Source organism: Lolium perenne, chromosome 6, assembly GCF_019359855.2.
Source record: "Lolium perenne isolate Kyuss_39 chromosome 6, Kyuss_2.0, whole genome shotgun sequence".
NCBI classification, from domain to species: Eukaryota; Viridiplantae; Streptophyta; class Magnoliopsida; order Poales; family Poaceae; genus Lolium; species Lolium perenne.
The window spans coordinates 31,575,918-31,646,676 of NC_067249.2; the positions used below are offsets into that span (position 1 = coordinate 31,575,918).

Genomic DNA, 70,759 nt, shown 5'->3' on the forward strand with positions numbered 1-70,759 from the left:
TCTAGACGACATCCAAGTCCTTTCAATAGGCAGAGGTGCAATCAACACCAAGCGCCAGTTCATGGTTGCCGCTACATTCCTGGGCAGGCCCAGATCGAACCCAAAAACTAGACTGCACCGGCAACCTCCCATCTTGCAACACCTTCCGCTCGCTTCGACCTTTGTCAGGTGGCCCAGATCGGGCCCTTCCGTAGCCGCAAGGCAGCAGCGCCGCAACACCAGAGGCCAATCACAAGAGCGACACGCGTAGCCAGCGTCACCAAACCACCAAATTCACGTGGGCGCACCACCGTGTGCCGCCGCAACACCACCTCGCATAGCCCGTAGAGCCCATCTCCGCGTGAAGATGAGGAGCCAAGGTATGTGATTGGCATTACCCTTCGGGTACCCGATATTTCTATACCCGGTACAAATTATGAAGATGGACCAGCACAAGAACTCGACAAGCTAGACCCGCATGTAATATCAACTTGGACTACAAGAAAGAAGACTCCAATTCGTAGTTGACTAGGACTCTTGTAAACCCTATCTTGGTTGCAAATATAAAGCCAGGCTGGGGCACCCCTTAGATTATATTCAGACAGACGAAAAAACATACATGCGATACGCCTAGACATCGTAACTCGCAGATTAGAACTAGACTAGATACAACTCCACCGACGGCGGCCCCTATACATATTTTATCATATAGTGGATTGCTAGAAGGACGTAGCGATCCTCCACCACGAGAACGTGAACCTGGGTACGTCGTCCCTACTCTCGCTCCTGGAATCTCCATCGTCGCCTTTCGTCAACCCTAAACCCCTCATGGTGGACATTGCCGAGAAACCGCCTCGTCAATTGGCGCCGTCTATGGGGACGTGGCAATCGGATTTTGTCATCCGAATAGAACCCTTCATTAACGTCTACAACAAGATCTTCATCGGCTCCTTCACCCACATGGACGTATTCAGCGTCATCATCGCAAATCAAATTTTCATCTAATCTACGTCAGCGGCCAGATTGTATCGGGCTAGTTTGTCGGCTTGAAACGCGTGCAATCTTCATCAACCATTCAATACGGACTATACGGTTCCTTGCTCTACAGAGGTTGGAGAATTACGTGGGGAACAAAGCATAAGAGCAATTCCAATAGTATAGCCAACTGTTGGCTATAATAAGATGTCATATCATTTGTAGTCATTATATAGCTGACATGTACAATAGTTGGCTATAAGAATGTAGTACTTTACTAATATATGGCCCACCTTTCACTCTCACAAGGTGCCTAGGAGCACGTGCAAGAGCTGGCTATTGCATAGTAGCCCACCTCCCTTCTCTCTCCTCTTCTCTCTCCTCCAACTCATCTAAAATATATTATTTAATATCTTATAGTCAGCTGACTGGACTCTATTGTACTTGCTCTAAAGGCAGATGTATGTCGGGCAAGCTTTTCAGCGCCCGCGTACGCGCGATCAAGATCTTGGAGGGAAAAGCAAACACGCTCCATGCCTATTGATTATTTAATCTCGTCTCATTTTTTTTCTACTAATTTTCAGATCAATTATTTTACCTCAAGACTAATAATTGGCATCATTTTTTTTGAACAATAATAATTGGCATCATTGTTTCTGCTTATGCATACGCTGGAGAATATGTTAGAAGAGTTGGGATATGATGCCGCACCAACGCCATCATGCGATCCATGTCGACGACCCCATGTTTTGATCTCTGCCACCTTGGGTTAGCTAATTTGCCATCATCATCACGTACCCGTCGTCACAAATTTTCATCCGATACAAGGACCAGGTGCTATATTTCTGATTACGCAAAATTTATTTGGCTAAATATTTTTAGCTCGTGCTATTATTTGTGCGCGAATTTGTGCACTACAATATAACTACAGATTGAAATAAAGCTTCGACTACTCTGTTCGGTCGAGCGCGCCCGCCATCACGCACTTGGGGGCCCGCCTGTCGTCGACCTGACATCGCGGTGTTTACCCGTCACGGATTCGCCACATTGACTATGTCCTCTTCATCGGCCACGCCGGCCAGACGCCGCGTGGCTACATCGACTATTTCTGGCCGTGCAACTATTTCGATTGCGCCCGCCACATCGCCTATCTTCGGGCCACACAACTACTTTAACTGTGTCCGCTACCTCGACAACTAGGTGCTACGTATCCAATCTACATCGTTATCTGCTCAAACTTATCATGTTTATCGTACTGATTATAGAAAAAAGTATCTACGGCTCTATTATTTGTCGCGCACAAGTATATCTATTTCAGACTCTTTCAGGCGCATGAAAAAGCTCGGACAATGGATCCAACGGTTTTAACCTTAGCTTCACCCAATGAGATTGGTCAACACGCTGCTTCCGTCGGGTGTCCCACCAGAGAAAAAGAATCATCGCTACCAACGCCTTCAAATCAAGCCTGAGAAAGTTTCATAAAAAAGGAGATCAAAGCCAGAGTACTAACCACTTGCATAGAAACTAAGAGCATCCCCACTCGTCTCCCCGAACAGGCCCCCGGCGTGCCATTTTTTTATCCGGACGGCAAAAAATGGTCCAGCCGCGCCCCCGGTTTCTCGTTTTTCGCCGGATTTGGGCTTCCATCCATCCGGCGAGCCCACGCCAACCCCGGCCTACCGGGGAGCGCTCGGGGAGTCCGGACGAAGCGAAAGCGCCCGAAACGCCGAGAAATCTCTCCCGCGCTTTCGCTTCGTCTTCGCCGCGGAGGTGGACCCGACCGGTCAGCGACACACGCATCGTCTTCCGCACACGCATCGTCTTTCGCGCGCAGTAAAGGCTGCCCCCGGTCAGCTCACCGCGGACGCGTCGCATTCCACGCGGCATTTAATCGCCGGCACCAGCCGCACCTATATACCCCGCTCCGCTCGCCGCGATGCGTATCCCCGCTCCACTCTCCCTCCACTCTCCCGATCCATGGCGTTCAACGAGGAAGACGGCGCGGCCAACAACGGCTTCCCCCGCCGGTCGCTCCACGCGTGGGAGGGGCACCTCCTCCACCAGGCGGGGTACCCCTGCCAGCCGGACACGAGGCCTCCCGGCGGCGGGTGGCGGCTAAGTGCTGGCGGCGTACCAATCCCGCCGCCTCCCCAGGGCCACGCGTTCGACGTCGCCATCGAGGAGTCTCGGATAACGATGACAGACGAAGAGCGCGCCGACCCGCGCCACCACCCCGAGAACTACACGAGGTGGAACTCGTTCTTCCTGCGGCGGTGGCAGCGAGAGCTAGCGTCGTACGACGGCCCGCCGCCTCCGCGCAACAACGCCGCGGGTCGCCGACGTTGGTGGAGTGCGCCGAATCGGATGCTGGAGAACGTCCTCGAGCACATCGAGGGCGGCAACTTCCCGCTGCTGACGATGCCACCTCCATCGACGGCATCGGCCAGCCGCCATGGGGAAACAACTGGCAACCACGGCGCATGGCTGCCAGCTCGTCGTCTTTCGGTTCGGCGTCCAGGTCGGCGCTGATCTCCAGGTCGGCGCCATCGTGGGCGCCGGTGAAGCAGGAGGCGGTTTCCCCATCGAACAACCGTGCGAGCAGCGGAGGCGGGATCGTCATCCGCGAGCCATCGACGGCACGGGGACGCCTCCGGCCCAAGCGCGAGACCGACACCTCCGGCGAGCGGAAGCGCAAGCCGGCGAAGGTGAAGGTGGAGGAGGAGGCCGCCAACGACGCCGAGGATGCCGCCATCCTCAAGGCCGTCAAGGCGAGGTCCCTCCAGGACCTCGTCCCCGCCGACAACGCCATGCCCCTCGACCAGGCCTGCGCCTGGTCGAGGGAGCAGTGGGAGAAGGAGGAGGCAGAGCGGCAAGCTCGCCTCCTCGAGGACGTCGGTCGCTTCCGCCGGCCAGCGACTCCTCCATCCGGCGCCGTCGTGCCCGTCATCGACCTCGAGGGCTCCGACGACGAATGGTACAAGCCATCGCCGTCCCCGGCGCGCGACGGTGGCCGGTGGGGAGACCCCGGCCAGGGCACCAGCAGCCAGGCGCCACCGCAGTCCGGCGATGGCGACGACGACGGCGACGGCGACGGCGACGAGGACTACACGGTGTTCTACCGCCATTTTGGCATGTAGAGCGCCGTGTTTTATATTTTAATTTGTATCCGCCGGCCGAATTCGAAATATATTCGAATTCGGCCTCTATGTATGAACTTCGCCCTTTATATAGTAAATATCATTAAATTTAGTCTAAATTCAGTAGTTTTTTGCCGTATTTCGTCCAGTTTTCGTTTTCCAAATTTACATCGGCGACTTCGCCTGAGATCGCGGCTGGGAAACTGGTCCTCCTCACGCCAAATTTTCCTCCAATCCGGACGAAAATATCGCCGGATTTGGGCGTGGGGATTGGAGATGCTCTAATTCACGTGAAGATCAAAGCCAACTCGTTCTTACATACATACATAAGGCGATAGCAAGCCAGCATATTATACGCGAGTCAGCACTATATTGAATCACGAGCCATCGGGCTACATGGACAACTCAAAAGATACTTTTTCTTCACCACAGTCACCTTCGTCTTCGTCGCGGATACCAATAACTTCAAAAGCTCGACCACGGACTACTTTACATGTCATATAATACTAACCCGATGCACTTCCGGGTCAGTGAAATCATTTTCTATGGCTATCAATAAAATTATCTTATATGGTTATACAACACTACTCGATGCACTTTCGGGTCAATAGATTTATTTTACATGGTTATTAATGGTTTATATCTCATATAATATCAACCCGTGCACTTTCGGGTCACTGGTTTCATCATCTGTGGTTATCAATAGATTTATCTTCTATGGCTATATAAATATTAATCCGATGCACTTTTGGGTCAGTGGATTCATCGTCTGTGATCTTCAATATATATCATCTTATATAATACTGACTCGATGCACTTCCAGAAGCGCTGACCGCACACAAGCAGAAGACCCGAGTCGAACACCTCCTCGGACGAAGATAACCTTAAAAGCTTTAAACCCGAATATTGCATCTACTCCCATCTGGAGTGCTAGAATTACTCGGGGGCTCCTGGAAGATCTTCGATTATTGCGTCTACTCCCATCGAGAGCGTGGAATTCAATAAAACTCATGAAAAATCTGTTTATTATCAATGCAGTAAGCATGCCTAAAAATACACGGGACTGCAGACGATAGCTTTTATCCAATGATTTCATCAAAGCCTCATGGAACATTCGAGTGCTGCAATCGGTGACAATCAAAGGACCGTCATAACACATAAAAAATATGAGCGATTTCATCAAAGTCTCATGGAACATTCGAGTGCTGCAATTGATGAAAATCTATGATACATCGAAAAAAAAACATTTCCACAAAGCCTCATGGAACATGCAAGTGTTGCAATTGATGGAAAATATACAAACCAAAAGGCCCACGCCGGTACATCATGCTTACGGTACCTGAGCTACGAATCCTATCGCGCACATGGTTCCCACGTTGACCCAGGGGCTACTGCCGACATAATTCAAAAATAAATACGGCTCAGTAGATTCAATGAGTCCGCCGAGCTCGCAACATGAGCTGATCACTCAGAAGTTGACGCCGACGATATACATACATACACGGCTCCTTGAGTCCGTCGGGTCTGTAGTGCACCCTACGTTCGGGTGTTGCCGCGGACCAATCATCGACTCCTCCGTAACATCATCAAAATCATCGATTCTTCTGTGACATCATCAAAATCATCTACTCCTTCGTGACATCATAAAAATCATCTACTCTTCCGTACCATCATCGAAATCGTTGACATCGTCAAAAGCATCCAAATGTTCTCGAAACTCGAAGAAATCTACGATATTTGACTCAACATTTTTACACCCTATACATGACTACTTCATATTCATCTACAGGGGGCTACTCCCATTATGAGCGCTGGTCGCGCAACCGATAAAAATATGGAATCCTCGTCGATAAAAAAGAACGGACCGAAGGTTCTAACAATTCAGCTCTTCGGCTTCTCTCGAAGCTTGCACCTTTTTAAAGACCCGACGGATTTAAAAATAACGGATGATGGAATGATTCGAAGACGTCGACATCAACATCAAGCTTTTTGAGTAGTACAACTTGAGTCTACGCACGGTTGCAAGCACCCGCCCATAGACTCGGGGGCTACTTCCATCGGGAGCGCTGGTCGCGCACCCGATACAAAATAACTTCGACTCTACATCAATCAGAAGATTCAACATTCTTCGGATGATCAAGATATTCGGATGATGACGACTTTAGTCCCTGCCCGAAGATTCACTTCGGCCAGACACTCGGGGCTACTGATGTGGGCATTACCCTTTGGGTACCTGGCATTACTATACCCGGTACGGATTATGAAGATGGACCAGCACGAGGACTCGACAAGCTGGACCCGCATGTAATATCAACTTGTACTACAAGAAAGAAGACTTCAATTCGTAGTCGACTAGGACTCTTTTAAACCCTAGCATGGTTGCATATATAAAGCCAGGCCGGAGCACCCCTTAGATTATATTTAGACAAACGGAAAAACATACACGCGATACGCCTAGACATTGCAACCCGCAGATTAGAACTAGACTAGATACAACTCCGCCTATGGTGGCCCCCTGTACATATTTTATCATATAGTGGATTGCTAGCAGGTCATAGCGATCCTCCACCGCGGGGACATGAACATGGGTACGTCGTGCCTACTCTCGCTCCTGGAATCTCCATCGTCGCCTTCTGTCAACCCTAAGCCCCTCATGGTGGGCATTACCGAGGAACCGCCTCGTCAATGTGCCTACTCACACCCTCCGTCTTTGATGTCCAGGCAGCCGGGCTCCGCCGCTGCCACCGACCTGGCAGCGGATTCCGCCGAGGGGAGCACGCGGGGCGGTGGTTCCCTAGGGTTTCGGTCGCCTCCAGAGCCGCTCTCGCGAGCGATCCGGGAGGAGCCTTTCGTTTCGTGGTGGGGGGGGGGGGGGGGGGGAGGGCGTGACTGGTAGCCCGCAACATGTTGAAACAGGCTCTAGGAGCAAAAAAATATGAATTTGCTAATTCTCAATATAATAAGAAATAACTTAGATCTCAAGTTTGCATGTCCGTTGGATATTACATGACATTGAGATTCATGCACTTTCAATGCAAGTGATTTTTTTTCCAGTTGTGTGGGATTGCCACCAATTTTGTGTGTGTTTTAACTAAAACATTTTTTAAGGATTGCATCTATAAGTGGAGTTGTAACTTATATTTTTTTTCTAGTTGTCATTGTGTTCTAACCGAGATTTTCTCCAGTTACAAGTGTAGTCGTAACTGAGACTTTATCCAGTTGCAAATGTGATTGCAATTAAAAGATGTCCCGAAATTTTCTCCCTTTGCAAGTGAGACTTTCTCTAGTTGTAATTATGGTGACAACTTAGATTTATCCCAAGATATTCTCCAGTTGCAAGTGTGGTTGCAACTAATTTTTTTTTTTTCAATTTTTTCAGTTGCAAACGGTGCACAAATAAGGATAATGTTACCTAATTTTGTTCGTGTGATTTCATTTTACCGAATATGAGAGAGAAAATTTAATTTTTTTTGTTTTCTAGAAAATGTTTAGATTTTAAAAAACGAAAATAAACATAAAAACAACTATAAAAAGTGCTGCCTTTATTCTACCGAAAGCTAAGCTAATCCAAAAAAAAAAAATAGTTCAATTGGTTGATGAGTCCACGCTCACGCAGTGGCTAGCGCCCTTAAAAATGGCATGGAGACATAAAATCTTAGACTAGTAATAGTGGGGAGTGTGATAGTGGGTAATAACATATATATATTATCATGTAAGGTCATATTTATTAGGTTGCAGATTCATCTTATCTTGAAAAGTGTAATATTATGATAACATAGTTAGTTACCACCTTAGTTTCTTTATTTATTTATTATCATATCATGTCATCAAAATGTCTTGAAATATGCGATGTTACTATCTATGTTACTCCCACTATAAGTAGTCTTATGCACTAGCCCGAGAAAGGCTGAATCGATATTTTCCTGGAGACAAGCCCGAGAGAGCAAACTAACGGCATCGTTTTCTGCATCCGTTGCGAGTCGGGAGAGCAAAAATGGCATCAATGGCCTCGTTTTCTACATCTGCAATCGTTGCGCGCAGCAAAGCAAAAAATGGCATGAGTGGCATCGTTTTCTACATCAGTTGCACGTGGGAGAGAAAAAAATAACATTGTTTTCGCCATCCTGTTGCACGTGTGGGAAGCACGGAAGACAAGGCTTAACTCAGATGCTCCACTCATCTCACTCCAGAGTCTCTTTTCCTATCACATTTCATCAACCGCCTCTTGCACCATGGACGCCCCAACTCCTCCCCCAACGGTACCGGCCACCAATATCACGCCCTAGCGTGCCGCGACAACCGGTCATGCCATTTGGGACTACAAACTGCGCAACCTACGAAGTGCAGTGGCATCAATTGGACCACGGAGGTGTTGGCTTTGAACATCCCTCGTCGTTTGCAAGCATGCCGGGCGAGGGGGGGGGGGAGGTCAATTCGCAAATGTGCATATGGGAAGATTTGATCCCCCGACAGGCATCGATCCTCGCCTTTTGGCGAAAATCAATCAAGGGGGGCCACGCAGCAATCGTGAGAACTCACATTCGTCGGGATTTGACCCCGTGCCGAGATATGCAGACCGTCGCTTCGCTCCGTACCCGCTGCCGTTTGTCGCTACTCGGATGGTAGCCATGGCGAGTGGTGTCACCACCGCCCGTGCCTACACCTCCACTCCCATCCTCGTGGACACCTCCTACGTTAGAGATGTCCTTATGGTCAAAGTATCGAATGTAAGTTAGTCCACCAATAACAAATCATCCAAACTTCATGTACCCGATGTTTGGTGTTTGTAGATCACTTTGCGGTCTTTTAATTTGTTAGCTCTGAATCCCTTTATGCTGTATTCTTAAACGGAAAGCTCGAAATGAGCCCGACTTTGAATTAACGAAGCCATCAACCGGCTAGGAGTTACACCAAGAGTTATAACACACACCAAACGCAAACTGAGAAAAACAACAGAAGACAACACAAAGAACGCCGCCTAGCACCAGGTTGAGGGAGCCTTGTCTTCTGTTGCACCGGAGCGAGCACATCCTAGTCCACGCCGACAAAACCTCCTACACACCAACACCACAGCTCAAGGGGGACTCGACGACGGGTCAGCAGCCTAGCAGAACTTGAGGATCCAAAGAGGAGAGGGTCATGCGGCGACGCCTCCAAGAAGGTGCATGGTGCACGAGTGCGTCATCGTCGTCGGCAGAGACCGAGGTCCTGCAAAGGTATTCTTCCAAGTAATGGTATCATTCCCTAGTCCCTACCGGTCTCCTCAACATTCTTCCACCTAAACAATTATCAGTCGTCGGACTTAGCTAGACCGCCGGTTTGGGTTGACGGGTGGCATTTTTTCGCGACCTAGACCTAGATACTCTAGGTCGCACCATCCCAGTGGTTTTTGTTACTCTAGGCCGCACCCTTCTGGTGGCTGCCACTGGATCCTGCGTAATGTTGGCCCGGAGATACAAAGACGAGGTTAATTCTCCAGGTGGCGTAATACCAGCATCAGTGGAGATTTCTCCTTCTCTTGTACTCTCCCTTAAACTCAGATTCACGTGGTTCAGTTTCTTGGCGAACCTCGGATGTGTTCCCTTTCGCGTTTTCTTTGAATATTTGGTATAAATCTTGTCCCAGTGAGGTTCATCATTTGGTTGGCACTTGATTTCAATTGAGCTCAGGTTCTCGTGTTCGAAAAGTGTCGAAACACGTCGTTTGGAAGGTGTCCTTTTTGGGCTGCTCCTCGGACGACCTGAAAACTGTCATGGTACGGGGTTTTAGCTTTCATGTCCGTGTGAGGTATACAAGAAACTAAATACTAAGTAACAATACAATTAAGGTATACTACCTTGCAGAGGAGCATCGCAATGTTCTCCAAATTAGGGGTACCCTCAAGGATTCTGAGCAACACTTGGGAGTTGATCGCGCCAACGTCACAGCGGACGAGGCACAGTATGTTCAGGTTTCGGAATACCGGGAATTCCTGAGATTTCTGGTCCAGCAATGCCTGAAATACACCAACGTACAAGAGAAAGAAAATGCATTATATATATATATATACTGCGTGGATTTGGATTTGGCGCCAAAGTGATGGTAGTTAGAAACATTGTTATAAAACACCAAGACACAATCACACAAGCCATAGAATGCGTACCGTCGTGGTGAATCCCTCCAGCCGTAGGTTGGTGACATTGGATATTCGGGCCAGGAAGCCGCGCATGGATCTCAGGAACTCGAGCTTGGTCTTGTTAGCCCGTTTGTTCGGCCGGCAATCTCGATCAGATATGCTGATCAACGCCGTGACGAGCGACGGCAGCGCCTCGTGCCCTGGAGCAGTGATCACCGGGTTGCCGCCCTCGCCGCCGAACGGGACGCGGAGGAGGAGGAAGGTGAGGCGAGGAGCCGCGATGGCCAAGGTGACATGATCGGAGTAGCGAGTTGGAAAGGTGACTTCGAGGCTCTTGAGCGTGGGTGAGACGATGGCGCAGTAGGACTGGTGGTGGCAGCTGTCGATGCGCAGGACCTGGAGGACCGGGCACTGCGCGCCGAGCTGCTCCCCGAAGCCGTCTCGTAGAGTCACGCCAGCGAGCCGGAGGCACGTCAGGCGGCAGGCGACGGCGCCCATGTCTAGGTGGCGAGGCGGCCACTGGACGACGCCGCTGTGGTCGGCGTAGCTGGAGCGTATGCCGACGCTGGTCGGGCAGCGCTTGAGGCCGCGGCGGATCCACCTCTCGGAGGAGGCCGTGCTCCTGCCGTCGACTAAGTAGAGGCGGAATGCGGTAAGAGGCAGCGAGACGCCGGCGAAGGACGCGAGCATGCCGTCGGCGAAGTCCTCGAAGCGTGCGCGCTGCCGGGAGCCGGGCTTGTCGCTGCCCGGGAACTGCCGCTGGTCGATGTGGAGGCAGGGCGCGGAGCGCCACAGGTGCCTCCACCGCCGCGACAGCGCGCTCGTCTGCGCGGCCTGCCAGGACCCGAGGCGCCCGATGATTTCGTGCAGGAGGTGGTCCGGCAGGTCGCTCAGCCGGTCCTCCGGCGCCACCGCGTCCACGCGGGCGCGCTTGTAAGAGGGAAACGCCGTCTGGGGCGATCGCTCCAGCTGGCTGCCCATCGCCGGCGGCCGGCCCCGTTGCGAGAGGATCGAGGCGTGGCTGTTTCTACAGTGTTTGCTCGTACGGGCCGTATTGCGTCGTGGGGCTCGAGCTTGATCAACGAGCAGTTTAATTTCTGGCTGTCTATTTGTGCACCAACTGCCGAGTTCCGAGTTCCGACTCGAGAGATGATTCGGTCTCCGAATCCGATCGCTGTTGGGCATCTCCAGCGGCGCGACGCAAACGGTCGTTGAGCGACCGTTTTCGTCCGCCGTGACCGGAAATGCGTTTGGGGCCTATTCTAGCGGGGCGACGCAAAGTGATCGGGCCGTCCGCCGCGACGCAAACCTGGCCCAAATATGCGCCAGGTTTGCGTCGCGGCGGACGCTCGGCGGTCGCTCCGAGTGTCCGCCGAAAAAGACGTAGGACCCGCGCGTCAGTGGCTGGAGGGCGATATTATTCCCGCCACTGGCCATTCCCCCGCGCCAAATTGGAAACTAGACCGGCGCGAGCAGGCCAGAAGCGATGGACGTCCTCGCCGCCGCAGCTACCGCCATGGATGCGGAGCAAACCCTCGCACCCGCCGCCGCCCCACACTCCCCCGTAGCCACGGCCATAGCCACAATGGATACTGCAGCTCCGGCGGAAGCAAAGCGGGCCGCCGACGGTGGCGGCCGGGAGGCAAAGCCGAAGGCGGCAAAGAAGGTGCTCTCCGCGGAGGAGAAATTCCTGGAGGCCGCCAAGCGTCGCGGGCGGCGCAAGAACCAGAAGATCAAGACTGCCGCGGCCGCCAACCAGCAGGCCTGGCAGATGCAGATCAAAGACGGCGTCGCGCAAGTAGCCCTCCATCCGACCTTGGCGGAGGGCAACATGATCGTCAAGAGAGAGGGGATCGCCGGCGTCGCTCCTCCGACCTCTTCGGTCAGCTCGGTAAGTTCCCAGCTGCGCCCTGGAACTCCCGCTCCCTTGCAGGGCCACACGGCGTCGCGGTTCGCCTCCGGCCTGCCGCCGGTGAAGTTGACCGGGGCGGCGGTTCCCTACCTCAACCGGACGCCTAGAAGCGGTGACTCCTGCCCGGGCGCGACACAGAAGACGCGCCAGGTGCCGGAGGAGAGCATGCTGCAGCCCCGCATCTTGTTCGACGAAATGGCGCCGCCTGCCCCGACGATGGACGACCCTGTACGTGAGCTCTGTCAATGTGTGCGAGTGCCCTGTATCATGCGTCTGATGTCCGGTCGTTCGTAGGACTATTGAAAGGACCGCCATGATTCAGACATCCAGGAAATTATCTACGGCGGCGGCTTCGTTCGCGATGATCGGGCCTGGACAGGCGCGCATGATGCGGAGGACATCGAGACCGCAGGGCTGTTCGGCACGCAGCAGACGCAAGATGCGGAGGACATCGACACTGCACGGCTGTTCGGCACCCAGTAGACGCAGCCAACACCCGTGTGCGTGGACGACGACGACGACGCGCCAACACAGCCCGCCACCAAGAAGAAGGGGGAGAGCCGCAGGACACAAGGCTTCGTCGACGAGGAGGACAAGTGTTTGTGTGAAGCGTGGCTGGCAACGACCCAAGATTGTATCAATGGCGCCCAGCAAAAGGCAAGGTCTATTGGGCCAAGGTCTTGCAGCAGTACAACGAGACCAGGATGCACCCGCCTTACCATATCACAGGCCCTCGGACGGAGGAGTCCCTCCGGAAAAGATGGAACTACATCAAACAAGAGACTGCCAAGTTCTGCTCGGCGGTGGAACATGCTATTAACAACCCCGTAAGCGGCACTGCCGTCATGACAGTGGTAAACACGATACAACCATCATCATTCTACACAATTTGCGTCATTGCGTCAATTTGCGTCATTCTACATCATTGGCGGCTATGATTGCAGGTATCCCGCGCCTTGCAGAAGTTCAGGGCGACCGCACAAGAAGGGCTTCCATATGGTCCATTGTTGGGAGCTGCTCAAAAACAACAGCAAGTGGATGATAAGCTTTGCGGCCTACAACGAAGCTGTGAGGAATGGGACAGCGATCAACCTCGACGGCGAAGACGACGATCAAGGTCGTCCAGTCCTTCCACCTCGTCCACGAGGCCACAAGGCTACCAAGGCCGATCTCGTCCGGTAGGCGCAGGCCATTGCTTTCACGCAGAGCATGGAGAAGATAATGGCCGACAACCGTGCCGCCATGGCTGCTAGGGACGAGAAGAGGCGTCTGGAAAAAGAGGCCGCAGCTGCCATCTATCAGAACCTCGCCAAGGAGGTCCTCGATGTCCAAAGGCTGGACATCGAGGCCAAAAAGGCAGACGCCGAGGCCAAAAAGGCAGACGCCGAGGCCAAATTACGTGCAGAAGACACAAGGATCATGCTTGCTGACTTGAGCGGCGTCGACGACGACACCAGGGAATGGTTCATGAAGAGGCGCGCCGAAAGCCATGCGCCCAGCACCTTGGCCTCCTTTTGGACTTTTTTTTATTGCTGTTCAGGCCTTGTTGTGCCCCTTTTGCTCCACTTTGCGCCGTACGAGCTGCAAAGTGTGATGAACTTGTTTCAACCCTCAATTTGCGGTTGTAATTTCGTGCAAAGTCGACGCTATTTCATGTTTTTGAATTCTGGCCTGCGCCCAAAATGCGTCGCGCCGCTGGAGCCAACCCCAAACGCAAACGGACACACGACCATTTCCCCGTCCGGCAGGCGACGCAAACGGACACCCACGGACAATTTGAGCGTCCGAAATGCGTCGCCCCGCTGGAGATGCCCCCTTGTGCTGACTGCCGAGCAGCTATTTTTTTATAAAATAATACATATTTTTATTAAATTTCATAAAAAATACACAATTTTCTCGAGAAGTTCGAGAGACAAATAGTTATCACCAATTGCAAAATGATCCGTGGAGTATTTGTGGATACTTAAAGTTGCCGCCTAGTTTGTTTATTTGTTTGCCATTGTGATCCAAATTTATTAAATTATTTGTATGCTTTGTTGAACTTAAATTATTTGTTTATTATGTTAAAATTGTTAAGTTATTTTTATAAATTATTGTAGTTTATTTATTGTTTAAAATCTAAATTTTATCAAAAATAATGTTGGAATGGCTTATGGGGTGAATGGCTAGGCGCCGGCACCTTCGCATAATTGTATCCATGCCGTCGTTCCCAGAGAGGCAAAAAAAACTGCTTTGCCGGATGCTGTATTGGGCGCGAGTAGAGATGCTCTAAGGTACGAGGTGTTCGGTGCATATATTGTCGAGCAAAACCTTAAAAAAGGTTGTTTTTCAATTTTGCTCGCATTTGCGGGTATCTTGTCGGAAAACCTCAAATGTAGCCCAGTTTTGTTTTTATTTTTTAAAACTTCAAAACTTTTGATTTCAAAGTTTTAGAAAGTTTCGGAAAAAATATGTGGACGTAGAGAATGTTGAAATCTCTCGGTGTGTAAATTTTCAGATTAAAATACATCATATATTGCCCTCAGTAAAAATAACAAAGTCTCGTAAAATGACAAAATTTAGATTTTAGTGTGTTGTTCGTTACTACTACCTCCATCCCAAGGCTTAAGGCTTATATTTTTTTGGAAAAGTCAAAGCAAGTAAAGTTTGACCAAAATTTTAGAATAATATATGAATAAATATGATATTTTATAGATAGCACATGAAAATATAGTTCATTATCTATCTAATAATATTAATTTTATATTTGACATATCAATGATTTTTTTATAAAAAAATAGTCAAACTTAACATGGTTTGACTTTCTGAAAAAAATATAGGCCTTAAGCCTTGGGATGGGGGTAGTATTCATCAATGCTGAAATCAAGATTTGTTATTGTTGCTGAGCCCAAAATATAACATATTTTAATCTGAAAATTTACACACTTGTAGATTACAATATTATCTACATCACAGTATTTTTTCGATTTTTTAGCTTATTTAAAATAGAAAATTTATAGGTTCAAAAAGTAGCCTAGTACATGCTCGAGCTACAAAAGTCAATTTTCGTATCTTTTTTAAACAGTAGGTCGAGCCCTGCCTTAAATTAATAAAGCCGTTGCCGGCAAGATAATATAAGATGCTAGAAACCAGCTAACAGGAACCAGAGCTACAAGCAAAACAACAAAAAGAATGGAATACAGCTAGAGCTCTCGTATCTTGTCCCGGAAGCTTTCTCGTTACGCCTACATTCGGCCCCATTATAAGCAGAGTCCAGGAAAGCCTAGCGCGCCCTGTCGGGAAGAGATCAATCGGTTGCACACGGCAGCCTGGGACGGATCAGAAATAGGTTGGACTCGGCGGGCGGCGGCCATAACCCTCTTCACACCGGAGTTGGAATAATCCGGTGGATCGTCGATGATCCCCGGCCGGCGGTTTGTGCACCTGGTGCTGAGCAACATGACGAGCACCGGCCGTATCGAATACTCGCTGCGGCACATCGACGCGACGCGTTTCTTCTACCCTACTACGCCGCCGCCGAAGCCATCTGCTCTCGCCCACCGTCCACCGTCGGAGCCGTCTCGCCTGCCTCCGCCGGTCATGGGCTTCACCCCTCCCCACTCTTCCTCCCCGGCCGAGAGAGGCATGGAGTTCATGCTCCTCGGCACGGACAAGATCGTCGCCTCAGACCAGACCGGCCGCGCCGTGCTCTATGACCCCGCGCGCCACACCGTCCGCACCATGCCGTCACTCACGAGCCCCAAGTACAGCCCCGTGGCCCTCACCGTCAACGGCAACGACCTGTACGTCATGAACGCGATCCCCAACCTGCCGTCGACCATGCACTTCGACGGCCACGACCACGGCTTCGACCAGCTCGCCTTCCGGTCGGATTCGTCGTCTCCCACGAACCAAGAAGGTGACTGGTGCTGCTCGGACCTCTCACCAATTCCCTGCGAGCGCGATGAGCCCGATCCTCAACACGGGGTCATCCGGGCAGCCACCACGGTCGACGGAGGCTCCAGCATCTTGGTGTCCAAGCATGGCATGGGCACCTACGCCTTCGACACGGCACGCGACGAGTGGAGCAAGGTCGGCAGATGGATGCTGCCGTTCGCTGGACAAGGAGAGTTCGTCCCCAAGCATGGCCTCTGGTTCGGCCTGACGGCCCGCACCAGCGACGTCCGCGACTGCGACACGAACCTCCTCTGCGCCGTGGACCTCGGATCGACGACGCAGCAGCGGCAGCGGCCGCCCACGGTGCGCGGACTCTCGGGGCATGCCGTTGTTCCGCCCGTGGAGTGGGGATGGATGCCGGAGACGTCGCGCCTCGTGCACCTGGGAGACGCCAGGTTCTGCGTTGCCAGGTTCTTCAACTGCGAGGCGTCCGCTCGCCGGTACGCGCTGTTTGCCGGCGTGGAGGTGGAGAGGTACGGCGGGGATGGTGATGCCGGAGGGCTCCGCATGGTGATGCACAGGTCCGAGGTGTACGTGCTTCCCCGTCAACTCATGTATTGGGTGCTATGATCCTTCTCCTGGGATGTGTGGCGATTCGATTGCTCTCTGACTCTCTGAGAGTATTTGTAGACTACTAATCCGTTAGTATCATCTCCATGCAAAGGGAGTCGTGGAGTTGATCAATAGGGAAATCAAAGACCAGCCATGGGTTGATGCAATCACAAGACTCTTGGTTCATTATTGGACTGCTATCACAATTCTTAATTTACAGAATGCATTTTCATCTTGATGCAATCACAATTACCAAATTTCTAAAAATCTTTGTTTGCGTTTAGGATTACCAGCGCTGCTCAAACCAACTTCAGTAAAAGGTTATAATTATCCTTAAGAAAGCGCTCACGCTTCACGAGGTTTGAACCTCTAGATAAAAAGCATGTGCAATAAGGTTTAAACTCAGGTCCTATATGTTCATCCGAGATCATGCAACCTCGATCAACGGTGAGATTGGTCCTTACTTCAAAAACGCTAGAGGGTTGTGTCAGGGGGACTCCTTCTCGGCGTTGCTGCTCAACTTTGTGACCGACATGTTGCCCGCATTTTGTCGGCAACAAACCAAGGGGGCGACATCCAAGGGGTTGTCCCACAATGAATTATGGGCTGGTCAAATACCTAGAACATTCAGATAAACTCTAATCTTAATCGCGGCATCACCAATCTTATCATGGGAGAACAAGATAGTGTTCATGGCCGTGTTGCAAACTTTTTGAATTGTCGGCTCTATTCATTCATGTTCCGTTACCTTGTCTTGTCGATTAGTGACCGTGATCTTCCTGTGAAAATCAAGATCTTCTTATGGTAGTTTGCTTTGAGTCACTTGTGCTCTAGCAGAAAGGTAAAGGCAAGTGCCATCCATCACCCTTTGCGCCTTATGTGGCACGGTAGAGGATGGCGTCCTAACATTTTTTTTCTCTTGCTCGGTAGCTATATATGATCATGTGGAGTGTCTTAAGGGAGTTGCTGGAATGTAATCCCTTCTGTTTCTTTCTCAATTTACGGCGATCTTTGAGGGTTTTGTGGATCGTGTTTAACCATGCATCCATTGATTGAAGAACCGATTTTTTTTAGAATTTACTAAATATTTTACTCCCATTGTTTAACTTAGATTATCCAATCGTCTTCTATTAGTGAATAGAGGTTGTATAAAAAATCTAAAAATTCAATAAACTTGGGCTGAAGAAGCTAACTTCCTTTTTTGTGAGAATCAATAGCTATTCAATTTTTTTCAAAACAGGAAAGGCCCAGCCTCTACATAAATCTGTATACGGCCTTTTAAAATCAGTAGCTGTTCAATAATCATTACTAAGAAATAGCAGAGTTACATTCAAGCTGAAGCCACAACAAAAAAAGAGCTGAAGCTTTTTTTTTGCACAGAAATGGGCCTTAGCATTGGCCCATCCATTGGCCCATCCATGCAACAAAGAGAGGCAATAACCAGGACATAGATTTTTGGCTCCTAGGCAACATGCTGGTGGGTATTTCCACCAGGCATACAGATATTTCAAAGCAAAGAAAAACAGGAACAAACGCCTATAATTTTCACAAAGCGTAGAAAACAGAAACAAAAGCCTATATACATAATACTAAAGTGCATAAATCCAGTAGGACTATAACAATTATTTCAGTACAATACATAATACTAAAGTGCATAAATCCATACAAATCGAAGTACAACAACAAATTGCCCTTTTGGAAGAGATTGATGACATCCTCATCCTTCACTTGGTAATCATCACTCATTTTATTTCTTAGCTTATTCTTCACATAATTCATGGAGGAGAATACCCTTTCAACACTGGCAGTGGCTACTGGCAAAATCAGTACCAACTTGAGAAGCTTGTAAATAATAAAATATTGTGCATGAGTATTTGTCTCCACAAGCATAACTGAAAGCTCAACTATATTCTTCAAGTTTTTAAACATTTCATCTCTGCGCACATGAGTAATATACGTATCTAGTTGCCATGGAAGTCTTGCCAATTCATCACTTGCAAAATCAGTAGCATAAAACTGTGAAGCAAGCTTGAACAACGTATTTTGATCATAAGCAGCAAATGAGCGAACTGGAGAGAATGCTGCCATGCAAGTAAGTAATTCTGTGTTTACCTCAACAAATCCGTCATTTAGTTCTGAAAATTTCCTATCAATGACACTCACAAACATATCAACATGGAAGTGATGGTAATCATCTGCACCATTGAAGAGATCACCTCTTCTAGGTCGCCCAACAGGATAGTAACGCGCCTTCATATCAACAACTTTGATCTTGTGCTTTGTACAGAAAGATGTTACCTTAATAAGGAAACCGCCCCATCCAGGATCAGACCTCAAGCCCCCCAAGTGATACTTTGTATTATCAAGTAGCTCAATAGCATGAACAATATCTTGGTCTTTTGTTTGCAAAGCTCTGCTCAAGTTATTTGTGTATCCAAATATTTCTTGCAACAAGTGTGCCATCAAAACAAACTCAAATGAAAAAATTGATGTCTCAACTGATAGAGCCGCTTGAGCCTCCGCACCATGCTACTCTTTTCCAATCTTCTTTAGGACTCGCTTTATTGCAGCATATAGAGAGAGGACACGTTTCACTGTCCTGAAGTTAGAGCCCCAACGTGTATCACATGGCCTTCCCAAACCCATTTATGATTTTTCGCAGTCCCTATTTGTACTTCTTCCAAATTCAATGCATCAATCAGTTCCTCGCCTTGAGCAATCTGAAGCATCCTCATCTTTTTGCAAGACATGCCAAGAGCAGTTAACAAGTGTGCAAGCTGTAGAAAGAACCAAGTACAATCTCCACTCTCCTTAGCAACAACTACAAGAGTTAGCTGCAGTTGATGAGAATAGCAGTGCACATTATAAGCTGAAGGAGACTCATCCATAATTAGTTTTTTTCAGACCATTGACATTACCTTTCATGTTGCTAGCTCCTGTCATATCCTTGCCCACGGGCCATGGCAAATGTCAAGTTGTACTCCATAAGTATTTGTTGAATTGTAGCTTTAAGTGTCAAAGAGGTAGTGTCTTCAACATGAGCAAGACCAAGTAATCTTACAACTGTCCTTCCTTTCTTATCAACATAGCGCAAGCAAACAACCAACTGCTCATTCTGATACACATCACTAGACTCATCTGCAATTATGTCAAAATGATCACCATCAAGTTCTTCAATGAGTAGTTTAGTAGTCTCCTGTGCACAACATTTGACCAGCTCATGTTGTATATCATGGTGAGTCATACTGCAATTCCTTGGAGCATTATTGAGAGCCACCTTGTTAACCTCTTCAAAATTTCCTGCAAGCCAATTTAAGAACTCAAGGAAATTTTCTTTATTTAGTAAATCTTCACTTTCATCATGTCCTCTAAATGCCAAGCCTTGGTGCAATAGATACCTCAGACACTTGAGTGTCCATGTCAAACGATGCAAATACAAAGCTTTGTACCGTGAGTTGTTTGAAGCAAGAGATGCTTGGATTGATGCTTTTGGTGTACAGAACAAATGAAATTTCTCTTGAACTTCAGCATGAGCACTACTAACACCACCTTCATGTCTCAGCAATCTCGGTTTCATGATCCAGTTCTTAAAACCATCCTTAACAAATGAATCTCCACCAGAACATTTTGTTTTATCCTTTAACAAAAAGCAAACAAAGCAGAAGACAACATCCTTTTCCATACTATACTCAATCCATGTAAATTCTTTAAACCAAGCAAGACAAAAGCGGCGATCTTTTCCATCCTTTACTGTGACATCAAACTTGTGATTCTTTGGGTACCAGTGTTCCTGCTATTTAACAAAACAAAAATCACATTTATATATTTTAAAAAAATAGAAAAAAATATCATGGTATAGCAAATAAGTTATCTCATAAACGTGCAAAATTTTAGTTCAAATACAAATATTCTGGGCTACACAAAAATGACAAACGTGTGGATCTGGGTATACATATTTCAAATCTCCAAATTTCGACAGATTTTATCTTTTTGTGTAGACTACAATATAAAGAATTCCATATTAAAATTTTACACGTTTGTAGGTTACGTCATTTACTATATTTAATTTTTTATAGATTTTTTTAAAAAAAATTGTATGATTTTTGATTATTTTTTTTAACAACAGGAGCATTGGTGCCCGAGAGTCAGCGACACTTTTGGCAATAACCATGCTAAGCTCCCTGATTTATTACTTCAGAATGGTGGCAACCTCCGATATGTCTTCATCTCCCTTTGGCCTAGAGATTGACATTAACCAGGCCTAGGCATCAGTTTCCATGATCTGGTGGCTCCCCAGCTCAAGTGGCATGCAAACTCCATCTCTCAAAGCATTTGCTTCCATGGCTCCATCACAAGAGAGTTGGCTGCTGCCTGGTATCTAGCATGCAAGAGATTTCCGTTACAGTCCCTACCCGCATTCACACAGCTAGTCTTGTCCAGTTGTCCTGTAGAGAATTTTGCTGAAAAGCAGCATCAAGAATTCAACAACGAATTTTGCTGGAGACACAACTTGGATGTCCTAAGTTGCGCTCCTCCGGTGCTTGCCGCCGCCCAAGGTTGTTCTTCAAGGGCACTATGAACGTCATCATTGGCGAGTCCAAGAGCAAGCTTCCTGGGGTTCATCCGAGTTCCGCCGTCTATCTTCTTTAGATGGTACGTTGACAAGGAGGGTCCTTTTTGGAGAGTTTGTTCTTCGGACGCGGCTTTGTAGTCTAGCTTAGGCAAGTCTTTGTAGGTGGTGGTGTTGTTGTGTCGGTGGTGGCTGCCTTCGGACTAGCCGGTGTAGAGTTGTGCGACGCTCATTGCTTCCAGCGAGTGGTAGTTTCTTGTACTTAAACATCTGCCTTCTATAAAAATATGGTACAACTTTAGGGTACTCTTAACAAAAATTCAACAACGATTTTGAGTATTTTCCGAAGAAGCCAACTCGTGACAGTGAGTCACCACTCACCAACACTCCAGCAGTACAGCGGTTGCAGGAAGAAAGAAGCTGCCTTTTTCTTTCCTCAGATACGCCGCAGAACAGGTATCATCTGCATCTGCACCTGCCTCGGCTCGCCGCCGGCCGCGTCTCCTCTATAAGATTTCGATCTCAGTTGCTCACCTACTCCCATCTCAGACCGACAATGGCGACCGAGACCGCCCTGACCGCGAAGGTGGACGGCAGCGCCGTGGCGGGGCTCGCGCTGGCGGCGGCCGGCGCGCGGCACATGTTCGGGGTGGTGGGGATCCCGGTCACCTCGCTGGCCTCCCGCGCGGCCGCCGCCGGGGTGCGCTTCATCGCCTTCCGCAACGAGCAGTCCGCGGGGTACGCCGCGGCCGCCTACGGCTTCCTCACCGGCACCCCGGGCCTGCTCCTCACCGTGTCCGGGCCCGGCTGCGTGCACGGCCTCGCGGGGCTCTCCCACGCCACCGCCAACGCCTGGCCGCTCCTCATGGTCTCGGGCTCCTGCGCCCAGCCCGAAGTCGGCCGGGGCGACTTCCAGGAGCTCGACCAGATCGCCGCCACCAAGCCCTTCGCCAAGCTCGCCGTCAAGGCGAGCACCATCTCCGACATCCCCCGCCTCGTCTTCCAGGCCCTCGCGGCCACCGTCGCCGGCCGCCCCGGCGGCTGCTACCTCGACATCCCATCTGACGTCCTCCACCAAACCCTCACCCAATCCGAGGCGGACGCTCTCATCGCCGCAGCCGCTGCCGCCGCTTCCGGCTCCTCCCCGCCCAACCACAAATCCCTAGACGAGGCCATCGTGAAGGCGGCGGAGCTGCTCCACCGCGCAGAACGGCCTCTAGTAGTATTCGGCAAGGGCGCCGCCTACGCCCGCGCCGAGGAGGCGATCCAGAAGCTGGTGGACACCACCGGCATCCCCTTCCTCCCGACGCCGATGGGGAAGGGGGTCGTGCCAGACGCGCACCCGCTGTCCGCCACCGCGGCACGGTCGCTCGCCATCGGCCAGTGCGATGTTGCGCTAGTCATCGGTGCGAGGCTCAACTGGTTGCTTCACTTCGGCGAGCCGCCCAAGTGGTCCAAGGATGTCAAGTTCATACTCGTGGATGTTGACGAGGACGAGATCGAGCTCCGGAAGCCGCACCTCGGGCTCGTTGGGGATGCCAAGAGAGTCGTCGAGTTGATCAACAGGGAGATCAAAGACCAGCCGTTCTGCTTGGCGCGCTCACACCCGTGGGTTGCTGCAATCACCAAGAAGGCAAAGGACAATGTGGTTAAGATGGAGGCGCAGCTCGCGAAAGATGTCGTGCCGTTCAATTTCATGACGCCGCTCCGGATTATCCGGGATGCGATTCTTGCCGAGGGAAGCCCTGCTCCCGTCGTAGTTTCAGAAGGGGCAAACACCATGGATGTTGGCAGGGCCGTGCTTGTGCAGAATGAGCCGAGGACAAGACTGGATGCAGGGACATGGGGGACGATGGGGGTCGGTTTGGGGTATTGTATTGCAGCTGCAGTGGCTGAGCCGAAACGACTCGTGGTTGCTGTGGAGGGCGATTCTGGATTTGGATTCAGTGCAATGGAGGTTGAGGTATGAGTAGCAGCATTATATCGCGCGTTCACAAACCAGATAGCAACAATTGACATGTTATTTGATTTAATTTGCATAGAATTATTATTAGTACTCTTTCTTGTTTCCTACTGTTACTTACTTCTGCTATTATCGTGCTTTTGTGAGCTGAAACTATCACTATCTGGGTTAGTAAAGAAAGGGTAGTTGATTGGGTACTCCACGTTATTGCCAATAATCTCCATACATGCTAGGCAACATCATCATACATTATGAACTGTAGTAACTCTCCCAACTCTTAGTATGGTACTATCACATCATGCCAGCAAAATGGTCTAATTGATATATGCAAAGGACCATACATCATTCATAGATGTGTCAAAAATTCTTTCTATTAACTTTTACAGATCAGGATTGAACTGTTGCCTATCGATCCATTACAAAAGGTTGTCCCCAGTTTTGGGCTATCCTTATACTGATTGATCCTGATAAAGCTAGACCAGATAGTCTACATGCTACAATGTACAATTATACACTTTCACATTCTACATTTTGCAGCTCAATACAATTAAGCCATGTCCATTCATGTTTAATCTTGATTGTACCTCTAATGTCCTAGTGCCCTAGGCACATGAACATACAGCTTCATACATAACTGCAAAGTCACTATCCCATTAGTCCTAAGTTACCAATTTAAGTGAGCATAAATTTTTAGTATTTTACGTCAGGCTTATCTATCTATATTGCCAATCCATCACATAATTTTGCTTTTATGGCAACCAGGCTTATCTGTCAAACACCATTTTATTGCTTTGATTTATACAATTGAAACTCATGTGTATGGTTCATATTCAAGCCCCGAGGCTGTGAGACAGCTCATTATAATTTTGTTTTGTGTTCTCCTGGATGTGCAAGTCTTGTAGGAGTAGTTGCTAAACAATAAATGAAAAGAAGAGTTGAATGCCTCATGTTTGTAATTTCACCCATTTGAATTAATTATTGGTGAAACATTTCTGAAGTGTAGACGATCGGTTGTTATGATTAATATTTTCTAAAAGGGGCCTACCTAAGCGCGAAGATGCCACACACTTCAGTTGCAAAAGAAAAGAGTATTAAAAGCTATTTGATACATTTTGACAGATCGATGGATGCCAACATTGCACATGTGTGAGTCAAACACTTAAGCCTGCAAAGCAACATATTTTGTGGATTTGGTTCCATGTCCCTACTGATTATTCTGCCAGTCATAATGAACTAGTATGGACCCTGGGGGAGGGTTAGCATGATGATAACTATCATTTCACGGTGCATATGCAACCAGTTGTAGAACATAGCTTTTCTTGTGTAACATGCGATCCTTGCTGAGAGAAGCCTGCTCCATTAGTAGTCTTAGAAGGGGCTGCTATGGATGTCGGCAGGGGGTGTAGAATGAGCCAAGGATAAGACTGGATGCTGGGATAAGGCAAAAATCAGGCTGGTCTGATATTTTTTCTGTTCCTACACAATAATTAGTCCCTCTTTGGAGTATATTTTCTAGAATGGCCATAGAACATAAGTTTTTTTCCTTTTGACTCAGGTTGTACCAGCTAAATTATGATATCTTTATACTACTGTTCATTTTGCAGACATTAGTAAGGTACCAGCTGCCTGTTGTCGTAATCGTTTTCAACAACAACGGTGTCTACGGCGGCGACCGAAGAAGCCCCGAGGAGTTAATCGGGCCCCACAAAGACGACCCTGCCCCAACTTCTTTCGTTCCGGCAGCGGGTTACCACAAAATGATGGAAGCCTTCGGCGGAAAAGGTTACCTCGCCGAGACGCCCGACGAGCTGAAATCGGCCCTCTCGGAATCGTTTCGTGCCAGGAAGCCAGCGGTGATTAATGTGATCATCGATCCTTACGCAGGCGCAGAGAGCGGCAGAATGCAGCATAAAAACTGAACGTGTTACTGTACCATATACGGAGGTACTGAGTGAATAAAAGCTTCTTTACTATTCTGATGGTCCGTTCAAATTAAATTTGACACTGAACTTGTCCCTGTATATGCTGAAATGAGGGAGCCCTTCTTTTAGTTCTGTACCTTCCTCTAGAGCAAGCGATTCTTGTCTATTTTGTAATGTTCTACTATTGTTTTTGTGTACATGTGAGCATGACCATGATTGCCGTATAGTTAACATCTGTTTGAATTCATTCACTTGACATGGGTATAGTTAACATCTGTTTGAATTCATTCACCTGACATGGGTGTGCTAGTGAGTTATAAACTATATGAATAAAAGTCCACACATGGTAAATAAAAGGGCTCAATATTTTTACTGTGGACGGTGATGAATAAAAGTCCACACATGATCATGGTGGTGCGAGTTGGTGGATGGCGAGGTTGGTGGAGCGTGATGTAGCGTCCAGGTTGTGGTCCTTAGGGGGGTGGGGGAAATTTGTATCGGATGGCCGGCACCGACGTGGTGCCGCTCGCGAGCGCCGCCATTCCTTCTTGAAGGGTGTCGGGGTCCTCCCTACCCACGCCCCTCTCGCGTAACGGGGAAACCCTAGAATTTGTCCGGCAGAAGCGTCGTCATTGCCGCATCCCTTCTTGATGATGTTGCATTGGTATGCAGCGCTTCGGAGGGCTGGGATCATGGTGGGAATTCTTCGGAGGGCACAACAGTTGTGGATCATCAGCGTTTTCGCCGATCTGCCTTTGGCGACATTCATTTCTCTTCTTTTCCTTTTTTGTTTCTTTTGGGCTTGATTATGCGGAGGCCCCAGCAATTATACCCCGTGGTTGTTATATTAATATAGCGGGACGAAAGTCTATTTCGAGGATTTTTTTTTTTGCCATGGTACTCTAGTCAGGCGTGGATTTAACCTTGCTAGAACTCTATAAACAAAAAATTGTGAGACTTCATATGGTTATTTGAGTCTTGTTTTGAGGCATGAGAATTTTTAAGCATAGTTGCAGCTAAATGAGTGATAAGCTGAGAAGAATGCATTAAAACTAAAAATAATGATAGAATCTCGAATGCCCTATAAATTATGAAACTGAGCAAGTTTTGAATGAGATTTCAAGAAAATGTTGTTGTTTTTAGCCCGAGAAGCCAAAGCAATTTCACCAACCAACGGACGTTCGCTCGGCTCCAGTGGTTCAGGACGAATCGATCTCCGACCAGGCCTGCCGCATGACCTAGATCCAACGGCCCGCGCCTCTCCCCCTCTTTCTAACCAAACCCGGCCCCTTGGCACTGCCTCGCCTCCTCCATCCTCCCCCAAACCCAAAACCTCGCCTCTCCCAGAACGAACCACCACGCGCGGCGGCGGCGGCGGCGGCGGGCGATATGATCAAGAGGCGGTTCTTCCGGCAGGACCACGGCGACAACAGCGCCACCTCTTCCTCCTCCTCCTCGGGCTCCGATTCGGACCCGGACCTCGCGGAAGAAGAGGAGGTCGCCGATGAGGAGGTGGAGGAACAGCAAGAAGATGTAGAAGAAGCGGCCGAGGAGGAGTCAGGGGAAGAAGAAGAAGAAGAAGAAGAGGATGAAGAGGAACTGGAGCGGAAACAGATCGAAGAGGAAGAGGGTGAGTTCTTCTTGCTCTTGATGGTCTGACGGGCCGTGCGCTGCAATACCTGCCTGATTTGACGGCGCGCATTCGTACTCTCGTATGATTTGTCTACTATGTATATTTGGATGATATTGTTTCACGTAGACGGACAGGAAGGATGTTTCATGCCATTCCAACATTCCAGTGTGAAGGACGTTTCACATAGATAGACGCATATAATTAGTACTACTTTGCCATCAACTGTTAATCTGTGCTGTTTTGTCTGTCTTATAATACTATCATTACCCTTATATCTACTTCAGAATTCAGCTTTTTGTTAGGTCCACTGATAATCTATTTGACCGTGTTTTGTTGAATTTATGGTTTCGCTACGGGCTTCAATTGTTCAAAATTGAGACCCACCACTGTATGTAAAGATTATGAATAATGTTTCACTTATTCGGCTGCTCCCTCTCCATCAGCTTCGGGATACCAAAGCGAGGACAGCTCTGGGCACGATGTTGACGGACCTTCTGTAGGTAGGTACTATTTGCTCTTCCTCTTATGTGGACTTCTCATATTGTCGCAACCTGGCTCCTTCTTTAATTTTGATTATGAGATATATCGTTTCTCGATGTGGGAGGTTCAAAGAATGTAAGATACGGTTTAGGCTGAGATGCGCTTTTCTTATGGAAACGCAGGCATCGTTTCTTTAATTTGGTTTATGCATGCATGATGGCATGTCAGTCCAAAGCGTTGTCAACTAAGTAGGGAGTCCCTAACATCATCTATCTTTTCTTGTTGTGGGGAGATCTGTTTGGTAGTATGCACAAAGCTTATATCTCCGGCATATTTGGTTCTATTGAGGCATTTTGGATCATAGAATAACTCTAACCTCGTACTTCCACCTGACAGTATGTCCCTTTACCACTATATTTGCTTGTCTTCCTATGCTTCAGTCACCTTGTTGGTCCACTATGGCAATTAGGGAACTAAGTATTAACCAGATGTGGTAGCCTGCTTCCTCAGGGATTTCGTTTCGTAGTGAATGACCTTATGGTGTGTTCCTGTACGAATATATGGCTATGGAACTCTATTTTATGTTGAAATCTCTACAGGGTTTGTGAAGTTTATTTCTTGGCAATAACTAAGGCTAGCAACATGTTCTACTTTTTATTATTTGATAATTCTTGTTTGGTTGACCAATTTCGTTTATTTTGCTTGAAATATAAGTAATAGTAACAATTTGCATCCAAGTTCCTCTTTAGCAGCCCATTAACCACTATGGTGTGAAGCATCTTTATCTTGTCATCCTATGTAACGCTTCAATATGAGCATCGTTCTGCGTGTTGAATAGTTGTTAAATATTGTGGCAAGGTCCAAGTATCTACTACCAATTTTACTGAGGAAAGGCTCACTTTCAGATGATGATGATGATGACGAGAACAGCAGCCCGATGTATGAACAAGACCATGCGATAAATTTGCCTGTTAAGAAAGCTTTTTCACGTGTTAATGCTGATTCTTCCAAAGTTGCTGCCAATAAGGATGACCCTCTTGAGGCCGATTTCAATAACTATGTTCTGAAGTGCAAATCTGTGTATAAGTGCAAGCTGTGTCCTAGAATCATGTGCCTAAGTGAGGACATGGTTAGGGTACATCTGGAATCAAAGGTGAGTAATTCAGAAGAAAGTTAATCTTTCCGTTCTGTTTATAATGTTAAAGGCAGAAGGCTTCATATAGAGAAACAATCTTGGACAAAATGTAAGTTTTCTATTGTAAACGGTAGTCTTTATTTCAGTCTGTCTATTGTAGAGACATGCTCGATCGAAGAAACTACTGGGAAATGGGAGGCTTAAGATGATGCTCAACAGTGATGGTGAGCTGGAGGAAGAGGCAGAAACACATGCTGAACGACATGCTCGGACTATAGCTCTTGCTCAGGTTTGTGCCCTATTTTTAAGAAGTCTCCTGTTTTGGCTGACCAATTTTTTGTTTAAAAAATTAATTGGTTTCTGTATGGCTTTTAATTACGCTTATGCCTGTTAAATGATTCAGCAAGTACAAAAGCCAAAGAAGGATTCAGGCAGGCAGCGACAACTCCGGAGGAGGCAGAAGAAGGTATGGCATTACATCCTTTCAATTTGTATTAGCATACTGCTGCACATATCGATTTGTATGGTATCACATCCTTTCAATTTGTATTAGCATGCTGCTGCATATATCGATTATTATGGTATCTCATCCTTTCAATTTGTATTAGCATGCTTCTGCACATATCGAAGGCTTTTAGGCGGCATACTGAAAGACCTAATGAGCTCAAAGGTTGTGCAATATCATACTGTTAGCGTCTTTATACCAAATGCTCTCCAGCAGCATGCCTGCCACCATGGAGGTCACTCATTCTAGGACGATGAACATTCCTAAACAATAACCCAGCTTGTATTTGTGTTGTGTTGCGCCGCTGTCCCTAAATCTGCTTGATGCATGCACATATCGAAGGCTTTTAGGCGTCATGCTGAAATGCCTAGTGAGCTCAAAGGTTGTGCAATATCATAGTGTTATCGTCTCTATACCAAATGCTCTCCAGCAGCATGCCTGCCACCATGGAGGTCATTCATTCTAGGACGATGAACATTCGTAAACAATAACCCAGTTTGTATTTGTGTTGTGTTGCGTCACTGTCCCTAAATCTGGTTGATGCATGCACATATCGAAGGCTTTTAGGCATCATACTGAAATGCCTAGTGAGCTCAAAGGTTGTGCAATATCCAAGTGTTATCGTCTCTATACCAAATGCTCTCCAGCAGCATGCCTGCCACCACGGAGGTCATTCATTCTAGGACGATGAACATTTTTCGTAAATAATAACCCAGTTTTGTCATCTTGCATCACAGTCCCTAATAAAGCTGATTGATGCTTCGGCACACAGATTCTGATATTCTTTGCACACTGGTTGTTGGTTTCTTGCAGAGGTCTCGGAATCAGCTTGAGAAGAAGCAACAGCCTGAGAGCTCTGGTAAGGAAGGTGCTGCGAAGCCGGAAAAGTCTGATAAGAAAGATGTGAAACCGGAAAAATCTGACAAGAAAAGCACAAGACGGGAAAAGAATAAGTCTGATAAGAAGAGGCGCAAGACTGAAAAATGAAGTTGTTTGTTTTCCTGAACTATTGTATGTTTTGTACTCTCAAGTTATAGTAGTGACACCATCAATGTTTTCCAAGTTTTAACTTGCGGTTTTGGCATTTCATTTCGATATTAGGGGGTGGCAGTTTGTTGAATCTGTGAGATAGAATTAAAAGGAAAAGAAGCTGTCTCATTTTTTTTTTCTTGGTTCTTATTTATCATGAAAGTGCTGACCTACAAAGGACCTTGTATTGAATTTTAAAGAAGACTTTTAAGGTCGTGGTAAAGGGTGAAAAGCTTGTTGGCAGTGATGGCGTTGTTAATGGTAAACTTGCTCAGACTTGTCAATGATGTTCACTTGGCTAGTCAGAAGCCACAGGAGGGCGAGTGTTCTTTTTATCAATCTTTGGTATCCTACTCCTAAGCATCATCAGACTGAGGCATCTAATACGACAGGCAGTTAGTTTGACCAAAGCTTCCTTGTTGCCAAGTTTGTGGTAGCATAGGTCAATGAGCAGGGGTACCCTTACGCACAACAGTTCTGCTGTAGCTAACATTCTTGAGTTCAAAACCTAACCTACCTGTCGTTGCTGGGATGTTTCAGGTGTTGCATGTCAAGCAAATTGACCATATCAAGATGATCTGACAAATACCGGTAGATCAAAACAGCAAAACCTCTGATTTTCCCAACAAAACCTAGGAAGCGATTGCTTGGAAGATATCGAGATAAAACAAATGAACCGCAGAGAAAGAACAATCAACTGACATAGCCAAGACAGGAGCAAATACACCATTGCCTTATACAATAGATGCACAGTGAACAATCATCTAAAAAGATAATCAAATGCATGTCAACTTTGCATAAAATAGACAGCAGATAGAATCCGCCGATTATATAGAGCATTAAATCCTACAAAGTCACGTTGAGGTCAACTTCTCCAAATAAGACTGCTAAATTCTACAGTTCTAACTTCATAAAAGATGGAACCTGAATTCGTTTCCGCATCTCAGCCGCCAGAACACCACTCTAGATACCTGCGGGGCAATGAGCACCACCTGTCAAACAATTCTGCACTACTCATTGATGCAAAAGCTGCGAGTTACATTTCACATTGTTTATTTCTAGGAAAAGTATAAGCATCAAGTTCATTGCATAGCTTAAACTAAAATCTCAAGGTCAATCATATCAGCGCTACTAGACAAAACAAACACTAGAATGAGATAAAAGTGATATGAGTATAATTAGCCTATATTGGCACACCTTCATCTTCAGTTGTTGACATGTTATCAACTTTTTTGGTCATATCAGATCCCAGTAGAAGCTAAAAGATCAGAGATTTACATGCCTCCATGAGCGGCAAATACTGTCTATTGTTTGTGATCATGGGCACATGAAAAGCTCATGGACCAGATAGTAGAAACATATGGAGGAAACCTCAGGTATACTTCTCAGAAATCCAATCACTAACAAAGTTGAAAGAATCATAATCCAGCGATCATGGTATTTCCTTCTGTCCAAATTGACCCAGTTTCCCCCTTTCTTTTCAAATTAAGGGGCATATCCCTCGATTTCATTGCTGGCAATGAAACCAGATAAACATCATCGTTTGAGATTTACTGTTCCTCCAATCCACACACTTAAGAACATTCTACTAGACTTTCTGAAGACAGACCCAGCTCACGACTAGAACTTCTACCTCCAGGCAACATACAGAAAACTAGAACTTCTACCTCCAGGCCACATAAAGCCAACATAAAAACGTCCATTTTTTGCCAGCCACTTGGTATCAACTAAAAACAACACACTGTGTCCAGCATCATGCTCTTCCTCAAGGTCCTTCCCTACTGAGCACCATCGGCGCCTAGCCCTTCTTCTTACGGAAGATTTCAGCTGCCACACGCAGCAGCGTTCTTGCTCCTCTGTGTTGCAAGCCTCGTCGACCTTTGATCTGAAGAATAGCCCACGAATCCATCCAATGAGCCGTTTGAGCAATTACACTAGTCAGATCATAGAGAAATATATTATTAAAACAGGCAGCATTTCTAGTTTTCCATAAAGCCCACATTACCGCAGTAACACCGGTCACCACTAAACCTCTAATACTAGGAGGAAACAAAAAATCCCAACCAATAATGTCAGAAACTGATTTAAAATCTAGCCATCGAGCAGTGTACAAAAAGATGATCGATACTCTCATTCTCACTACAGAAAAGACATCTACCACTGCCCTCCCAACCTCTATGCTTCAAAACATCTCTAGTTAAAATACTTTTCTTAAAAATAACCATAAGAACACTTTAATCTTAAGAGGAACCTTAGTAAACCATAACTTTTTAAAAGGACACCTACCTTGATTCATTTTTCAAGCAGAATATAGAGATTTAACCGTAAACTGACCGGATTTCTCCAACAACCATTTACATTTATCTCTCTGTTCAGTTAACACAACCTCACCACACAAATTTTGTAACTCCATCCACATATTCGCAGTTTCCCCTTGCAAAGTTCTTCTGAATCTCACGCAATTCCAGCCTTCTTCAAAAACTTCAGCTACCCGAATACCAGTACTAAAAGTTAAATTATATAATCTAGCAAACTTTATATTAAAAGGGGCTTCTCCAACCAATAAATCCTCCCAGAAACGAGTATTTAACCAATTGCCTACCACTTTCCTACAATATTTATAGAAAACATCTCTAACATCTAAAATTTCCCCCCTCCATACAGTATTTAAAATATAAGTTGGCAACTACTTTACTTGCAATGGCAAACATAATAATGTGACAGCAGCACTGGATTTTTTTATGATGAATCTGGTCATGTGACTTTGATCATGTGGTCAACAAAACTTATGAGGCATCCATTGTGAACAACATCGAAGAAACTGGACCTTGCATAAACCATACCACACTACAAGTTACCAAAATCTAGCTTGGTGGCTTGAACTAGAAAAGATTACGTGGAGCTAACAACCAATTACAGAACTTACAGCATTACCTGCTAAAGCAATGCATCTGAATAGTACATCTAACTGGACATTCATCTTATATTGTGCAAGGGCTCAGCTCCAGCATGTTCAGCACCAACGCCCATTTCTACAATAATAATAAGGCACACAATCAATGATACAGAAATGAAAAGATATTACCTACAATGTAAAGGCAGGCTATTACCTGGAGTATAGACACTTGAAAATGGTTGAAAGACACTGGGTATCTTTTTGAACTCTACAGGAAGTTTCTTGCACTGCATTGACTCTGTGTGGACCGTGAATATTCCGATACCGTCAACTGTCCCCAGGATCAGCATATTGCTTTCATCCGCGAAGTCTATGTCCAATCTGTCCCCTGACCTCAGCGGAAGAAGTTTGTTCAGATGAACGGTTTTTGTCAGTCGCCATGTCGATACACCATCAGGATCAGTCTCCCTCTTCCAGAGTTGTGCTGTGTGACCCAAAACAGAGACCAAGCCAAGTCCACCACCCTGCGCCGACATAATCCATCCCTCCATATGTAATGGAATCACAGCTAGGTTCTGCCTGTCCAAATCGAACTCAAGGATGGCATTACTCGAATTCCCATGAAGCGACCAGTAGAGGGAACGCCCAACCCTGGAGCCCGACGTGGCCACGTCGTGTGTGCGTAGAACTTGAAGCGGCGTGGATGTCTGAATGAGATCACCCCATGCGCCGGTATCCGAGGAGTAAACGCAAGCAACCGCTCGCGCGTTACGTCCCTTGAAGCAGCGCACAAACACCACCTGGAACTGGAAACGGTCGCCGTCTCCGGCAGCAGCAGCAGCAGAGCGAAGCACCATCCCGCTGTAGAACTTGTCCATGTTGCGGAAAACCGGCGGAAGGAGCAGGCTGCGCCGGTCGCCGGTGACGGGGTCCCACACCAGAACCTGGCCCGGGTGCACGTTGACAAGCAGAGCGAGGCCGTCGCGGCAGCAGACGATCCGGCAGTTCTCCGTGCGGCCAGTGATCTGCAGGCGGAAGCGCTCTAGCGGGATGCGGTTGGGGGGATCCAGGGTAGGGTGGAAGTATATACCGATGTCTTCCTCGGTGAAGAAACCGAGGACGGGGGCAGCGCCGCGGGAGCGGTGGTGGGCGCGGAAGCGGCGGAGGAAGCCGGGGTCGCGGACGAGAAGGCGCCAGCGCCTGCAGGTGAGGGAGACGCGCGGGAGGGAGGATGGCTGCGGGGGGAGCCGGAGGAGTATCTCCGCGATGAGGTCGTCATCCTCGAGCGGCGCCGCCGGCGACGAGGTGGGATGGCGGCGGCGGCAGAATGTCATTTCGCTCTAGCTCTCCGTGGGGGGAACTGAACTGGGAAATGAGTTCTCTTTTTTTTTTCGATAAAGGGAATATATTAATATCAAAACGATACCAATTACACCCAGCCTCTGCAACAACGCACTACCCTAATGGCACTACGGATGCACACAGCCAAAAAGAAGAAAAGAAAACTAAGAAACAAAAGTTCCGCTACAGTATCTCGGGCCTAACAACAGCAATACATCCACCGCCAAGACAACACCTGACATCGTTGGGGGCCGAGGAGGTACGGGTGTTTCACGGGGAAGAAGACGACCCGCTCTTGGGCATGCGGGTGTTGCAAGTAGCTGGGAAGAAGACAACCGGCACTTGGGCTCGGCCCACGATTCGTCCAACGCAATCGTCTGTGGTGTCCATGACGCTAAAGGCGTTGAAGAGGAGGACCCCCTATTTCGTATTTAAACATACCCTCTTTCTCTCGTAAAAGATGTCTCAACTTTTTCTAAATTTCGATGTATCTCGACACACCGCTAAAATTTAGGTAAAGTTGACATCTTTTTATGGGGAGGAGGAAGGTACTCGCTGAATGTCTTCTTATCTTCTCTTTTTGCTGTTTTAGTACAAACAATGAACGCTATAAAAAATATACAAGTATATTAATCCAAGTATAAGATAGGTAGCACTCAAGCATTTTACTTTGGAATGGCAGAAAATACCATGTAGTAGGTAGGTATGGTGGACACAAATGGCATAGTTTTTGGCTCAAGAATTTGGATGCACGAGAAGTAATCTCTCTCAATACAAGGCTTAGGCTAGCAAGGTTGTTTGAAGCAAACACAAGTATGAACCGGTACAGCAAAACTCACATAAGAACATATTGCAAGCATTATAAAACTCTACACCGTCCTCCTTGTTGCTCAAACCCTTACCAGAAAATATCTAGACCTTAGAGAGACCAATCATGCAAACCAAATTTTAGCAAGCTCTAGGTATTTCTTCACTAATAGGTGCAAGGTATATGATGCAAAAGCTTAAACATGAGCACAACAATTGCTAAGTATCAAATTATTCAAGACATTATACCAATTTACCACATGTAGCATTTCCCGTTTCCAACAATATAACAATTAACGAAGCAGTTTCAACCTTCGCCATGAACATTATGAGTAAAGCCAAGAACATATGTGTTCATATGCAACAGCGGAGCGTGTCTCTCTCCCACACAATGAATGCTATGATCCAACTTTATTCAAACAAAACAAAAATAAAAACATACAGACGCTCCAAGTAAAGCACATAAGATGTGATGGAATAAAAATATAGTTTCACTAGAGGAACCTGATAATGTTGTCGATGAAGAAGGGGATGCCTTGGGCATCCCCAAGCTTAGATGCTTGAGTCTTCTTGAAATATTCAGGGATGAACCACCGGGGCATCCCCAAGCTTAGAGCTTTCACTCTCCTTGATCATATTGTATAATCCTCCTCTCTTGATCCTTGAAAACTTCCTCCACACCAAACTCAAAACAACTCATTAGAGGGTTAGTGCATAATCAAAATTCACATGTTCATAGGTGACATAATCATTCTTAACACTTCTGAACATTGCACAAAGCTACTGAAAGTTAATGGAATGAAGAAATCCATCAAACATAGCAAAACAGGCAATGCGAAATAAAAGGCAGAATCTGTCAAAACAGAACAGTTCGTAAAGACGAATTTTTTAGGTGCACTTAACTTGCTAAGATGAAAATGCTCAAATTTAATGAAAGTTGCGCACATATCTGGGGATCACTCACGTAAATTGGCAGATTTTTCTGAGTTACCTACAGAGAACACTGCCCAAATTCGTGACAACAAGAAATCTGTTTCTGCGCAGTAATCCACATCTAGTATGAACCTTACTATCAAAGACTTTACTTGGCACAACAATGAAACAAAATTAAGATAAGGAGAGGTTGCTACAGTAGTAAAAACTTCCAAGACTCAAATATAAAACAAAAGTGCAAAAGTAAAATCATGGGTTGTCTCCCATAAGCGCTTTTCTTTAACGCCTTTCAGGTAGGCGCAGAAAGTGTGTATCAAGTAACATCAAGATACGAAGCATCAACATAATAATTTGTTCTAATAATAGAATCAAAAGGTAACTTCATTCTCTTTCTAGGGAAGTGTTCCATACCTTTCTTGAGAGGAAATTGATATTTAATATTACCTTCCTTCATATCAATAATAGCACCAACAGTTCGAAGAAAAGGTCTTCCCAAAATAATGGGACAAGATGCATTGCATTAAATATCCAACACAACAAAATCAACGGGGACAAGGTTATTGTTAACCGTAATGCGAACATTATCAATCCTCCCCAAAGGTTTCTTTGTAGAATTATCAGCAAGATTAACATCCAAATAACAATTTTTCAATGGTGGCAAGTCAAGCATGTTATAGATTTTCCTAGGCATAACGGAAATACTTGCACCAAGATCACATAAAGCATTACATTCAAAATAATTGACCTTCATCTTAATGATGGGCTCCCAACCATCCTCTAACTTCCTAGGAATAGAAGTTTCACGATTTAGTTTCTCTTCTCTAGCTTTAATGAGGGCATTTGTAATATGTTTCGTAAAGGCCAAATTTATAGCACTAGCATTAGGACTTTCAGCAAGTTTTTGTAAGAACTTTATAACTTCAGAGATGTGACAATCATCAATCTAAACCATTATAATCTAAAGCAATGGGATCATTGTCCCCAACATTGGAAAAAAAATCAGCAGTTTTATCACAAGCAGTTTCAGCAGTTTTAGCAGGTTCAGACAGTTTTTCTCGCTTTGCATTAGGAATAGAAACATTGCCAACACCAATTATTTTACCATTGATAGTAGGAGGTGTAGCAACATGTGAAGCATTAGCGTTACTAGTGGTGGTAATAGTCCAAACTTTAGCTACATTATTCTCTTTAGCATTTTCTTCTTTTTCCCACCTAGCACGCAATTCGGCCATCAATCTTATATTCTCATTAATTCTAACTTGGATGGCGTTTGCTGTAGCAAATGACTTAATATCTTTATTTTCATTAGGCATAACTTTTGATTTCAAAAGATCAACATCAGCAGCAAGACTATCAACTTTAGAAGCAAGTATATCAATTTTCCCAAGCTTTTCTTCAACAGATTTGTTAAAAGCAGTTTATGTACTAATAAATTCTTTAAGCATGGCTTCAAGTCCAGGGGGTGTATTCCTATTATTGTTGTAAGAATTCCCATAAGAATTACCATAATCATTACCATTATTATAAGGATATGGCCTATAGTTGTTACTAGAATTATTCCGATAAGCATTGTTGTTGAAATTATTATTTTTAATGAAGTTCACATCAACATGTTTTTTTTGAGCAACCAATGAAGCTAACGGAACATTATTAGGATCAACATTAGATCTACCATTCACAAGCATAGACATAATAGCATCAATCTTATCACTCAAGGAAGAGGTTTCTTCAACAAAATTTACCTTCTTACCTTGTGGAGCTCTTTCTGTGTGCCATTCAGAGTAATTAATCATCATATTATCAAGAAGCTTTGTTGCGGCGCCTAGAGTGATGGACATAAAAGTACCTCCAGCAGCTGAATCCAATAGGTTCCGTAAAGAAAAATTCAGTCCTGCATAAAAGGTTTGGATGATCATCCAAGTAGTCAGTCCATGGGTTGGGCAATTTTTAACCAAAGATTTCATTCTTTCCCATGCTTGGGCAACATTCTCATTATCCAATTGCTTAAAATTCATTATGCTACTTCTCAAAGATATAATTTTAGCAGGAGGATAATATCTACCAATGAAAGCATCCTTACATTTAGTCCATGAATCAATACTATTCTTAGGCAAAGATAGCAACCAATCTTTAGCTCTTCCTCTTAAGGAGAAAGGAAACAATTTTAATTTTATAATATCACCATCTACATCCTTATACTTTTGCATTTCACATAATTCAACAAAATTATTAAGATGGGCAGCAGCATCATCAGAACTAACACCAGAAAATTGCTCTCTCATAACAAGATTTAGTAAAGCAGGTTTAATTTCAAAGAATTCTGTTGTAGTAGCAGGTGGAGCAATAGGTGTGCATAAGAAATCATTATTATTTGTGTTTGTGAAGTCACACAACTTAGTATTTTCAGGAGTACCCATTTTAGCAACAGTAAATAAAGCAAACTAGATAAAGTAAATGCAAGTAACTAATTTTTTCGTGTTTTTAATATGGAGAACGCAAACAAGATAGTAAATAAAGTAAAGCAAGTAACTATTTTTTTTTGTATTTTGATATAATGCAGCAAACAAAAAAGTAAATAAAATAAAGCAAGATAGAAACAAAGTAAAGAGATTGGAAGTGGAGACTCCCCTTGCAGCGTGTCTTGATCTCCCCGGCAACGGCGCCAGAAAAATGTGCTTGATACGCGTACAGCACGCGTCCGTTGGGAACCCCAAGAGGAAGGTGTGATGCGTACAGCAGCAAGTTTTCCCTCAGTAAGAAACCAAGGTTTATCGAACCAGTAGGAGCCAAGAAGCACGTTGAAGGTTGATGGCGGCGGAGTGTAGTGCGGCGCAACACCAGGGATTCCGGCGCCAACGTGGAACCTGCACAACACAACCAAATTACTTTGCCCCAACGTGACAGTGAGGTTGTTAATCTCACCGGCTTGCTGTAACAAAGGATTAGATGTATAGTGTGGATGATGATGTTTGCAGAGAATAGTAAGAACGAGAATTGCAGTAGATTGTATTCGATGTAAAGAATGGACCGGGGTCCACAGTTCACTAGTGGTGTCTCTCCATAAGATAAATAGCATGTTGGGTGAACAAATTACAGTTGGGCAATTGACAAATAAAGATGGCATGACAATGCACATACATGTTATGATGAGTAGTGTGAGATTTAATTGGGCATTACGACTGTTATCACCAGAATTTGACCGAGTCAGAGGTGGGCCACGATTGAGAAAGACTTGAAGATATACATGGAAGGGAAAAACAAGAATTGGCCTTATACACGAAATTGGGCTGAATTGCCCATTGTATCTGTAATATAGTAGATCGTATCTTTAGATTAAAAGTTAGAGTTTTACTCGTGCACGGTTAGGTGCACGTCCGAATTAGAAAGTCCGCTGGACTATAAATATGTATCTAGGGTTTATGGAATAAAACAACAACACAACGTTCACCCCAAAACAAATCAATCTCGGCGCACCGCCAACTCCTTCGTCTCGAGGGTTTCAATCAGGTAAGCGACATGCTGCCTAGATCGCATCTTGCGATCTAGGCAGCACAAGCTCCACGTTGTTCATGCGTTGCGCGTACTGAAGCGTCTTTGATGGCGCGCAACGTAGTTATCATAGATGTGTTGGGGTTAGCATAGCTCTTCGTATAAACATGCTTACGTAGTGCAACCCTTGCATGTCTAGCCGCCCTCACGCCTATCTCAGGCGTGGGGGCGGCACCCTGCTTGTTCATCATCTAGTAGATCTGATCCGTTACGATTGCTCCTTGTTATGCAAGGATTAGTTTAATATCTGCAATAGTTAGGCCTTACAAAGGGGGGGAGGATCCAGTGGCACGTAGGGTGGCGTTCGCAAGTCCTAAACAGGATGTTCCGCGGATCAACATCATTGTTGGTTCTTTGGCCTTGTTTAGGATCGGCTTATGAGCACCGTGCGTGGCCGCGAGGCCCAACCTGGAGTAGGATGATCCGATTATGCGGTGAAAACCCTAAATCGTCGTAGATCTCATTAGCTTCATCTTGATCAAGCAGGATCACCAGTATTCGTGCACCCCGTACGGATCATGGGTGGATCGGCTCTTTGAGCCGATTCACAGGATAACCTGAGAGCCGATCGAGGCTCGTATTTAATGTTTACGTGTATGCCATGCAGGAACATAAGCGAGGCATCCCCATCACCTTCCTGACCAGGTATAGGTCAGGTGGCACGCCCTTGCACTTCGCATCGCCGCGTGTGACCAGAAGAGCATTGCGGGCCGTCGCTCAGAGGGGTCTCAGCCAGCCGCAGCTCTAGGCTCTTCCCGGCTCTACCGTGTTGACAGCCGCTGCCCGCCGGTGGGTTTTGGCGATCAACACATTACGGCACGCCCGGTGGGACAATCGTCTACATCAACCACATCGCCATCTACATCCGAGATGGCGACGGACGGCACGCCGCTCACCTACGAGGAGCTGCCCGCGAGCTCAAGAAGAAACATGACGAGATCAAGGCCACCCTCGAAGCCGACCTCATCGGCTCTTTTCGTAGAACCCGTACCCATGGCATCAGATGGAAGGGGTTCTCACCACAAGGTGCACTCGATGGGATAGATCTCTCGCCCCGTCGGAGGAACGCACCAGGGCCCTGCGGCAGAGATCAACTACTTGGTGGCTCACTCGCTACACCGCCACTCGAAACTTGGTCAACGTGTTGGAGCGTCTCGCTCTGCGCGTGAGCCAGGAGATCATGAGCCACCAGTACACGCCGTCAGGACCAACTCTCGGGACGCACCAAGGAGAGTTGCCACTCCAGTCCCGTCCACCGCTGCCATATGCGTTGGCAGCACCACTGAAGTGCCGGCTACACCGGCATTCGTCGTCTACAAGATCGGTGGTGACCCTAGTGACTACCAGTTCTTGGCTGAGGCGCCTAAGGAGATCCCTCAAGGATACGCGTGCACGTATGTGCCAGATTGTGGCAACTGGGCACTCTCAAACCAGGCCACAACGTTAGGGACTCTGGCGCGCAGACAGAGGGACGTCGGCCGACAGAGCTTGAGAAGCGTACGTGGCTAACTAAGTACGCCACCCCGACGAAACTCAGAGCCCAGCTCCTGCAGCTGGCTCGTAGCTGGAAAAGCAAACATGGCTGGCTAAGTACGCCACCCCGGCGAATCTTCGTAGTGCATCTCCTACAGCCCAAAGACGGCGGATCAGATCAGCACCATACCGAGAGACCAGTTCGGCATTATGCCGAAAAGGAGGGCAATCGGCTATTCTAAGCCGTACCCCGATGAGTACGAGATGATCCCGCTGCCACCTAAATATCGGCTCCCTGACTTCTCCAAATTCAGTGGATCAGATGGCTCCAGCTCCATCGAGCACATCGGCCGATATTTGGCGCAACTAGGACCGGCTTCAGTGTCGGATCAGCTACGTGTGAGGCTCTTTTCACGGTCCCTCACAGATCGGCTTTTGGATGGTATACCTCTTTGCCAAAGAACTCCATCCAGTCTTGGAAGCAATTGGAAGAACAGTTCCATTTGCAATATCATTCGTAAGCTTCCGAATCTAGCATTGCCGATCTAGCACGATTACGTCGAAGCGCGGAGAAACGGTGACAGAGTACATCCAGCGCTTCAGAATCTTAGGAACCGATGTTATTCGGTTCGTATAACTGAAAAGGAAGCAATCGAGTTGGCGTAGCTGGCCTTGCAACACAGCTCAAGGACATGGCCTCCCAAGCAGATTATCCCTCGGGCGCACATGGTTCGTAAACTATCGGCATATGAACAGCGCCACCCGGACACTGTACCAAGACAAGTTCAAGCGTGCGATAGTCATGGTCGATACGAGAGGAAGGTGAAGTGCCTGCGGGAGACCAAGAGGTAGCAGTGGCTGAATGGACTCGGGGAGGAACCCCTGTGTCCTGCAAATGGGTAAAGCCACCAGGGCCGCCCAGGGGATTTGATTTTGACGTGACCAAGACTGAACAAATCTTCGACCTCCTGCTCAAGGAGAAACAGTTGACGATTCCTGAAGGTCTCAAGTTCCCCACGGCGCAAGAGCTAAACGGAAAGCCGTACTGCAAATTCCACAACTCGCTTTCACATGCCACCAACGACCGCAGTGGTGTGGCGTCGGCACATCCAAGCGGCGATAGAGAAGGGGCGTTTAATTTTCAACCAAGACGCCATGAAGGTAGACACCCAGCCCTTCCCCGCCGTTAACATGGTAGAAGTCATCTACCACGAGAGTTGCCAGCCAGTCCCACGTTCAGCATCAACATGGTAGGACTTGGGAACCACTCGGCAAAGATGGAGATGAGGGCAGCTGCTCTCATAGCAAGGATACGCAGGAGGCCGCTCCACGCGATCGGCTCCATCATGATGGCAAGCACTACGTTACGCGAGGGAGAAGTGAAGAACATAAGATATCAACGACCTCTCTCGATCACCTCCTCAACAAATATGTGAGACAGTATGACCAACGCCGACGGTCCAACTATGATGATGAAGGAGATCGTCTGGCTAGAGAAGCCAGAAGACATCGTCGGCAGGATCGCTATGAGGAGGAGCACAAGCGCCGTGCCACGGATACATCAAGGGAGCAAGGTGACAACGCCAGACACTGGGACTGCCCTTTCTTCAGACACTGCTGGGATTCAGGAATGAGCCGATTGCCCACAATCGGCAATTGCCCAGAATGCAACAAGAAGAAGAAGGAGGCAGCCAACGTGTCTGTGTTTGAGCGCTTAGGGCCTCTCCCACCACCAAGCAAACGTGCTGAGTCACTTCGTTGGGCAGATCTTGAGGATTCCGAAGACGAAGGACTAGAAGAAGAAGAAGACAAAGCCACCGTCCGAGGTGGTGCCCGACGGACTCAGCCGTTCACAAAAGCGCAGGGTTCAACGTTTGCGCGGCCTGGAGGAAGCCGAAAGGTTATACCTGCATACGCTAAGGAAGGCACGGCCTGATCTGGCTGCGAAGGTTCAGCGAGCCCTGGATGAAGAGGGTCGTCCACGGAAAATGGAGTGGCGCCCCAAACAAAGGAGAGCCGATGATGAAACATCGGCTGGAACGAACATGGTGTTCATCCTCCCTTCGTAGTTCAGTGCCCCAGGGTTAGATGAGACATCCGTGGCACAACTTGACTGCGGCCCACGGCCGGTTATCTTTGAGAAGCCACGAGATAAGAGCTACAGGCATCTGAAGGCCCTATACTTACGAGGGTATATCGATGGGAGGCCTGTGAATAAGATGCTGGTGGACACCGGAGCGGCAGTTAACATCATGCCGTACTCTATGCTACGTCGGCTAGGACGCTCTAGCTCGGATCTAATCAAGACCAACGTAACATTGAGCGATTTCAACGGCCAAGCGTCTGAGGCACAAGGAGTTCGAACGTGGATCCGACCGTAGGAAGGAAAACTATCCCTACAACGTTCTTCATCGTCGATAGCACGAGCAGTTATGCCGTGTCGGGAAGAGATTGGATCCACGCCAATCGCCGTATTCCCTCCACGATGCACCAATGCATAATACAAAGTGGGATGGAGATGAGGTAGAGGTCGTCCAAGCCGACGACTCACCGAAGTTTCAACGGCTGGCATGAACGCATGGGAAGCAAGAGAGGCCAAGAACCCCTCTCGTGCATCAATTTGGACGATTGCGAGCGTATTGATGTGACAAAGGGAAGGGTTAAGCTGGTTTTATCCACTGGCCTGACCATGTAGTCGAAGCAAAGCGACGTGCAACTTGGCGAGGCTGATCCTTGTGATCGGCCCCAAAGGTCTATGAAGGGACATTGCGGAACCTTCAATGGCTCCAATCATTATGGAGGCCGATCCCAGCAATTGGCCAAAATTATCCTCACCACATGTTCTGCTTGTGTTCACCTTTGACCCTATCAAGAGCCGACGTGCGAATTACAGAGCCGATATCTGCCATTCTTTAACAGATTCGGCTCGGGGGGCACCTAAATACGGGAACAGATGCAGGGGTACATGAACAAGATGCAGGGGTACATGTGTGCAATGAATACTGGGGGCTGATAGGAGAAAATCGGCCAGTAAAAAAAAAAATTTTTTTTACAGCCGATGCAAGGGCATCGACTTTAGAATTGAGAGGCAGCCGATGCGCAGCCATCGACTTTAGTGGATTTATGCAATTTTTATCAAGCCTCCACCAGATCCAGGCTAATGGTGGTACCTTCTGTTGCCTCGAGTGAGTAAAACAATGGAAACTTCTTCAGCTACTTCGAGCCGATCCGGGTTCCTGAACCTCTTTGTCAAGGATTTCCAATCTTTGGGGCTAGTTCAGTTGAAATGGAAGATTATCGGCTGTTGGAGGAAGAAAGAGGATCGGCTGTGGCGCATTCTCTCTGACATTCTCGCCCCGAGTAAGGCTCGGGGGGCAGCAGGCTCGAGTAAGACTCGGGGGGCAACAGGCCTAGTGGATACTCTGTTTAAAGAGCCGATGGGGATGCCATCGGCTGATTTTCCATTGCAGCCTCCTTCACAGATGATGAGTATTAAAAAGGACTATTGGTTTTGGTTGGAAGAATTCCAAGGTTTTCCTGAAGATTCTGCATTATCCGCCAGAATTAGGAAAAATCATCAGTTGAAGAAGGAAGGGACGAATTTCGAAGGACCGATGCGTTGTTATCGGTTTATTACGCATTGGCAAAGGGGGCGAATCGGCAAGGTCAGTAGAAGGAGGAATCGGCTAAATTAAACTCAAAGGAAATCGGCAAGATCGAATTGGGGAAAGTTCTTCATTGATTAGATTTCTTACATATAGAGCTGATTGCTCTCAAAAGGAAGTACTAGGGGATACATTGCCCCATCTACTACTACTGGCCCTATTCTAGAGGTCCTATCTATGGGCCATCACTGCTCTCGTCGTCGCCGTCGTCGCCGCTATCGGCGCTGCTCCCGGCGGGCTTGTCGTCGCTCCAATGGCCGCCGACCGGGCCCTCGTTGTCTTCATCTTCTTCGTCAGCGTCGTCCTCGTCGCTGTCGAAGTCGCTAAGATTGCCCGGCCAAGGGCAGAACCGCTTGGCCGGCGGCTCGTCGGAGGAGCTCTCGTCGTCGTCCTCTTCCTCCTCTTCCTGCTCCTCCTCCTCCTCGGAAGAGGTGAAGTCGCAGGAGAAGCTGTCGTCATCGCTCTCCTCCTCCGTTTCCCCAACGGCGAGGAAGCGGAGGTCGCTCTCCCCGTCGGTCAGGGACTTGTCGTCCTCGGACCAGATGGAGAAGTCGTGGCTAGACTCCTCCCCGGCCGCAATGGCGCGGCGGGTGTTGGCCGCGTGGTCCTCCGCCGGGTTGTACTCCGGCGTCGGCTCGCGGGACGTGGAGGACTGGCTGGCAAGATCCGATGGGGCAGAGGAGGAGGAAGACATGGTGGCGCAGGAGGGCTCTTGGAGTGCTAATGCGAAGGGGATGCAGAGGAGAACTGTTCGTGGCGGTTAAATAAAAGGGGGATATAGTGGAAATTCAATGCCACAGCAGTTTCCGAGGAAGTGGTGCCACGCGGAGAAGTTGAGAAGGCAAGGCATCATGATACTGCAACGGCTCTGCCACGACATGACCCGACGAAGGAAAACAGAGTGATTTTGGAATTACCAATTCCAAAACCAGGGGGGCATGTGTTATCACCAGAATTTGACCGAGTCAGAGGTGGGCCACGATTGAGAAAGACTTGAAGATATACATGGAAGGGAAAAATAAGAATTGGCCTTATACACGAAATTGGGCTGAATTGCCCATTGTATCTGTAATATAGTAGATCGTATCTTTAGATTAAAAGTTAGAGTTTTACTCGTGCACGGTTAGGTGCACGTCCGAATTAGAAAGTCCGCTGGACTATAAATATGTATCTAGGGTTTATGGAATAAAACAACAACACAACGTTCACCCCAAAACAAATCAATCTCGGCGCACCGCCAACTCCTTCGTCTCGAGGGTTTCAATCAGGTAAGCGACATGCTGCCTAGATCGCATCTTGCGATCTAGGCAGCACAAGCTCCACGTTGTTCATGCGTTGCGCGTACTGAAGCGTCTTTGATGGCGCGCAACGTAGTTATCATAGATGTGTTGGGGTTAGCATAGCTCTTCGTATAAACATGCTTACGTAGTGCAACCCTTGCATGTCTAGCCGCCCTCACGCCTATCTCGGGCGTGGGGCGGCACCCTGCTTGTTCATCATCTAGTAGATCTGATCCGTTACGATTGCTCCTTGTTATGCAAGGATTAGTTTAATATCTGCAATAGTTAGGCCTTACAAAGGGGGGGAGGATCCAGTGGCACGTAGGGTGGCGTTCGCAAGTCCTAAACAGGATGTTCCGCGGATCAACATCATTGTTGGTTCTTTGGCCTTGTTTAGGATCGGCTTATGAGCACCGTGCGTGGCCGCGAGGCCCAACCTGGAGTAGGATGATCCGATTATGCGGTGAAAACCCTAAATCGTCGTAGATCTCATTAGCTTCATCTTGATCAAGCAGGATCACCAAGTATTCGTGCACCCCGTACGGATCATGGGTGGATCGGCTCTTTGAGCCGATTCACAGGATAACCTGAGAGCCGATCGAGGCTCGTATTTAATGTTTACGTGTATGCCATGCAGGAACATAAGCGAGGCATCCCCATCACCTTCCTGACCAGGTATAGGTCAGGTGGCACGCCCTTGCACTTCGCATCGCCGCGTGTGACCAGAAGAGCATTGCGGGCCGTCGCTCGGAGGGGTCTCAGCCAGCCGCAGCTCTAGGCTCTTCCCGGCTCTACCGTGTTGACAGGCCGCTGCCCGCCGGTGGGTTTTGGCGATCAACAACGACAAAATACATAGACCGCTATCTAGCATGCATCTATGCCTAAAAAGTCCACCTTCAGGTTATCATCCGAACCCCTTGCAGTATTAAGTTGCAAACAACAGACAATTGCATTAAGTATGGTGCGTAATGTAATCAACACAAATATCCTTAGACATAGCATTGATGTTTTATCCCTAGTGGCAACAGCACATCCACAACCTTAGAACTTTCTGTCACTGTCCCAGATTTAATGGATGCATGAACCCACTATCGAGCATAAATACTCCCTCTTGGAGTTACAAGTAACGACTTGGCCAGAGCCTCTACTAATAACGGAGAGCATGCAAGATCATAAACAATACATAGATGATAGATTGATAATCAACATAACATAGCATTCAATATTCATCGGATCCCAACAAACGCAACATGTAGCATTACAAATAGATGATCTTGATCATGTTAGGCAGCTCACAAGATCCGACAATGATAGCACAATGAGGAGAAGACGACCATCTAGCTACTGCTATGGACCCATAGTCCAGGGGTGAACTACTCACACATCACTCCGAAGGCGACCATGGCGGTGAAGAGTCCTCCGGGAGATGATTCCCCTCTCCGGCAGGGTGCCGGAGGCGATCTCCTGAATCCCCGAGATGGGATTGGCGGCGGCGTCTCTAGAAGGTTTTCCGTATCGTGGCTCTCGGTACTGGGATATTCGCGACGAAGGCTTTAAGTAGGCGGAAGGGCGGAGTCGGAGGGCTGACGAGGGGGCCACACGCTAGGGCCGCGCGGGCCCCCCTTGGGCCGCGCCGCCCTAGTGTGGCGGCGCCTCGTCGCCCCACTTCGTTTCCCTTTCGGTCTTTTGGAAGCTTCGTGGAAAAATAAGCCCCTGGGCGTTGATTTCGTCCAATTCCGAGAATATTTCCTTACTAGGATTCCTGAAACCAAAAACAGCAGAAAACAGCAACTAGCTCTTTGGCATCTTGTTAATAGGTTAGTGCCGGAAAATGCATAAATATGACATAAAGTATGTATAAAACATGTAGGTATTGTCATAAAACAAGCATGGAACATAAGAAATTATCGATACGTTGGAGATGTATCTGAACTCTACGACAAGTACGGAGGGAAGAGAGGATGCCATGGAGACCCGAGGACGCAAGACCGATGTCACGGAAGCATGGAAGAGAAGGCGGAAGAAGCGCTGGACGCACCAGGCCGGAACTTTCGCCCGCCACAGCCGGAACTTCCGGCCAGATACCATCCAAGAATGAAGCTGCTCACGCTGATCGCTCCAGGCCGGAACTTCCGCCCGACGACGCCGGAACTTCCGCCCAGATGCTGTCAAGACCGACGATGCTCCCACAGAAGAGCTGCGGCCGGAACTTCCGCCCGGCCGGAACTTCCGCCCCCAGGGGCCGGAACTTCCGCCCCATCGAACCTCAGCCAGATCTCAGCCCCCTTTGGCTTGTAACTTACCCCTTCGTCCTCTTACCTATAAATAGGAACCTACCCCCACCTTCATGAGGGAGAGATGATGTTTAGATGAATTGGCTTATGCCTCTATTATCCCTTAGTGGATTTGGGAAACCCCCACCTTAGATTAACCATTTATTGTATCCCTCCGTGTTGAATCCTTGTGATCTCTTTGGTGACTTCTACCGATTGTTGGTCTTTTACTTGCACTTCTATCGTTTGGTCTTTTGCTTGCACTTCTATCAACCTTCCGGTCTTTTCACCCTTCTAGATCTCTCGGGTTCGATTCGTCGATCTCTTTGCGGGACTTCTACCGGAAGGTCTTTTCTCGCAACCTCTATCGAGTTGGTGGTTCGGGCCAACGAGGATAACCGATTTGTGTTGTGTGCGTGTGTTTGTATCGAGTTCGTCACGTTCATCCACTTCCCCGCGAATCCCTCTCCGCAATCACACTCACCCGGGTTAATTCGTGAGATCGGGCAACCCACACGGGCTCAGCCCGCATCACATTTATTTAAAGATTTTGTTCGGCAGAAGCATAGCGGTGAAACCACTCATAATTTAGACGAACAGTTCAAAAGACATTTTATTTTAAAAATTCAAATATCAAAATTAATGGATGAAGGAACCTGTATTTCCGCGTCAGAAATAAAAATTCCACCAAAAGTCTCTCTTTCTGCCGCACATGCAAGCACCCCACATTGATCGTTGATCTCCATGTAGTCCTATCAAAGGCTAAAACTTTAGGTACATTCCAATTCCTCATGTCTCTTTTTACCGCCTCCGCCCAACTCAATATTTGTCGTTCTCTACCTCTTCTAGTCTCCTCCATAATTTTTAGAATTCCACTGTTAAATAGAGCGTTTGGAGGCATCCCTTGGATATGCCCAAACCACCTTAATGGTATTGGACTAGCTTTAAATCGGTCGATGCCACCCCTAGCCTATTGCGAATTACCTCGTTCCTAATCCGGTCCTTTCTTGTATGGTTGCACATATATCATAGCATGTTCATCTCCGCAACACTCATTTGTTAGACGTGTTGTCTTTTAGTGGGTCAACATTCTGCCCTATATAGCATCGCTAGTCTGACTACCATCCTATAGAACTTACCTTTTATGATTGGCTCCACTTCATGCACCATGCCTCAATCATGTGGCTAATATCCTTTTCGATATAGCCATTACTTTGTAACATTGGTCCCAAGTAACAGAAGGTGTTCCTCTTAGGAACTATTTATCCTTCTAAACTGGCATCTCCATCTTCGCCGCCAACACTACTAAAGTCGCATTGCATATAAGTTTAAACCTCTTTGACTCCAACATCTTCCTTCATAGATCTAACTTCCTATTTAAGTCGGCTCTGGTTTCATCTACTAGCACCACATCATCAGCAAAGAGCATACATCAAGGGATATCTCCTTGTATATCCTTGTTCTCCTTGTATATCTTTATGTCATGCCAGTTGAATAACAAGTGGAAAATAGACAGCAGATATAAGTCTGCAGATTTGAGTGATCAAATCGTACAATGCTGCTTTAGAGTCAATCACTACAATGTTATCAGGAGGTCAACTTCTCCAAATTATACAGCTAAATCCTACGATTCCACTTCAAAAAGACAGAGCCTCAAGTCCTGAACGAATAACAGAAAGCCGTTCCTGCATCTCAGCACCCGGAACACCACTTTAGATACCTGCAGAACAATGAGCATTACCTGTCAAACAATTCTGCACTAATCATTGGTGAAAAATGTGCAAGTTATATTTCACAGTGCTCATATCAAATCGTTCGAATAGTATAAGTACATTGTGTAGCTTATACTAGAATCTCAAGGTTGAATCGTATCAGCACTACTAGACTAAACGAACACGAGAATGATTAGAATTGATCTATACTGACACATCTTCATCTTCCATTGCTGACATGTTCTCAACTTTTTTGGCCACGTCAGGTCTCAGTACAAGCTAAAAAGTTCAGAGGTTTACTGTTTACATGCCTCCATAGTTCCATGAGGGCAAATACTGAACTGGCAAATCACTCAAAATATTGTCCGTCATCATGGGCCTGGTATGGTCACAAAATTCGATGACTAGCAAAACTACTGACAAGCGAAAATTTAAAAAGAATCATATAGTAAAAGCCTCAAGAGAGCGCTCCAAGTCCCAGTTTTTTCCACTATGTACAGTATGGAAAACACAACTTGGCAACTACTTTACTTGTAATGGCAAACAAACTACAAAGAAATGTGAAACTGAGAAGAACATTTTTATGAAGAATCTAGCCATATCACTTTGATCATGTGGCCAATAAGATTAAAAACTATGAGGAATCCATTGTGATCAACATCGGAGAAGCTGGACCTCGCATAAACCATACCACATTACAGGTAAGCAAAATCTATCTTGGAGGCTTGAACTAGAAAGATTACAAGGAGCTAACTACCAATTACAGAACTTACAACATTACCTGCTAAAGCAATGCATCTGAATAGCACATCTAACCGGGCATTTCTCTTTTTTATTGTGCAAGAGCTCCAGCATGTTCAGCACCAACTCCCATTTCTACAATCATAGGGCAAACAATCAATGATACAACAATGAAAAGATATTACCTGAAATGAAAGGGCATGCTATTACCTGCAGTATAGACACTTGAAAATGGTATAAAGACATAGGGTAATTCTTTGATGTTTACAGGAAGTTTCTTGATCTGCATTGACTCTGTCTGGACTGTGAAGATACCCTCACTGAACCCTAGGACGAGCATACTGTTTTCCTCTGCGAAGTGTGCAAAGAATCTGTCACCTGGACTCAGTGGAAGAAGTTTGTCCAGATGAATGGTTTTAGTCAGCATCCATTTCGCTACACCATTGGAACCAATCTCCCTCTTCCATATTTGCGCTGTGTGAGCACAAAGAGAGACCGATGCAAGCCCACCACCCTCCGATGACATAATCCATCCTTTCAGATCGGATGGAATCACAGCTAGGTTCTGCCTATCCAAATCAAACTCAAGGATGGCGGTCGATTTCCCACAAAGCAACCAGCAAAGGGAACGCCCAACCAAAGCGCCTGACTTTGGCCGTTCCACATAAAGTGCGCGTAGAAGCGGCGTCGATATCTGAATGAGATCGCCCCATGCGCGGGTATCCGAGGAGTAAACGCAAGCAACCGCTCGCGCATGGCGTCCCTTGATGCAGCGTACAAGCACCACCTGGAACCGGAAATGGTCACCGTCTCCGATAGCAGCAGGACAGCGGAGCACCATCCCGCTGTAGAACTTGTCATAGTTGCGGAAAACCAGGGGAAGGAGCAGGCGGCGCTGGTCGCCGGTGACGGGGTCCCACACCAGAACCTGGCCCGGATGCACGTTGACAAGCAGAACGAGGCCGTCGCGGCAGCAGACGATCCGACAGTTGAACGGGCTGCCGGTGATGTGCAGGCGGAAGCGCTCGGGCGGGACGCGGTTGGGGGGATCCAGGGTAGGATGGAAGGATATACCACTGTCTTCCTTGGTGAAGAAACCGAGGACGGGGGCAGTGCCGCGGGAGCGGTGGTGGGCGCGGAAGCGGCGGAGGAAGCCGGGGTCGCGGATGAGACGGCGCCAGCGCTTGCAGGTGAGGGAGGCGCGCGGGAGGGAGGACGGTTGCGGGGGAAGGCGGAGGAGGATCTCCGCGAGGAGGTCGTCATCCTCCAGCGCCGGCGGCGGCGACGAGTTGGGGCGGCGGCGGCGGCATCGGCATGTCATTTCGCTCTAGCTCTCCGTGGGGAGAACTGGACTGGGAAATGAGCCTTTGATTGTTTGCTCTAAAAGCCCTATAGGCCCACTAGTCACCAGTGTGACCAACAGATAGTCCGTATTAAAACATAATCCTTCCTTGATTAAATTTAAATATATTTATACATAATTTAATGTATAGATACTTTGAAATTTAGATAAAATCAAGATATCTTTTGTGAGATGGATGGAGGTGTCTTCCTATCTTCTTTTTTTGTTATCTTAGTACAGACCGGCAGACACTGTAAGAAATATATAATAATCGAAGTATAAGATACAAGTGTACTACTACTACTAGTTGAATGCCCGTGCGTTGCCACGGCCATTTATTCTACTTACACCCATGTCAATATAATTCACGTGAAAACTTACATGCATACAAAAGATAGTACATCTACATAGTCTTAATTTTTTTGTCATGCTTGTCTTCCTCATTTTTTTCCTCCGTTGATCATGAGTGCTTAATGCAAACATGGCAGAAACATATTGCAAGAACATGAAATTTATAACTTACATATACAATTTTATACGAAATCAGCAAGATCAGTGGTGTATAGTAACAATTTTGTATTTTCCTGATTTGGGGAAAAATGTAATTTTCCCTATCTTACCTGAAAAACCAATTCAAATGTATTCATGAATTTCAGAAACCACATTAATGAACTCTTTAATACTAATATAAAAAATAAAATTACTCCATTATATATAAAAATGTAAGGTCTATGCCTTCGACATTCACATTGGCTTACCAAGACATTCATGACTCAGATTCATTAATTTGTTTTTATAGTGGTGTGCAAATTTCATGAAAATTTAAGGTCACTATAACGCTTGTCATGGATCTTACCATGGAGTATATTGGCTCCATAGGGTCCCAACGATGTGTTCACCTGTGGGCACCGAAAGCTGAGATGAAGATATAACACATCAGAGTTTTGGCCTCTCGGAATTGCACATGTCCTTTAGTGTCAATTTTATATGGAGATAAATATTTTAGAAATTTAATTTTTATTTTTATCTAGTTCAACAACATATTCTGCAAAAAAATGCATACTTTATACCTAGCTTAACTGAAGAGTGACACGTTTATAAGCTATACCTAGAGAATGATAAAAAAATATTTTTAAAATTAGGGACTGTAGGTGTTCTTAAGCGGTAGCATGGAGTAATTTCAGATTTTAATCATTTCCTATATCTAGATCAGTAGCATATCTTAACAGATTCAATCATTGTTAAGAAACAAATGATATGTTTGTTGATTCGATCGGAGATGTTTATAATGTCGTAATGCATTACACATGTCATTTCTGCATATAGAACTATCTTATTAGTATCCAGACAAAATTGTAAAAAGAAATGACTATATTAGATCAGTTACATAGAAAGAATGATTAGTTGCTTTATCGCTCATCCCTACCGCACACCATAGTCAGCAAGAGAGCCAAATGTTGAAAGGAAATTAAACACAATACCATGAGAAATTTGTGTGACATTTTTATTGAAGAACCAAAGGTAGCAATGTATGCAATTTGAAGCCTGCATTTTGAAAAATAAAACTTAATCTCAAATACGTCTGTGAGATCACAGAGGGTATGAAAAGTCACAACACGAGTTTGTGACGTACCTTGGAGAAATCACTGGTCACATGCACAGTGACTTCCTCCTCAATTGACCGCTTGAATAAATCATGGTACGCTGCGGCGAAGAGCTACATGGGCATGCGCGCCCATGCAATCTTGATGAGCGCGTGGCCGGCCGGTGCCATTGGCCGCCTCTGTTTAGGGTACAACCATCACATGAACCCGATCAGACAGAGATGGAAGACCGAAAACGCAGATCAGGATGTATATACATGACATTCGCTGGATCGACACATACCTTTTTTTTTTTATCGTGTTCCTCAAAATTACCGTCGATCTCATCGTTCAGAGCGTTGAGAAGCTACTTGACGTAGGCCTCGGCATAAGAGGTGCAGATGGCTCGCCGCTGCGCGCCACGTCTCGGTGGGCAAAGATGGAGATGAGCAGTCTTCTTCGCGCCCCTCTTGCAAACAATAATAATGAGAATTACCTAGCCGATCATGTCAACCGCGACGAAACAGAGCGGGACAAGAGGGAATATAATGCACCTTTGAAGGCATTGTGGAGGTCCTCGCTGTCCTCCACGACGGGTGGCACTCTGGCGGAACAATGAACGTCACCATTTGTTGATGCAGCAGAGGCGGCGTCTAGCTCACGACGCTCCCGTATCTGGCAGAGCGGTAACGGCGAGGACACGATAGGCCACCTCGCGTTCAGTCAGGGCGCAAGCATTCTCGCGCAGCCATGATGACGTGATAAGGGCGGGCGATCAAAAAATGTACTCCATCTGTTTGTGTGAACAAGGCTTATTTTTTTCCATCTTTTACAAAAAACGAGGACACAGGGTCCATTGTACATAACTTTCCTAGATTATCCCTATAAAACAATGGCTGGAGTAGTACGCATGGCCCTAGTAAATGGAAGAAATAACTGAGATTAATTGAGCGCAAGTATGGAAAGTAATCTTCTCTCTTCTCTCACGTAGCTCTCCTTAAATTCAGCGCTGGAATTTTCACTCCCTTTTTACGGGAATTAAGGAAATATGGGGAAGGGGATGATGTTTTTGTTTTCTGTTTAATTGTGGCAATCCCATGATTGTTGGTACACAATATATTTCCTTAAATATTGCACATTTAGCACCCTAAAATTTTGGTCGTTGATCTTTAATCGGACGGTCAAGATGTCTCCAATCTTTGACATCAAACATTTTTGATGACGTACCAACTCACATATAATAGTAAAGACATACTCCAAGTACAAGTATACTAAAACAAAGGTATAAAGTACAAAATACACTAAGTAAAATACACTAAAAACTGAAATACAAAAAAACATAGAAACCAAAATACAAAAGTACACTTAAATCTGAAGTACACTTGGCCAGCAGAGAGCGCACGAGAAAAAGGAGAATACGACGCTTGGCGTGTTAGGTTTCCTTTTCAAAGGTTGGCCGTTTTCAACAAGTTCGCTATTTTTTCTACTCCCTCCGTCCATTAATAGATGTCCAGTGTTTCATCACTAGTAGAGAAACCCCCTTTTGTACCGGTTCGAAAGGGCCTTTAGTACCGGTTTTGGAACCGGTACTAAAGATCCGGTACTAAAGGCCTCCCACCTTTAGTACCGGTTCCTTACGAACCGGTACTAAAGGTGCCCGCGGGGCTGGAGATCTTTTTTTTATTTTTTTTCACAAAAAGGCTATTTCGTTTAATTTTTTTTATCCATTTTTTTTCTAATTATTTTTCACTCCCTTTTTTTTCACAATTTCTAATATTTTCGTTAGTCTCTAACTACACTTAATCTCTAGTCAATTACTTACCCTTGGTCAAACTTCCCGGTCGGTCACCCATCCTCACACTACTCCAACACTAGCACATTTAACTTCCGGGTTCCTTTCCGTCCCACTTCCAAGTGCTTCGCGCGCATGTTGTTGATAGTAGTATCATATCAATCCTATTAACATGTTGGTCAATGTCACACTTCTTTATTATTTGTATTGCAAATAATTTTTTTAATAAACAAAAGTAATAATGTAATAATAATGTTGAATAAATAAATAAAATTAACTTTTTAATTTGTATTATTTTTATTCATTTTTTAAATTTTTAATATTTTTTTTGCCAAACCTTAAACCTGAAAATTTGAAAATCTTAGCATTAGTAATATTCTGGGATTCAAAAAATCTTATAATTATTAATTTTAATTTAAAAAAATAAAAAAAAATATAATTCTAAATTTTTGGAAAAAACCTAAAATCTTCCTGCTTTCATATTTTCATTTGGAATTTTGAGAATCTAAAAATTGGCTAACCGGGTAAACCCCGGTGAATTCGGATGTAACTTTTTCCCACGATGATTTTGATATATTATACGTTTTTTTTTCGACGTCGTATGCAAAAGTTAATGCGGTTTTACCATTTTTCAAACTTTTTTTACAAAAGAAGTCAAAATTCGAATTTCTTATTTTCACCGAATAGTAGATTGCATAACATACAAAAATCTGAAAAAATTTATTTTTTGAATTTTCTATCATTTTCATTTGTATTTTACAAAGCAAAAAAAGGCGATCCACTGGGGAGGGTGGAGGTGCGTGGGGAGCAGGAAAAACCTTTAGTACCGGTTCGTGACACGAACCGGTACTAAAGGTCCTTACGAACCGGTACTAAAGGTCTAGGCAGTGCAACCGGTACTAATGCACCCTTTAGTACCGGTTCGTAAGGAAACCGGTACTAAAGGGTTGGACGAAAGGCCCTTTTTCTACTAGTGCATATAAATTTGGATGTACCTATGTTTAAAAAATGTCTGGATACATTTGAATTTAGACAAATTTTTGACATGTAAAAATGGACAGAGGTAGTATAAAATATGAAAATCACTTATATTTGGGGCTTCCATACAAGGCTTTGGGCACAAAATTGAGGCTCGAGCGTAGCACAAATGTTGGCCTTTCAGGTTGGGCCTGTCGTGCTGAGTTGCCTATCCATAGGCATACTTTTCTTTGAACATAAGGATTTCCATTAAGCTCAACAACATTTTACAAAGGCAAGGGAGCACATCATATCGCTGAAGTTTGAGATAATAACTAAACGTGAAGGGTTTACAGTTTGCCCAGTAGCCTAGTAGCAAAGTCTAGCTTGGGAATCTGCTTTGCAGTTCATGCTTATGTGAATATGGTAGATTTCTGATGATTAAAAGATGCGTTGTCAAAAACGGCAGCTAGCTGAGGCCATATTTTCCAGTGACCTTGCGAAGTTGCCGATATGAAAAGCTGCGAGCAGTGCCTGCTATCCTCAAAGTGAACATATATTCCTAGCCCTGCTGGCATAGGAGTGTTGTTTTGGTCCTGGTCTTGCTTCCTTGAAACGTCAATAAAAAGTGTCTGAACTGCTAAAAGGGGCGGCAAATGGTTGTTCCTAGAGCAACTGTTCCGTGCTGGCCGATCTGCGAATCCTGCAAAGAGAAAAGTTCCTGGATTGTGCTTCTGATGTTGTTGATTGCAGATTTGGGCCAAGCTGCCATGTGACTGATCATCAAGCTTAGCTCCTTGCAATATGGTCTGAGTGGCTGCAAAGATCTGCGATGGTTTGTTAACTTTTCTGCCGAACCAGGTGTCGTTTCTGGCTTTCTAGAGGCACCACATGAAGCCTGTAAGAGCATCTCCACGAGCCTCGGTCCGATAGTAATTTGGGGTCGGGGGCGAAAATGGGCTCGCACCGGCTCGCCCCAAACGGCGCCGGCTAATTTTGGATCCCAATAGAATCGCCGGCAACCCCGTGCTGGCCCCTTCGCCAAGGACGCGAATCGGGCGCGCGGCGCCGCACGGAACGACGGTTTTCGCGGGTGGGGGCACCTTGTCAGCGAGGGGACGCGGCGGTTCGCATCGAAAACGACGCGGGGAGGTTGGTCATCGGCGTTAATGGTCTCCCGCACGGAAACCAAAACGGCGAGGGCAGCGACTGTCCACGCGGCGTCCACCTACCTTACCCACACGCCTTCAATGCGCGTCCGTCGCCTTCCTTAAAACCGCACCGGCGCGTACTCCTCTCTTATCCCCGCCGTCCATCCCTAGCCGCCACCGTCCTCAACCTCCGCCCGAACCACCACCCACCCGCGCGCGAACGCGATGGCACACAACGACCAGACCGGCGGCAACGGCGGCGGCGGCATCCTACGCTCAACGCAGCTGTCGTTCGACGAGGCCGACGTGCTGTACTGGCATCGGATCCCCGTGCCAGTGCAGTTTGATGTCTACGCACGCTTCTATTCCTGTAGACAGTGTTGGGCCTCTAAGAGCAGAGGTTTGTAGAACATCAGCAAGTTTCCCTTAAGTGAATCACCCAAGATTTATCAAACTCAGGGAGGTAGAGGTCAGAGATATCCCTCTCAAGCAACCCTGCAATTAACATACAAGAAGTCTCTTGTGTCCCCAACACACCTAATAAACTTGTCAGATGTATAGGTGCACTAGTTCGGCGAAGAGATAGTGAAACGCAGGTGGTATAGATGAATATGAGTGGTAATAACAATCTGAAATAAATATGACAGCAAGTAAACATGTAGCAGAACTTGTTGGAAACGGTGCCAGAAAATAGCTTGATGGGGGGGGGGGGCAATTCTCTGTGGTGTAACTTTTCTATTCGGAAACAAGGCCTAGGGATCCTACTTTCACTAGTGGACACTCTCAACAATGATCACATAAATAAATAACTTCTCTTCCTTTATGCTACATACACTCTCTTGTTTAATAACAAACACCATTCATTGTGTAGGGCTACAAGAGCTCCCTCAAGCCGGAGTTAACAAGCGCCACAACATTCGGAGTTCATGTTTAAGTAACCTCTAGAGCATAATAGACTGTTGCAATTTAGACCGAGTACTAACATAGCATACACACTGTCACCTTTAAGCTATGAAAGGGGGAATAGATCACATCAATACTATCATAGTAATAGTTAACTCCATAATCTACAAGAGATTACAATCATAACCTACGCCAAGAACTACATGATGCACACACCGTCACCTTTACATCATGAAGGAGGAATAGACTACTTTAATAACATCACTAGAGTAGCACATAGATTAATAGTGATACAAAGCTCATCATATGGATCTCAATCATGTAAGGCAGCTCATGAGATCATTGTATTGAGGTACACGAGAGAGAGATTAACCACATAGCTACCGGTAGAGCCCTTAGCCTCGAGGGAGAACTACTCCCTCCTCATCAGGGGAGATAGCAGCGGCGATGAAGATGGCGGTGATGTCGATGGAGATGCCTTCCGGGGGCACTTCCCCGTCCCGACGGCGTGCCGGAACAGAGACTCCTGTCCCCCGAACTTGGCTTCGCGATGGCGGCGGCTGCGTAACTTTTCTCGTCCCGTGGCTTATTCCTTTAGGGTTTTCGCGACGGAGGCTTTATATAGGCGGAAGGGCAGCCTCGGAGGAGTCCTGGTGGAGCCAGACCATAGGGGGGCGCGCCCCCCCCCCTTGGCCGCGCCGCCTTGTGGGGTGGGGCCCCCCTGGCTCCCCTCTGGCCCCTCTTCGGTGCTCTGGAAGCTTCCGGGAAAAATAAGATACTGGGCGTTGATTTCGTCCAATTCCGAGAATATTTCCTTTGTAGGATTTCTGAAACCAAAAACAGCACAAAACAGGAACTGGCACTTCGACATCTCGTTAATAGGTTAGTTCCGAAAAACGCATCAAAATATCATAAAGTGTGAACAAAACATGTAGGTATTGTCATAAAACTAGCATGGAACATAAGAAATTATAGATACGTTGGAGACGTATCAAGCATTCCCAAGCTTAGTTCCTACTCGCCCTCGAGTAGGTAAACGATAACAAGGATAATTTCTTAAGTGACATGCTACCAACATAATCTTGATCAATACTATTGTAAAGCATATGAAGTGAATGAAGTGATTCGAAGCAATGGTAAAGACAATGACTAAACAACTGAATCATATAGCAAAGACTTTTCATGAATAGTACTTTCAAGACAAGCATCAATAAGACTTGCATAAGAGTTAACTCATAAAGCAATAGATTCAAAGTAAAAGGCATTGAAGCAACACAAAGGATGATTAAGTTTCAGCAATTGCTTTCAACTTGTAACATGTATATCTCATGGATAGTTGTCAACATAAAGCAATATAACAAGTGCAATAAGTAAACATGTAAGAATCAATGCACAGTTGACACAAGTGTTTGCTTCTAAGATAGAAGGAAGTGGGTAAACTGACTCAACATAAAGTAAAAGAAAGGCCCTTCGCAGAGGGAAGCATGGATTACTATTTTTGTGCTAGAGCTTTTATTTTGAAAACTGTTATCACCAGAATTTGACCGAGTCAGAGGTGGGCCGCGATCAAGATGGATTTGAAGAATATACATGGAGGAAATACGTGAATCGGCCTGTTATGCAAAGTTTGGGCTAGTTGGCCCGTGTATCTGTAATATAGTAGGATACGTGTCGTTTAGGTAGAGTTTGTCTCGTGCACGGTGGGGATTATTCCCACGTTAGAAAGTCCCCTGGACTATAAATATGTATCTAGGGTTTATGAAATAAACAACAACCAACGTTCACCACAAATCAATCTCGGCGCATCGCCAACTCCTTCGTCTCGAGGGTTTCTACCGGTAAGCATCATGCTGCCTAGATCGCATCTTGCGATCTAGGCAGCACAAGCTTATTTCGTTGTTCATGCGTTGCTCGTACTGAAGCCTTTTTGATGGCGAGCAACGTAGTTATCTTAGATGTGTTAGGGTTAGCATTGTTCTTCGTATCATATGCTGTCGTAGTGCAACCCTTATACATCTGGCCGCCCTTACACCTATCTTAGGTGCAGGGGCGGCACCCCGCTTGATCATTATTTAGTAGATCCGATCCGTTACGGTTGCTCCTTGTTCTTCAAGGATTAGTTTAATATCTGCAATAGTTAGGCCTTACAAAGGATTGGAGGATCCAGCGACGCATAGGGTGTCGTTTGCTAGCCCTAGACAGGATGTTCCGAGGATCAACCTCGTGTTGGTTTTTAGGCCTTGTCTAGGACCGGCTTACGATCACCGTACGTGACCGCGAGGCCCAATCGTGAGTAGGATGATCCGATTATGCGGTGAAAACCCTAAATCGTCGTAGATCGCTTTAGCTTTATCTTGATCAAGCAGGACCACCATATATTCGTGCACCTCGTACGAATCATGGGTGGATCGGCTCCTTGAGCCGATTCACAGGATAACCTGAGAGCCGATCGAGGCTCGTATTTAATGTTTACGTGTATGCCATGCAGGAAACTAAGCGAGGCATCTCCATCACCTTCCTGACCAGGTATAGGTCAGGTGGCACGCCCTTGCACCAGCATCGGACGTGCGTACCAGAGGCTTTGCGGGCCGTCGCTCGGAGGGACCAGGGCCAGCCGCAGCCCTAAGTTGTTCCCGGCTCTACTGTGTTGCCCGTCGCTGCTCGCCGGTGGGTTTCTGACCGCAACACATTCTGGCACGCCCGGTGGGACAAGCTTCGACATCAACCACATCGCCATCTACATCTGAGATGACGGACGGCACTCCAGTCACGTACGAGGATCTGACCGACGAGCTCAAGAAGAAGTATGACGAGGTCAAAGCAATCCTCGAAGCCGACCTCATCGGCTCTTTTCACAGAACCCGTTCACATGGCATCAGGTGGAAGGGGTTCTCGCCTGATGGTGCGCTCGATGGGATAGACCTCTCGCCCCGTCGAAGAACGCACCAGGTCCCTACGTCAGAGATCAACTACATGGTGGCTCACTCGCTGCACCGCCACTCGAGAACTCCGGTGAACACTTTGGAGCGTGTCGCTCTCCGGTGATCCAGGAGATCATGAGGCACCGTACTCTCCGTCAGGACCAGCTCTCGGGACACACCAAGGAGAGATGCCACTCCAGTCCCGTCCACCGCTGCCATTTGCGTTGGCAGCACCAGAAGTACCGAATTCACCGGCATTCGTCGTCTACAAGATCGGTGGTGACCCTAGTGACTGCCGGTTCTTGCATGAGGCGCCTAAGGAGATCCCTCACGGGTACATGTGCACATACGTGCCAGATTGCGGTAACTGGGCGCTCACAAACCAGGCCGCGACAGCAGGGACTTCGGGAAAGCAGTGAGGAACGTCGGCCGACAGATCTTGAGAAGCGTACGTGGCTAGCTAAATATGCCACCCCGACGAACCTCCGAGCTCAGCTCCTGCAGCTTGGCTCGCAGCTGGAAAAGCAAGCATGGCTGGCTAAGTACGCCACCCCGGCGAATCTTCAGAGTTCGACTCCTACAGCCAGCACCGTGGATCAGATCAGCACGATCCTGAGGGACCAGTTCGGCATGGTGCCGAAAAGGAGGACAATCGGCTATTCCAAGCCGTACCTCGATGAATACGAGTTGGTCCCGCTACCACCCAAGTATCGGCTCCCTGACTTCTCCAAGTTCAGTGGATCAGATGGTTCCAGCTCCATCGAGCATGTGAGCCGATATTTGGCACAGCTAGGAACGGCCTCAGCGTCGGATCCACTACTCGTGAGGTTCTTCGCACAGTCCCTCACGGGATCGGCTTTCGGGTGGTACACTTCGTTGCCACCGGACTCGATCCGGACTTGGAAGCAGTTGGAAGAACAGTTCCACATGCAGTTTCACTCAGAAGCTTCCGAGGCCGGCATTGCCGATCTATCTCAAATACGTCAGAAGCGTGGAGAAACCGTGGCGGAATACATCCAGCGCTTCAGAAATCTGAGGAACCGATGTTATTCGGCTCGTGTAACTGAAAAAGAAGCAGTCGAGTTGGCAGTGGTGGGCCTTGCCTCGCAAATCAAGGATATGGCTTCCCAAGCAGACTACCCTTCACCGGCGCACATGGTTCGTAAACCGTCACAAGATATGAACAGCGCCATCCGGACTTGTACCAGGACAAATTCAAGCGTGCGGTAGTCCTGGTTGAGGCAGATGAAGACGAAGGCTCTGCGGGAGATCAAGAGGTAGCAGTGGCTGAATGGACTCGGGGGGCAAACCCCGTGTCCTGCAAATGGGTAAAGCCACCAGGTCCGCCCAGAGGGTTCGATTTTGATGTGACCAAGACTGAGCAAATCTTCGACCTCTTACTCAAGGAGAAGCAGTTGAAGATACCCGAAGGTCTCAAATTCCCCACGGTACAGGAGCTGAACGGAAAGCCATACTGCAAATGGCATAACTCGCTCTCCCATGCCACCAATGACTGCAGGGTGTGGCGTCAGCAGATCCAAATGGCGATAGAACAAGGACGACTGATTTTCAACCAGTACGCCATGAAGGTCGACACCCACCCCTTTCCCGCCGTTAACATGGTGGAGTGCACTTACCCTGAAGGTTGCCAGCCAGGATCCTCGTTCGGTATCAACATGGTAGGACCTGGGCACCACTCTGGCAAGGATGGAGACGAGGGCAGCTGCTCTCGTAGCAAGGACACAGAGGAGGCCGCTCCACGCGATCGGCTCCGTCACGATGGCAAGCGCTACGTCACAGAGGGAGAAGTGAAGAACATAAGATATCAGCGACCCCTCTCTGATCACCTCCTCAATAAGTATGTCAGTCAATATAGCCAACGCCGACGATCCAGCGACGATGATGATAGAGACCGTCTGGCTAGGGACGCCAGGAGACATCGTCAGCATGATCGCGATGAGGAGGAGTACGAGCGCCGTGCCAAAGAAAAATCAAGGGAGCAGGACGGCGAAGATAGGCACTGGGACTGTCCCTTCTTCAGACACTGCTGGGATTCAGGAATGAGCCGATTGCCTACGATCGGCAATTGCCCAGAATGTAACCAGAAGAAGAAGGAGGCAGCCAATGTGTTCCAACGCTTAGGGCCTCTCCCACCTCGAAGCAAACACGCTGAGTCCCCTCGGATGGAAGATCTCGAGGATTTGGAAGGCGAGGGAGAAGACGAAGAAGACAGGTACCACCGGCCAAGGTGGTGCCCTGATGGACTCAGCCGTTCCCAAAAGCGTAGGGTTCAGCGATTGCGCGGCTTGGAGGAAGCCGAAAGGTTATACCTGCACACGCTGAGAAAGGCGCGGCCTGATCTGGCCGCGAAAATTCAGCGAACCCTGGATGAAGAGGGTCGACCACGGAAAATGGAGTGGCGCCCCAAGCAAAGGAAAGCCGATGATGAAACATCGGCTGGCACAAACATGGTGTTCATCCTTCCTTCGGAGTTCATTGCTCCAGGATTAGACGAGGCACCTGTGGCACAACTTGACTACGGCCCACGGCCGGTTATCTTTGAGAAGCCACGAGAAAGAAGCTACAGACATCTGAAGGCCCTGTACTTGCGAGGTTATATCGATGGGAGGCCTGTCAATAAGATGCTGGTGGACACCGGAGCGGCAGTCAACATTATGCCATACTCTATGCTACGTCGGTTGGGACGCTCTAGCTCGGATCTAATCAAGACCAATGTCGTTGCCTAATCGACGGTACCTCGGAGGAGGGATCCTCACGAGGGGGAGAAGAAGTAGGGGCCATAGGGCGGAGTGCACACGGGACGGTGGTACGCGAGTTGCCCAGCTTCGGAACACCTGCACGATGACAGGGCCTACTGCTGCTTGTCTGGAATTATCTGGGCGCTTTCGCGTTGTTACAATGAGTTGTGGTTGTGCCTCTAGGGCTCCCGAGATCCGGCTTATATAGGCGCTCGGATCTAGGGTTTACACGGAGAGTCCTAGCCGGAATACAAGTTGCCTAACTACGGTACAAAGTCTTGCCGTGTACGTCAAGGATCCGCCTTCCTTCTAGGTCACGCTGGATCCGGATACTTCATGGGCCTTCACGGATCCGGCCTCCTTCGTAGGTCGGTTAGGATCCGGCTCCTCGTTCCTGGGCTGGACTTCATCCTTCATGATCTACATCAACTGGGCCGCCCGATGGGCCACATGCCTCACCACCAACTATGGGCCACCCGGGCTTGCCGGATCTAGGCCATGCCGTTGATATACCCATAAAGTATACCCACAACAGTAGCCCCCGAAGTTCTCCGAGATTCATCATTCCTCCGACTTCATTCAGCTCGGAAACAAAGAGAATCTTGAAGAGCTTCAAAACTTCTTACTTGATTCCGGGTTCACTTCTCCGGAAATCCTCCATCTTCAGATCATGCACAACAACGGAAAGTCCACTTTTCCCGCGCACAACTTCCTCATTTCCCGCGCTAAATTTTCGCAGATGCAAATCTTTAGCCGGAATTTTCGGGAGTGCGTGGTTAAGTTACCTTCACGTCATTTTACCGCACTTGACCTAAAACACGTGTCATCCATCCAACGGTGCGACCGTTCCGTTTCCACCGTCGGATCCGAATCCCGAATCTCCGCGTGCGGTCTATAAATACCTCGCGGCTCGGTAAAATCTCATTCTTTCACCCCTTCTCACCACCTCGTCTTCCTCCTCGCGCCGCGCCGCCCACCAGATCTCGACTCCGGCGAGCTTTGCCACGGTGAGCTCCGCGCGCCGCCAAACCAAGGCTCCCCTCGCGCCAAGATTCCCGCGGTTGAACAAGAATTTCGCTCCGCCGCCGATTCGTGGTCACGCGGGACGATTTCCTTCAAGTTCGGCGACCTCATCTTCGCCGGAGCTCCGTCGAGCCACCGCGCCATTAGCGGTAAGTGCGCCGGCCTCGTAGAAGATAACCTAGTGTAGAAGATAAACTTAGTGATCCGGGTACTCAAATACTTTGTATGGGCGCAGCCGGAAGCATGCCACTCGAATCGTCGCATTGTACTGGTAGCTCTCCGAGTAGCCCGGATCCCAACCAAATAGAACCCATATGCCCGGATCCCATATCATTCCTGCCACCATATGTTTCCGACACTAGACTAGCTCAACCTTTTTCCGCATCTTCCAGCACCGCTCCAGGCCGGATCCCTTCCCTCCAAGAGCTCCAAGAAGAACTCGAGGGACAAGCTCGGATGGCAGCAAAGGAGCAGGAAGCGGAAAACAAGAGGGCGTCCAAGGCCCGGATCCGCGAAGGAGAACGGGGTCAATGGTGGCCTTGCGCAACTACCGACGTGGAGCTTAGAGAGCTCCAGAACGAGGGCATGATCTCCACACATTGGAGTTTCACTCGTGATTCCGACGTCCCCAAGCCAGAAGCCGGAGAAATTGTCATGACCAAGGCTTGGGTGGAACGCGGACTTTCACTTCCCTGTTCGGAGTTTTTTCTCTCCGTCCTCAACACCTACGGGCTCCAGCCCCACAACATCTGCCCAAATTCATATCTTCTCCTGTCCAACTTCGTGACTCTCTGCGAAGGACATCTTGGGATCCGGCCAGATGTCAAGTTATGGCAATTCTTTTTCCGGGTGAAGAAAGAAACCAAGGACAAAGCAATGGTGAACTGCGGAAGCATGACGTTTATGCTCCGCCCTAGCCGCATGTACCCTCCCCACGACTCGCACGAATCCGTCCGGTACTGGAACGCCGGATGGTTCTATGAGAAGAATGCTTCAGTTCCGGATGTTCATGAAGGTCTGCCCCAGTTCATCAACGAACCTCCGGAAGAGCTTGCAAGCTGGAGCTTCGTCCCTTCGCTCGCCCAGACCCCGATCCTGGAGAAGGCTGCGCGGAGAATCTCCTGGCTAGTCCACGACGGACTGACCGGAGCCCAGCTCACACTTAGCTGGTTCTCCCGGAGAATCCAGCCTCTACGCTACAACGCGCGCCTGATGTGCGCTTATACCGGGGCGGACGATCTTCTCCGGGTTACCCGCCACGATCTTCCGGCCGACTCTCTGAAGAGAAGGTTTAAGACGCTGGTGAAGATTCCGAGGGGCCAACAGGTCCCGGAACTGATCAAGGACATTTACACGAACGACAAGTGTCCTCCGGTAAGCTTTGTTCTTTTCGTTGCTTCAAACTTCACAAGTTTTTGGATGTTAACTAACTTTTATTCATTTTCCTTCCAGCTCAACACTTTGGCGGAGGAAAGCTTCCGCACCATTCTTCGCGTCCCCGTCACCGGCGACACGGAGGAGGAGGCTCCGGAAGACGACGAGGAGGAAGAGGAACAGGCACCCCGCAAGGCGGCCCCTCGACCTACAAAGCGTCCCCGCGCCAAGGCTTCCGGCTCTGAAGCCGGAGCTAGCGGCGAGGCCTCCGCCAAGAAGCCCAAGACGACAAAACCACCTCCGCTAGACTCAAGGAAAGCGGAGCGTGCGCGTCTAAGGATGCTCTCAACGGCTGGCCAGCGCACGCGCCCCATCATCCCCGGCGCCCCGTAAGTTTCCGAACATGATGCAACTTTATCTTGGCGAAATTATCTCTTGTCTGAACCCTTTCACTTGTTTGCAGGAATCCAAATGTCACTGCCACGCGGACCACCAGCCAGGAGCCCATCACGAAATATATGAAAAAATCTCCGGCTGTTGGTCCTTCTACTCCAGTTCCACCAAGTGCCTCCCACCCAACTCCTCAACCGTCTCCCCCTCAGGCTGATCCATCTCCCCCTCCTGCCGCAAATACTCCACCGGAAGTAATTCCGGTTAGCAGCGAGCATGCGGGCGGAGAAGATCCTAAGGCCAAGGGCCCTTCCCAAGAAGACGCGGAAATACAAGGCCAAGGAGAGGCTGAAGTCACTTCTTCCGAGAAGGCTGGAGAAGGCGCCGGTGACATGGTCGTTTTTCCGAAGAACTTTGGAGATCCGGCTGACACCACTTCCACCCCCAAGGCGTATGCTACCAAGTTTTTCAACAAGCTGTCCGAGGCGGAGAAGTGGGAACTTGAACAGGACCTCCTCAACGCCATGCTGAACAACGCCTGGGGAAAACCTGATGCCGGAACATCGGAAGTTCAGGACTTCAAGAAGAACGTCGGCCAGTTCCTCGACAAACTCGTCTGCAAGCAAAAGGTACTCCCCAGTAGCCCCCAAGCATGTAGGCGGAAACTCAAAAAGTAGTTAGCGCTTAGATGCTTAGAGAAAGATTACTTCCGGGAAGGTTTTTAAATTGGATCAGTAGCCCCCAAGCTTTATGGCGGAAAAGTTCCGGCAATAATGCTTTGGAGAAAACCACTTTTTACAGGCGGAATTTTTACTCCTGCTCTGTCTATGTTTTACAGGAACAGCAGGCACTGCACTATGAGCTGCACAAAAACATTGCGCTTCAGCGCCGCGTTACTCTGAATCAGGCGGAAAATATCCGGACCCTGAAGGATGAGAATGCGGAACTGACCAAGCAACTGGCGGACGCCCAAGGTTGGTTTCCGTCTTCCTCGTCAGTTGTCAGATTCTGACTTGAAACTTGCTGTTAACTTATGTTATTATAGGTGCATCCTCTTCCCTTGCTACAGCCTCGTCTGAACTTGAGAACCTGCGCTCCTCGTACCAAGATTTGGAAACGAAGCTAAAGGAGGCGGAACTAAAGAGGGAGCAGGCCGAGAAGCAGCTAGCGGAGAAAAACTCCGAACATATCAGGGAAAAGGGCGAGCTGTTGCTGAAGAAAAATGCTGACAGCGAAACCATCAAGAGGCAGCAGAAAGAGCTCAATGGTCTCCGGAAATACATGGAGACCGCAGAGCATCACTGGGACTTGCTCAACGAGAACATCTTGGGTACGATACCGGAACCTTGTCAAGATGTTTGCTCCAACTTTTTACTTTGCGCTCAAATTGCATGCTTATATCCTGATTATCTTTATGCAGAGCCGCTTGGATATCCGGAGCAGCGCCGGAATTTGTTCCCACGGGATGACCTTCTTCAACTCGCAGGCGATGATTGCAAAGATCTCATCTCCGCCTCCCGCAAGATATGCTATAACTTATCCATCAAGAGGAGTCGCACATGCAACGTTCGCAAGCTTGTTGGGAAGATGGATGTTCTGCCGGAGCTGGTGACGGATCTGCAAGCATCATCAGCCCGAGGCGCAGCTGCAATGGCCTTGACCATGTGCCTAGCACATAATCCGGATCTTGATCTTGATCAAGTGACCACGGGCGTTCCTCCGGATGCGGATGTCAACGCGCTGCTGGATGCAGTGAGCGGCTACGACACCCGTATCGCGCACAGGATCCGGCATGAGGAATTCTACGACAAGGTCGTTCTTCCCGCAGACGAGCCCTTGGAAGAGGAACTTCAGAAGGAGCTCGCCGCGAAGGCGCGACCTGCGGAATCCGGAACCCAATACACCTGGACCAGCTCCAAGGACGCTCCCCAAGAAGAACCCAAGACCAGCACTGCAGCTTCTGATGAAGAAAAAGAGAGCGACGAAGACGTGTCATCTCCGGCCGAAGCCGCCAAGGAAAAGGATCCAGAGGGCAAGACTTCTCCGGCTAAGGGGGAGTGAAAACTTTTATTCCTGCGGGAAAAACAATGCATCATTTTGGCCCCAGCGAGGGTTTGTAATAAGACTTTAAATTCTTAAGTAGCTAGGAACGAAACGATTATGCATGGGGCGGAAACACTTATCCTGCTATCCGTTAATATTATGTGCATGTTTCGTTTTATGTCGGAAAGCAAGTGCTGACTTCATTGTTTTTCGGCTTACTCGCTTGACCTTCCGCGAGCCGGAAAACCTTAGCCGGAAATGCTCGCCAGCGGCGACGAAGCCCAATGGCAATCCGTCCATAACCGCGGAAACAAGCCCCCAGGCATAGGTGCCGGAAATCGCTACTAGGAATCCACGAGTTCGCAACAGATAACAACTTAATCAGAAAACTTAAGCTTACGTCCTAAAGGACGGTTTTGGAAATCACAACTTTCATACACGCCTAGGTGGAAATATCCAGCTCTGCGGTTTTTAGTCGGAAAAAAACATACACGATCTAAAATGAACAAGTAAAGGAGGTAAAAGACTCAAAGAGTGAACCATAAGCTTTATTTCATTGATCATGTATAACTATTACAGAGTTTATAACTCGGAAAATATATGCTAAGTGTAGAAAGGACGTAGCTGTGCGATGTTCCAAGGGCGATCTGTTTCATCGTAGATGTCATCCGGATCCTCACGCTTGCGTTTCCGGTGCCAGTTAGCAGGTCTATTCCTCAGCTCGCGGAAATCAACAAGGTAGTACGACCCGTTATGGAGCACTTTGCTAACGACGAAGGGTCCTTCCCATGGAAATTGCAGCTTATGGTCTTTCACCTGTCGAAGGCGGAGGACCAGGTCTCATGCCATGAAGGAGCGATTCCGAACTCGACGACTGTGATAGCGTCGGAGCTTCTGCTGGTAGATGGCGGAGCGCTGATCAGCTAGGTTCCGAGCTTCCTCGATCAGGTCCACAGATAGCTGTCTGGCCTCGTCAGCTGTTTCTTCATTGTAGGCGGAAACTCGCGGTGAATCGTGGATGATGTCGGAGGGAAGCACGGCTTCGGATCCGTATAACAGGAAAAATGGGGTGAACCCTGTTGATCTGTTAGGGGTAGTTCGTAAGCTCCACAAAACAGCTTCCAACTCGTCAGCCCAAGCTCCAGCTGCTCGTCGCAGTGGTTCTTCAAGGCGCGGCTTAATTCCTGATAATATTAGACCGTTAGCCCTTTCAACCTGACCGTTAGATTGTGGATGAGCCACAGATGCAAGGTCCAGTCGAATCCCCATTGTGTCACAATAATCCCTCAACTCTCCTTGAGCGAAGTTTGTGCCATTATCTGTGATTATGCTGTGTGGGATGCCGAATCTCATCACGAGGCTGCAGACGAATTTTAGTGCCGTAGCACCATCGGCTTTTCTCACTGGCTTTGCCTCGATCCACTTGCTGAATTTGTCAACAGCGACCAGAAGGTATTCAAAACCGCCAGGAGATGATCTTTTTAACTTACCAACCATATCAAGCCCCCAGACCGCAAATGGCCAGGTGATAGGTATGGTCTTCAGCTCTTGGGCTGGAGCGTTTGGTTGAGTAGCGTAGTACTGACAACCTCGGCAGGTTTTTACCAGCTTGTCAGCATCTTCTTTAGCTGTGAGCCAGTAGAATCCTAGCCGGAAAGCTTTGGCAACGAGGGATCTGGGAGCGGCGTGATGCCCGCAATCCCCTGCATGGATCTCTCTGAGGATTTCAATGCCATCTTGATTGGAGACGCATTTGAGAAACACCCCCGCTGCACTTCGTTTGTAGAGCTGTCCATCAACAATTGTGTAGGTTCTCGCTCGTCTGACGATCTGTCGTGCGAGGACCTCGTCCTCTGGCAACTTCTGATCGATGAGGTAGTCCAGGAAAGGCTGTGTCCAAGCCGGAATGATAGCCATCACCTCCCTAGCCGGAGACACTGCCACCTCTGGATTTTCCGGGTTAGCGCCCTTAACTGAGGGTATCCGGAGATGCTCCAGAAAAATGCCA

The 70,759-nt window shown here is 47.6% G+C and overlaps 6 protein-coding genes across 8 annotated transcripts; 3 read left to right on the top strand and 3 right to left on the bottom strand.

The window, feature by feature from the left end:
- Positions 1 to 10,209: 10,209 nt before the first annotated feature.
- On the bottom strand, positions 10,210 to 11,187 carry LOC127310616 (MEIOTIC F-BOX protein MOF-like). The gene has a single exon (XM_051341274.1). It carries the CDS (start codon positions 11,185 to 11,187, stop codon positions 10,210 to 10,212), a length of 978 nt encoding a protein of 325 aa, XP_051197234.1.
- Positions 11,188 to 15,514: 4,327 nt separating this feature from the next.
- On the top strand, positions 15,515 to 16,624 carry LOC127310615 (uncharacterized). Its single transcript, XM_051341273.1, has one exon. The coding sequence runs from the start codon at positions 15,515 to 15,517 to the stop codon at positions 16,622 to 16,624; it is 1,110 nt and encodes a 369-aa protein (XP_051197233.1).
- A 5,101-nt stretch (positions 16,625 to 21,725) lies between these two features.
- Positions 21,726 to 25,308, top strand: LOC127308411 (2-hydroxyacyl-CoA lyase). Its single transcript, XM_051339232.2, has 2 exons — positions 21,726 to 23,139; positions 24,744 to 25,308. The coding sequence occupies exons 1-2, from the start codon at positions 21,733 to 21,735 to the stop codon at positions 25,056 to 25,058; spliced, it is 1,722 nt and encodes a 573-aa protein (XP_051195192.1). The 5' UTR covers positions 21,726 to 21,732; the 3' UTR covers positions 25,059 to 25,308.
- A 1,048-nt stretch (positions 25,309 to 26,356) lies between these two features.
- LOC127308410 (uncharacterized) lies at positions 26,357 to 30,086 on the top strand. Its single transcript, XM_051339231.1, has 6 exons — positions 26,357 to 26,691; positions 27,138 to 27,194; positions 28,080 to 28,327; positions 28,470 to 28,598; positions 28,713 to 28,775; positions 29,628 to 30,086. The coding sequence occupies exons 1-6, from the start codon at positions 26,451 to 26,453 to the stop codon at positions 29,799 to 29,801; spliced, it is 912 nt and encodes a 303-aa protein (XP_051195191.1). The 5' UTR covers positions 26,357 to 26,450; the 3' UTR covers positions 29,802 to 30,086.
- A 429-nt stretch (positions 30,087 to 30,515) lies between these two features.
- Positions 30,516 to 34,100, bottom strand: LOC139829898 (putative F-box protein At3g16210). Of its 3 annotated transcripts, none has more exons than XM_051339221.2 (3): positions 32,954 to 34,100; positions 32,778 to 32,875; positions 30,516 to 30,814 (listed from the first exon to the last, which is right to left on the bottom strand). In XM_051339221.2, the coding sequence occupies exons 1-2, from the start codon at positions 34,071 to 34,073 to the stop codon at positions 32,820 to 32,822; spliced, it is 1,176 nt and encodes a 391-aa protein (XP_051195181.2). In that variant the 5' UTR covers positions 34,074 to 34,100; the 3' UTR covers positions 30,516 to 30,814; positions 32,778 to 32,819. The 3 variants fall into 3 exon arrangements, with proteins under 3 accessions (XP_051195181.2, XP_071677633.1, XP_071677634.1); XM_071821532.1 differs by lacking the exon at positions 30,516 to 30,814 and adding an exon at positions 31,223 to 31,728; XM_071821533.1 differs by lacking the exon at positions 30,516 to 30,814 and adding an exon at positions 31,223 to 31,777.
- Positions 34,101 to 49,487: 15,387 nt separating this feature from the next.
- On the bottom strand, positions 49,488 to 51,855 carry LOC139829897 (putative F-box protein At3g16210). The gene is made up of 3 exons (XM_071821534.1): positions 50,724 to 51,855; positions 50,554 to 50,648; positions 49,488 to 49,780 (listed from the first exon to the last, which is right to left on the bottom strand). The coding sequence occupies exons 1-2, from the start codon at positions 51,832 to 51,834 to the stop codon at positions 50,605 to 50,607; spliced, it is 1,155 nt and encodes a 384-aa protein (XP_071677635.1). The 5' UTR covers positions 51,835 to 51,855; the 3' UTR covers positions 49,488 to 49,780; positions 50,554 to 50,604.
- Positions 51,856 to 70,759: the final 18,904 nt, after the last annotated feature.

Bases quoted from the DNA above. Each gene is read 5' to 3' on its own strand.
- LOC127310616 (XM_051341274.1), bottom strand. From the start codon at position 11,187: ATGGGCAGCCAGCTGGAGCGATCGCCCCAGACGGCGTTTCCCTCTTAC.
- LOC127310615 (XM_051341273.1), top strand. From the start codon at position 15,515: ATGATCCCCGGCCGGCGGTTTGTGCACCTGGTGCTGAGCAACATGACG.
- LOC127308411 (XM_051339232.2), top strand. From the start codon at position 21,733: ATGGCGACCGAGACCGCCCTGACCGCGAAGGTGGACGGCAGCGCCGTG. The intron at 23,140-24,743 runs GTATGAGTAGCA...TTCATTTTGCAG, and splicing joins TCAGTGCAATGGAGGTTGAG to ACATTAGTAAGGTACCAGCT.
- LOC127308410 (XM_051339231.1), top strand. From the start codon at position 26,451: ATGATCAAGAGGCGGTTCTTCCGGCAGGACCACGGCGACAACAGCGCC. The intron at 26,692-27,137 runs GTGAGTTCTTCT...CCTCTCCATCAG, and splicing joins ACAGATCGAAGAGGAAGAGG to CTTCGGGATACCAAAGCGAG. The intron at 28,599-28,712 runs GTTTGTGCCCTA...TAAATGATTCAG, and splicing joins GGACTATAGCTCTTGCTCAG to CAAGTACAAAAGCCAAAGAA.
- LOC139829898 (XM_051339221.2), bottom strand. From the start codon at position 34,073: ATGACATTCTGCCGCCGCCGCCATCCCACCTCGTCGCCGGCGGCGCCG. The intron at 32,876-32,953 runs GTAATAGCCTGC...TTATTATTGTAG, and splicing joins TTCAAGTGTCTATACTCCAG to AAATGGGCGTTGGTGCTGAA.
- LOC139829897 (XM_071821534.1), bottom strand. From the start codon at position 51,834: ATGACATGCCGATGCCGCCGCCGCCGCCCCAACTCGTCGCCGCCGCCG. The intron at 50,649-50,723 runs GTAATAGCATGC...CTATGATTGTAG, and splicing joins TTCAAGTGTCTATACTGCAG to AAATGGGAGTTGGTGCTGAA.